The sequence below is a fragment of the Cetorhinus maximus genome, chromosome 21, assembly GCF_964194155.1.
Source record: "Cetorhinus maximus chromosome 21, sCetMax3.hap1.1, whole genome shotgun sequence".
Lineage (NCBI taxonomy): Eukaryota > Metazoa > Chordata > Chondrichthyes > Lamniformes > Cetorhinidae > Cetorhinus > Cetorhinus maximus.
The window spans coordinates 62,177,141-62,249,229 of NC_135899.1; positions in this window are offsets into that span (position 1 = coordinate 62,177,141).

A 72,089-nucleotide genomic window follows, 5' to 3' on the forward strand; every position below is an offset into this window, starting at 1 on the left:
CAAAGTCTACAAGGAATGAAACTGGACAGACCATCCAGCATTGATCTAGGCATCAAAAATGACAATGGCACACCCAGCCTGTAAACCCTCCTTAGGTAAGTTCTCCTTACTAACATCTGGGGGATTGAGCCAAAATTGGGAGAGCTGTCCCACGGACTAGTCAAGTAACAGCCTGACATAGTCATACTCACGGAATCATACCTTACAGACAATGTGCCAAACACCACCAAAACCACTCCTGGGTATGTCCTGTCCCACCGGCAGGACAAACCCACCAGAGGTGACAGCACTGTGGTATACAGTTGGGAGGAAGTATCTCTCAACATTAACTCTAGACCACCACAAAGTCTCATGGTGCCAGGTCACACATGGGCAAGAAACCTCCTGCTGGTTACCACCTACTGACCCGCTCAGCTGATGAATCAGTGCTCCCCCATGTTGAACACCACTTGAAAGAAGCACAGAGGGTAGCAAGTGCACAGAATGTACTATTGGCGGAAGACTTCAGTGTCCATCACAGAGTGTGGCTCGGCAACACCACTACTGATTGAGCTGACCGAGTCCTGTAGGGCATAGCTGCTAGACTGGGTCATACCCAGAGAGTAGTCAGGTGGTGAGGAACCAACAAGAGGGAAAAACCTACTTTACTTCATCCTCATCAACCTATCTGTCACAGATGCATCTGTCCATGATCGTGTTGGTAGGAATGACCACCGCATAGTTCCTGAGGGGACAAAATTCTGTCTTCACATTGAGGATACCCTCCATCATGTTGTGTGGCACTACCATCGTGCTAAATGGGATAGATTTCGAACAGATTTAGCAACTCAAAACTGGGCATCCTTGAGGCACTTGTGGACCATCAGCAGCAGCAGAATTGTATACAACCACACTCTGTAACCTCATGGCCTGGCATAACCCCAATCTACCATCAAGCCAGGGGATCAACCCAGGTTCAATGAAGGAGGGCATGCCAGGAGCAGCACCAGGCATACCTAAAAATGAGATGTTAACCTTGTAAAGCTACAACACAGGACTATTTGCATACCAAACACCGTAGGCAGCATGTGATTGACAGAACTAAGCAATCCCACAGCCAGCGGATCAGATCTAAGCTCTGCAGTACTGCCACATCCAATCATGAATGGTGGGAGAGACAAGGTTGAAGCTTTTTCAAACATCTTCAGCCAGAAGTGCCAAGAGGATGAGCCATCTCAGCCTCCTCCTGAGGTCCCCAGCATCACAGATGTTGTTCTTCAGCCAATTCAGTTCACCCCACATAATATCAATAAACGGCTAAAGACACTGAACACTGCAAAGGCTATGGACCCTGACAACATTCCAGCAATAGTACTGAAGATTTGTGCTCCAGAACCTGCTGCGCCCCTAGCCACGTTGTTCTAGCACATCTACAATACTTTCATCTATCCGGAAATGTGGAAAATTGCCCAGGTTTGTCCTGTCCACAAAAAGCAGGACAAATCCAACCCGGCCAATTACCGCTCCATCAGTCTACTCTCGATCATCAGCAAAGTGATGGAAAGTGTTCTGAACAGCGCTATCAAGCGGTGCTTACTCAGTAATAGCCTGCTCATTGACACTCAGCTTGGGTTCTGCCAGGGCTACTCAGCTCCTGACCTCAAACCAGGAGATTTGCTTCCCTAAAGGACTTAATGAACCAGATGTGTTTTTACAACAATTGGTTTTTTGATTATGGTTACCAAGACTAGCTTTTAATTCTTGCCTTGGTTCAAACATGGACAAAAGAGCTGAACTCAAGAGGTGAGGTTAGAGTGACTGCCCTTAACCTCAAGATTGAAAGGAGCCCTAGCAAAACTGGAGTCCTTGGGAATCAGGGGAAAACTCTCCAGTGGATGGAGTCATACCTACTAAAAAGGAAGATGGTGGTGGTTATTGAAGGTAAATCATGTCAGCCATAGGACATCACTGCAGGTGTTCCTCCAGGTAGTGCCCCAGACCCAACCACCTTCAGCTGCATCACTAATGACCTTCCCTCCATCATAAGGTCAGAAATGGGGATGTTTACTGATGATTGCACAATGTTCAGCACCATTTGTGACTCCTCAGATACTGAAGCAGTCTAGGTCCAAATGCAGTGAGACCTGGATAATATTCAGGCTAGGGCTGACAAGCTACGAATAACATTTGTGCCATATAAGTGCCATCTCCAACAAGAGAGAATCCAACCATCTCCCCTTGACATTCAATGGCATTACCATTGCTGAATCTCCCACAATCAACATCCTGGGAGTTTTGATTGACCAGAAATTGAACTGACCAGCCACATAAATACTGTGGCTACAAGTGCAGGTCAAAGGCTGGGAATTCTGCAGCGAATAACTCACTCTCTAACTCCCCAAAGCCTGTCCACCATTTACAAGGCACATGTCAGCAATGTGATGGAATCCTCTCCACTTGCCTAGATGAGTGCAGCTCCAACAACCCTCAAGCAGTTGGACACCATCCAGGACAAAACAGCTCGCTTAATTGGCACCCCATCCACCACAATAAACATGTACTCCCTCCACCACTGATGCACAGTGGCAGCAGTGTGTACCACTTACAAGGTGCACTGCAGCAACTCACCAAGACTCCTTCGACAGCACATTCCAAACACACAAGCTCCATCACCTGGAAGGACAAGGGCACCAGATGCATGGGAACACCACAACCTGCAAGCTCCCTTCCAAGCACACACCATCTTGACTTGGAACTATATCACTGTTCCTTCATTGTCGCTGGGTCAAAATCCTGGAACTCCATTTCTAACAGCACTGTGGGTGTTTCTACAACACATGGGGCAGGATCTTCCAGTCGGCAAGTGGGGGCGGGGCCCGCTCACCGACGTGTAAAATGACGCGGGATGACGTCGGGTGGAACATCTGATGTCATGCCGTGTCATTTCCATTGTCAGGTCGGCGGGGGCACAGCCGAGTCATCTGCATGCCCGCTGACCTGTCAACAGCCTATTGAGGCCATTGAAAAAGTAATTAAGGTCGTTAATGGACAGCCCATCCAACCTTAAGGTTGGCGAGCAGGCCGGGAGACCTGACAGGCTTCGGAAAAATCATGAAACCTCATCCATGGGTGGGATGAGGTTTCATGAGGGTATTTAAATCTTTAAGAAAGGTTTCAGTAAAACTTATGGACATGTCCCAACTCATGTGACAGTGTCACATGAGGGCACATGGCAGGGAAAATTTTTAAACATGTTTAATAAAAGTTATAAATCGGAGCTGATCTCCGTGAGGCAGCACTTAGCCAGCTGAGGGAATCTTCCCCCACCACCAGCCTGCCCAGGGAACGCACAGCGGACATTACGCTGGGCGGGCCTTAATTGGCCCGTCCACGTAAAATGGCGGCACGCCCCCAATTGGGGGCGCCGATCGGAGGTACGCTCGCCCGCGCCCGCTCATTCACTTCACCCCCCGAGGGGGGCATAATTTTTCCCCTGGACTGCAGCAGTTCAAGAAGGCGGCTCACCACCTTTCTCAAGGGCAATGAGGGATGGGCGGTAAATGCTGGCCTAGCCAGTGATGCCCACATCCTGTGAAAGAACAAAAAAAGACAGCACCTTGTAAAAGGATTTCCGCAAGCAAACCTAACGACCGCGGGTTGTATGCAGAGCAGTGAGAGGATGGTGTCAATCAGAGGCCATCACTGTCCATTTTTTACTTCCACACTCTATAACCTGTCTTAACCTTGCGCAGCTGAACATGATGTTAAATGGAATAAAGGATCTCTTACCAATGCTATTTAAAGAGATCGTGAACCACTTACAGCTTAGTTGCTAGACCTTTTTGTTCTGGCTGCGGGTGCAATTGTACATGCCTTTTCAAGCTTCCCTATACTTGGTTAATACTGCAGCAGTCTTAAAGGACTATCTGGCTGGTGCTAAAGCCGATTTTTTTTTCATTTAAAATCCTGTGTTGAAACATGCTACTTCCAGAAATGGGTAGCTTGGAGGTCTTCCTCTTGGAATTGAACATGACTAGGAGAACGAAGTGAGACCATGCACAGCAGCTCAATCTGCTGAAAGAGGGAGGAAGGAGAGGGGGAGCAATTCTTTAACCTCAACTTTAGCAAGAACAAATGCTCGAGATGTCTCTGCCGCAGCAAAGAGGTCGTGATTGAAATCTGCCAACTGCTACAGCCACAACTGCAACCTCAAAGCAGGGCACAGACTACATTGCCTGTGGCTGTCAAGGTTACTGTGGTTCTTAAGTTTTATGTGTTGGACTCCCTCTGGGCTGCTGCTGGACATATAAACAACATCTTGCAGTTTGGAGTGCACTGTTATATAAGGGAGTTCACTGTGAGGCTCCCTATACACAGAGCTTCATCTCATTCCCTCTTTCCAGGGATGAACAGCTGGAGTGAGCAGGAGAGTTTGCAAGAACTGTAGGCTTCCCCATGGTGCGTGATGCCATTGACTGAATGCACATTGCCTTGCATGTGCCTCATGTGAACTCACCCATTTCCATGAACCAAAAGGAATTCCATTCCTCCAGTGTGCTGCTAGTGTGTGGCCACAGCTAACACATCATGCAGGTGAATACCTGTTATCCTGACAGGCACAGGTCACAATTCCTTCTTTCAGCATCAGTCCTCTTCTACCTGTACATCACCAACGGTGGAAGGTCAAAGGCGAGTTATTGGGTGACAGGGGCTATCCACTCATGACATGGCTCACGACTCTGGTCTGGAATCAAGTCACACATGCACAGCAGGCCTGCAACGAGAGCTGTGCTGCCACTTGGAATTTTATACCGTTGGCATCCTTAAGCAACGTTTTTACGTTTGTCCTGAGTAGTGCAAGAGGAAAAGATTCAGCAACATGTCTCTCTTTTTCAGCAATATTCAAGTTTGAATTGTGTAAAAATCATTTTAAATTTGTCTGCCGCTGCTGGTCAACTTGTGCCATGGCAACATGTTAGTGATCTTGATACTGGGAAATGGACCAAGGTTGGGGCACAGCCAAGGCTGACAGAAAGTCCCACCCAAATGAACATGCACCACTAGAAAAATCCAGCTTCAAAATATTTACTTTCAAGAGTAGAACACAAGCATTAATCACTGACTGAAATGTAAATAAAGGAAAATTGTTTCTAAAATAGGTAATTAAAGAATGCCCTTTATCTGGGGAAAGGTTCACTGGATTACACCAAACTGCATATAAAATAGATTTAAAAATTTAAATCACAACATTAAAAATGCATAATTGTACACGTGACCAATACATTCATTCATGCATTTAATCATAGACTCAAGTGTGTGCTTGGTGGTGGATGAAAACTAAGGTTCCAGGTTTTAAAATCAGCTCAAAGAGGGAATTTTGTTGTAAGGCTGCTTTTTAATGAGAAAACTTTAACATCAGGCCTTCTCCTTGCAAGAAGAATGTTCACTTCTGAAATCTTTTCAAAGAGAAAGTCTGAGCATTGGAACCTTTTCAAAATCGCAGGGCTTTAAGGGCAGGGCTTTCCCTGTGGGCTTCTGTCAGGCGCGTGTGGGTCAGAAGCCCGCACTGTGTGGGAAACAGTCATTCAATGTGATTTTCCCCGGAGCAGCCAATTAATGGCCAGAATGCGGGCCCGCTGTCCAATTAATTGACCCTTGAAGTTGCAGGTCAATCAGAGGCCTTCTAGCTTGGAAGCAGCGGCAGGATTCCATGGCAGGTAAGTGAGGGAGAGGGCGCTTCAAAATGGCGGCACCCTCCCTCCAACTTCTTCAAAGTTTTGATAAAAAATGGTCTTTGCAGCCGGGCCACCGCTGCGTAGTGGGGGCACCCCTTTACACAGTGGTCTCTGGTTCCTGCTGCACCCAGGCAGGCAGGGAGGGCCTCTAAGCCACTTGGCGTGCCCCCACCCACCACTGGTCTGCCATTGGGTGAGCACCTCCAGGCAGCTAAACTGCCCTCCCAACCCCCGGGGAAACTGGAGAATTCCAGTCGGCTTTCTTCAATTGGTCCTAACAAGTTGAATTGTCTCCCTGTTGCATGTGGGCTTGCCCCGCTCCCACCCACCCCGCCAACATCCTACCTCCGGGAAAATGGCCGGGGGGGCGGGATGGAGCCGGGGAACCAACATGCCACTGTTGGCACTATTTTTATTGACTACCTGCCTCTGTTCATGACTCTGACAGGTGCTCAAAATCCAGCCCTGAATCTTGCGCATTGCTTTTTATATTCAAAATAGATTTATTTTAACTGTGAACACTGATAACATCATAGAGCAATGCTTCCAAAACCTTTTCTCGCTGCCTCCCCATTTTAATGCCTCAGGCTTCTTCTGACCCCAGAGTGAAAATTTGGGGGTTACGAAAGCTATTGAGTGTGGGAGGAGGGGTGGTGTGGAGGCTTCCGATGTTGAGTGCAGGCATGGGGATCTTCAGTTGTTGAGTGGGGTTGGCGGGGGACAAGTTTTTCATCGTGGCGGGGTACAGGAGTTGAATATTATGTGAGTTAATTAGAAGGCAGGGTTTCTACAAAAAAAGCGCGAACGTCTACCTTTTCACAGGCTTTATTTTTACAGCAACAATTGGGCCTCAGAGAGCAGTCCATTAGGCCGCGCCCAGCAATAGAAAAAAAACGCAAAGATTTAAAGGGGCCTCACAGCCATCAGAAATCAGTCTGGGCTCCATGGCAACCATTGCTGCCTCGGAGCTCACAACCCCAAAATCTCGTCTCATGACCACTTGGGGTTGCGACCCAACAGTTTGGGAAGCCCCCTCGTAGAGGGAGTTGCTGTGACGAATTACCGAGGCCTTCAAAGGGTAGGAACTGAATTAAGATGCGTGCCATAAGAATCACAGGTGAACAATTGTTTGTTGAGAACTGACCCCCTCCAACAGCAACAATTGAGCTTAATTCAGTTTCGCTCATATTGTTGGTTTTCCCTCTCTGTCAGTTCCCCTCCATTCTAACAGAAAATCTGCAGAGAAACCAAGGGAAAGAAAATATCAAAGGTGATCAATATTCTAGTATTAATTATAATCCCAGAACGTTTAAGAACAGTTATTGACAATGTTGAATATCTAAAAGGCAGAAGTGTTGATTGACTTAGAGGATACAATATTAATTGAGCATTTTTTATATGCATTCACCAGCGAGAAAGCTTGTTATCCAATTTCTGTACCGAGCAGCTTAAAAGACTTTAAAAACAACCTCTCTGAAATACTTTGTGAGCTACGGGGACTTAAAACTAACTAATCTACTGGGCTAGATACCTCAGGGGGTTAGGACCTGGAAGACAAATTGATCAAATTCCCAGATGGTGGAAAATTCGGACGAGCAGGGAAAGCAGAGGATAGGGTCGATTCAGAAAAACAGTTTTTTTCAAACATTTCAGTTTGGTTATGCCATCCAATAAACACACGGAAAATGAAAGTTAACAATGATGAATAAAAGCTCTTATCTCTAGGTTAAAAAAAAATGATGCATGTATGAGATAAATGGATTTGAATTAACACAAGTCGATTCGGAAAGGACCCTGAGAGAAATGGAAATTCCAGTGGGCAGATGAAGCCTAATAGTGACAAAACAAATAAACAAAATGGCGGGGAGAATTTTATGTCCCCCTGTCGGTGGGTTTGTAGGTGGGGGTGACTGTAAATTTTTTGGAGAGCCTTCCCAGCGGGTTCCTGTCTGCGCCAACCTCTCCGCAATTTGACGCTGGGTCAGGCGAGGCCTAGGCCGGCCAAATTGGTTGCGGGCCGGCGTGAAAGCACAGCAGGATCATCCGACAGTGCGGCGGACTGCGAATCCCGCTGGAGGCCGGCGTGAACCCGATTTGCACCCCGGTAATGGGATGCAAAGTAAGACCCGACCGGAGTCGTCCACCTATGCCCGATTTACTGCCAACGCCGGTGGGAAAACACACCGACCCACAACATGTCTGGACAAGTGTGACGCGCAGAAGTCGGGACTTAACTTTCAGACCTTGCTCAGAACCCGGACATTCGAGGAAAAGAACATGCTGCAGGCCTACAGCTACCGGACCCTGGAGGAACATGTGCAGCGCGTGCTGGGTGGATTCTCATGGACTTGGCTCTGCCGCAAAGCAGTTGTTGGAAGGTGGGAGGTCTACTTCGGAATATCACAGCGGAGAGGAAGGTGTAGGTTTGACTGGGAGAAGGTGGTATCGGTGGGGGATGGTGAGGTTGGGAGGACAAAGGTGTTGGGGGGGGGTGAGGTTGTGGGGGGATGAAGGTGTCAGGAGTGGGGTGAGGTTTGGGGGTGGGCAAAGGTATTGGGAGGGGTGATGTTGTGGGAGGGGGAGGAGTGTGTAACGGGGGAGAATGCAGCAAGTGGGGAGGTAGGTGTAAGGAAGGGCGTTCAGAGGGGGAAAGGAGTCCGGAGGGGGAAAGGTGCCTGAGGGGAGGAAGGTGTCAGGGGTTGGGGGAGGAGGGAGTTTGGAGTGGGGAAGGTGTCCGTGGGGAGGAGGGAGTAAGGGGGGGGGATGTCCAGGCGAACGTGCAAGGGAGGGGGTCTGTGGAGTCAATGACTGGCCCCTGGGGAGCGAACTGAGGGTGGGCGTGGTAGGAGGGAATGGTGAGTATCAGAGGGGGCAGAGTGAGCCGGAAGGGTGGAGGGTGAGGGTGCAATGGTAGCAGTAGAAGAGACAGCGAGGGTATTGGTGGGGACTTGGAGCCAGGCATGGAACCTGGGACTGGGAGGGAGGAGGTCAGTGAGGTTATTGTGGATGGGGGGTGGGATTCTCCGGAAGATAGGGAACGTGCACGTTCACCTGGATATCCTGGAATAAAAACAGTTGGGGTTGGTAGGTGACGGTGGGGAGGTGGAAGGTGATGCCAGTGGGCTCGATAGTGATGAGCAAAAGGACGTGGGTGACTGGGGGAGGGGAAAGGGGGGAGCTAACGATAAACTTGACAACTACCATTTCGCCAAATCGAAAGTGAAACGAGAGTCGTGGTGGGCGAGATCAGGTGCTGCATGGGAGTGTGATCAGTGGGTGGATGGAGATGCAGGTCAGCTCAGATGGACAACTGAAAGTGAACCCCAGCAGGAAGTGTTGAAAATGCTTGGGACAGTGAGATGAGTGTGATGGTTGAAACATGTGTGGGAGAATACTAGCACGAGGCTCCGAAAGGCCCTGCCACACATGCACTTCTCCGGGATCGCTCGTGGTTCAGCTGCGTGCAGCTGAACTGCTAATGGTGGGGGAATGCAGTGGGAGAACTCGCGAAGCTTGTCAATGAAGCTGAAAGACACCATAACTATTCAGTGAAAGAGAATATGTTTTCAGATTATAAAGTGACAAGCTGGATTTGGAGGGAGCATACAGCCTCTGGGATTCCTCAGTGGATGACCCAGGGGTGTCCAGCTGCCACTCTCCGTCCTTTCGGGTGCCCAAGGGTCCCGGCCTGACTCCTTGAGGGAAAGGAGCACCTGGAGGGGTGTTGAGGTTCCCCATTTCCCTCTCGCGTTGCCACTGCAGGAGGTCACCCATGGCTCGCGATGGAGTTCAGGTCTGTGCGCATCTCCACGGTGCTCCTGGACCAGGGTCTCCATGGCGTCCGCCATCCTCCCCATGGAGACCTCCATACACGTGGGCATCACTTCATTAGAGAGCAGACAGGCGCACTCCTCCGACTCATGTGCCATTCTGTTCAGGGTCTCCAGCAGCTCGGTGTACTATTCCCCCGCCTTCTGCTGACTCTCCACGATGAGTTGCAAACCGAATCCAGAGGCTCATGTCTGACTCAGACCTCACAGATGCCCCTTCCCCAGCAGTCCTCTGAGTGCCTGGGAGCTTGACTGAACCTGCCTCCTCCTGCTGAGAACAGTGACCACCAGATTGTGAACCCAAGCCTGTTCTAGATCTAGGTCCCACCGAGGTGTGTGTCTCTGCGCTGGTACAAGGTGTGAGCAAGCGCTGTGATGGGTCTTCCAGGACTGCTTATTTCCAGCTCTTCAGTGGAGGAGGTGTCCTCTTGGCTGGCAGTCAGGACATGGATGGAGCTGAGGGACTGGCTGGCTGAGGGCCTCGGTCACTTGGCAGAGCTCCCTTTAATCCAGAGTAGAGTTAATTAGTGCATGGCAGCAGAGCCAAAAGCAGGAGAGAGAGCACTCACAGTTGCATTGAGAGAGGGATGATGTGGTGCACGATCCTCACGTGGGTGTTTGCTGCCGACCTCACTGTCACTGCAGGCATGATCGACGTCCTCACCAGTCAGCACGATGGCACACTCCTTAAAGTGAGTGAGGGGCCTAATGTGGGCTGTTCTTCCCCCAGTCTGGGACCTCTTTCTGCTGTTGTGAGCCAGCTTCTCCTGCATGAGAACAGATGGAGAGAGCATGAGCAGGACACATGGCACTGTGTGGAATGTTTGTGTGGTGAGCGGAGCCAGGGACAGGGTGAGGATGTGAGCTCCAGAGGTCAGAGGATATGAGCCTGATTGAGATGTGCGGGTGTATGTGAAAGTTAGTGGTGTTGATCCTTGAGGTGTGAGATCCCTGTGGATGTGAGTTGAGAGTGGCGAGGTGGTTGAATTAGCCTGGTGGAATGGATGAGATCACTCATCCTCTTCCTGCACTGGATGGCTGACCTCCTCTGCGCTCCAGTGGCACTGACCATCACTGCCACCGCCTCCCAGGCCGGATTGGTGACTCTGGTGGGCCTCCTGTGGCCAGAGCGGGGGTAGAGGACATTGCGGCGGCCTTCCACTGTTTCCAGCAGGCACCCCAGAGAGGCATCACTAAATTTGGGGGGTTGACATCTTCTTTGCTTTCGGGGCCATCTGTCGCTTGGAGCAGTCCTGATCTGAAGACATAAAGTAGGCTGCGCTCTGGTGAACTTTAAATATGGTGCCCAGAGTGAGGAAACTCTGAAATCACGACGTGGTGGGATAATCCAAGCTCCCCCGCCAGTGATCCAGAGTGTGTCCTGTGAACACATTATTAGTGAGGCAGGACATGCCAGGAATGGGACGATACTACGCAAAAAGCCACCATTGTGCCTGGCGGGTAAAACTATTATTTCAGCACCCGCTATCGTACTTAGTCCAAATCTGGGACAATTCGCCCAAAGGCTCTGGGGCCTGCTTGAAACTCTTTCGGGTCACAACCAATTATACTAAATTAACAAAATCAGGGAGAAAGTAAAAGGCAGCCCCTTAAAGGGAAACTGCAAAAACAAAAGACCGAATTTAAAGGAAAGTAACCAACATTAAATTAAAATGTGATTAAAGGGGTCGATAAAGCACCCCAATCCCCGCAGTGCCCACTGAGCATGAAAGGCCTCGACGGTGCCGGTGGACACCACGTGCTCCCTCTCCAGGGACACCCGGTTGCAAACATAGCCGCAGAAGAGGAGCAGACAGTCGGGTCAGACGACCCATTCAATCGCCTGCTGCCTGGGACCTATTAATGACCAACTAGGCTAGGCCCAGGAGCAGGTCCACGAGGAGGTCCTCCTCCCTCCACGCCGGGTGCCCATAGATCAGGAGCATAGGACTGAAATGCAAGCAAAACAACAGTAAAAAGTTTTTCAAATAACTGAAAAGGGAGTGCAGCCTACAACACCCTATATAAGCATGGTCCACAGACTCCACAAGACTGCAAAAAGCGCAGACACCTTGGGAGTTGGTGAACCGACACATCCTACGGTTGTATGGAACTGCTGCATGCAACCCCCTCCACCCCAGGCCCCCGATGGTAAGGGGGAGGACTCCCGTGTAGAGAGCCCTCGACTGGGAACCTCCGCCGCCGGACAGCAACAAAGCACGCCAGGGCGTGCCCGGGCAGCGGGCAAGGGCAAGGAAATGAAGGGTGTGCAGCAGCAGCCCATACAGGAAACCCCTCTGCGCTGTGCTAAGAAGATGTAACTCTTCTTGGTTACAAAACAGATAAACTAAATTAACAAAATGCAAAAATGATGTAACTCTTTCAGAGTCAAACAAATAAACTAAATTAACAAAATGAGGGATAAAGTAAACACAGCCCCTAACTTAGGTTAGCTGTAAAACCAAAGACAAAGTTTAAAGAAAACTTATAAACATCAAATCAAAATGTGATTAAGAGGGTCGATAAAACTCCCCAGCCCGCCCCCCCCCCGGTGCCCGCCAGTTACGGAAGCCTCGAAGGTGCCGGCAGACGCCATGTGCTCCCTCTCCAGGGACACCCGGCTGCGAACGTAGCGGCGGAAGAGGGCCAAAAAGTCGGGTGGGACAACCCCTTTGATCGCCCGCTGCCTGGACCTGTTAATGACTAACTTGGCCAAGCCCAGGAGCAGGTTCATGAGGAGGTCCTCCTCCTTCCTGGCCCACTTCCGCACCGGATGCCCGTAGATCAGGAGCGTGGGACTGAAGTGCAAACAAAACAGTAATGAAAGGTTTTTTAATTAACTGAAAAGGGAGTGCAGCCTACAATACCCTATATACACGTGGTTCATAGACTCCACAAGACAACAAAAAGGGCAGGTATCTTGGGAGTCCGTGAACCGACACAACCTATGGTTGTATGGAACTGCTGCATGCAACACCGGGCACGGAAGGCCTCGAGGGTGCCGGCAGACACCGCGTGCTCCCTCTCCAGGGACGCCCAGCCGTGAACGTAGCCGCGGAAGAGGGCCAAACAATCGGGCGGGACGAAACGAGGATGATGTAGGAGCACAGCCTGGGCATGGGTGTTAATCACCTGCACATACTGTTCACTATTGTCAATAAACCCCCAAGAATGTCTCCCTCCCTATGGCTCCTTGTTCTGATGATCAATGTTGTTGTCACTCAGATGTGAAACTTTTCTGCACAGATAAAGGCAGGTGTCTCAGTCCAGGGCCTCTTCCCTGTGCTCTGTGCAACCTTCAGACCAAAGTGATGGTCCAGCCTCACACTCCCTGGACACATTACTGATGTCTGCACCTCGACAGTGCTCGTCATTGCTGCCAGAATGTAGTGGGCAGGCGTCACAGAGTTCCGTCATTCTCTCTGTGTGCTCTCAGCACCTTAAAGGTGGGTGCAGGCCCCCATGTCTTCAGCATCTGTGACCAGTGACGTTGTGCTCCTGAAGTGGTCAGGTGCTGAAGGCGGCGCCTCTATGATATGAGCCTGATCACAGCCCAGGCGAGCTGCCCTCGGCCAGACAGGAGTCAGACATTCTCAGAGGTTATGTGAAGATCTATGGAGTGTCCTCACTGCATGCCGTCATCATCCTCCTGCAATCGAGTGACAATTAGGGCCTCCACTGTGTCTCCATGACAGGAGCATTATCACAGAGGATATGTGCGCTGCCATCAGCCAGACTGGAGTCAAACATTCATAGGTGCATTGAGGATCCATGGTGTGTCCTCACTGCATGTCATCATTATCCTCCACAAATCTAGCTGCTATGAGGGCCACTGAAGCGCGCCCGCCACATCTGGCCAGTGCAAGGGCCTCACCCCCATCATCCTCGCCTTCGAGGATCTCCTCACCCTCATTCTTGTCAGCGTTCCCCTCATCAGAGGAGACCTTCATCTCCTCCTCAGCCAGCTCCTCTCCCCGTTGCAGCACCAGGTTGTAAAGGGTGCAGCAGACGATGACGATGCGTGCCACCCTCTGTGGACTGTATTGCAGGGCTCCACCAGACCACTCCAGGCACCGGAACCTCATTTTCAGCATCCCAATGGTTTGCTCCACTAAGGTACGAGTTGCAGCATGAGCCTCATTATACCTTCACTCTGCTGCAGTCTGAGACTGTCACATGGGTGTCATCAGCCACGTCCTCTGTGGATAGCCCTTGTCCCCAAGGAGCCATCCCTACAGCTTCTGTGGACCCTGGAAGACTTCAGGGATCTGACACCGACTGAGAGTGTAGGAGTCATGGACAGTCCCTGGAAACCATGCGCAGACCTGCAGGATGCATTTGTGGTGGTCGCATAACAGCTGAACATTCAGCGAATGGAATCCCTTGTGGCTGACATAGTTGACCAATCATTGGGCAGAGATCTGAGCGCCACGTGAGTGCAGTCAATGGTACCCTGCACCCTCAGGAAACGTGAGATCTGGGCACATCCAATCACTTGCATCCTGGCTGCCCTGGTTCCGGGCGAAATGCACAAAGTTGTGTGTCCTCGTGAAGGTGGCATCCGTGACCTCATGGATGCATTTGTGGGTAGAGACTTGTGATATCCCACAGAGGTCACCTGTGGAGCCCTGAAAGGAGCCACTAGCATAGAAATTGAGTGCCACAGTCACTTTCACAGCCTCTGGCAGTTGATGCCCTCCATGTCCCCGTGGCACCAAATCCTGCAGTAGCTGACAGATGTGACCGGCCAGTTCCCTGGACATGCATAGTCCTGGGTGATACTGGTTCTTGGTCATCTGTAGGAATGAAAGGCGGTGTCTATAGACCCTGGGTCTAGCTAGGCACCGACCAACAATGGCTTCCTGTGGCTCTTCAGTGGCGTGTGCGGGAGACCCAGACACCCCTTCTTCCTGAGGGAGCTACTCCTCCCTCTTCCCAGGCAGGTGCCTCAGTCGCCCTCTCCTCTGTCATCCTTGCTCCCTGTACATCACGAGGCATACAGTTAGTTCACCAGGCTCCATGATCTTGATGTACTCCTCCCGCAGGATGAACGAGAGATGCGTGGGTTTGGTGGGTAAGAACCTCTCTTGGTTAAGTCTGAAGACCCCTTAACGTTTCCCAGAGAGTGCTGACCACCTCTTGGATGGCCAGAGTTTAGTGCGCTGCGTGGCTGCCCGAAACCCCACCCACCTCCACCCCACTCCACCTGACCGATTGGCAGCAGTTTTGCCCATTGGACTGCATGCTGTGCTCTCAGCTCAGGCACAGGCATTCTCCTAACCCACACTGCAAGGCTGCACTGTTAGCTTGAACCATGGGGGAGACTGGTCCAAATCGGGATGATGACATCGCAAGGGGCTGTGAGCACCTCCACCAGTGACTGCTCCAGGCCAGCTTTAGCAAGGAGATTGTACAACTTGCCCAGTTGTCCAACTATGCTGCAGTCCACTAAAATGCTCATTACTTTGCAGTCTGTGCTCGAGGGGTGTAAAGGGGCGGCACTTTGATGCCTCTTCGTTGCTTCAGTGGACAGAGAAGCTGGAGTCCCGACTCCAATCATATCAATGTGGCTGCGGCTGAGCAGTCTCAGCTGCAGGGGAATGGTCACTGTTTCCCTAATGCGTGGCCATTTTCCTCGCCCAACCCACCCCCCCAACCTCGCACGTGCTTGTGCGCTACCTTCAACTGGAGGGCAGCCCTTCCCCCCACCCCTCGCCCAAAGCACCTTAACCTTGAAGTCCAACAGACGACCCGGGCACACGCTCCGCAATATTACTATGTACTCACCTCCGAGTTCCCCTCAAAGTAGCCTGCCAAGTGCACGCCTTTTATACGCTGTTGTGAAACACGTCGGTGTGATGGCGGATGATCCAGCGGGCAGCAGGGGGGACGATTCGGGTGGGCTGGGCTTTTCATGATATGCAGATGTATTACAATGAGCTTCCCGGCGTCCGATGACGATACGCGGCCCACCATCGGTGGGTGGAGCGGATGATCGCAATCTGGTTTCACGCCACCGAACACCCCCGATGCCAGTGGGCATAGGTAATTCTGCCCACTGTGTTCAATTGGTTGTAATATGGCAGCAAATGCAAACAGCTGTGAACCAGCGTACAAGTGTGCACCAGGCTCAATGGAAACCCAACCTCTTTATAATGAGGCCCATCTCATATGGAGCATTGTTCCTGTTTCCATCTGCACTGCACTCACTTGGAATGGGCACTCAAGTGGAAGCTCCAATAGTGTGGATCTTAGGGAGAGTTATGAGCTTCTCTTGATCTAAAGTCTCCCCTTGCCCACCATTGGCAGCTGAGCCTCCATCTGTCTCAGTTCCACACTCTGGAATTAGGGACGTATTGTGTCACATAGCATCCCTGCCTCTGAACCTGAAGCTCCGGGTTCAAGTGTTGCTCCTGGCCTTGTTGACCACGGAGCTTTCATAACATGGTTCAACAGATTGATAATCAGCCTGCTTACCCTTTCAACACTTCCTCACTATTCCCCAAAGGGGGGAAAAAGAGTGAATGAAGATCAAAACAAACTGTGGAATTGCCTCCCACAATCACTGCACTTCCCGCTCTTCCTTTACGATGCTCCTAACAAACCAGCTCTTTGATCGGGAATTTGGTCATCCTTCTTGTTATATCTTTCACTGATTCCATGTTTATTTTCCCTTAACTCCTCTGAGCAGTATCTTGGGATGTTTCTCTATTATAAAGGCACTAGATAAATGCAACTTGTTTACGTGCAATGACATTGCGCAGAATTATTCCAACAATAAAGCTAGTTCTCCTTTTTGATGTTGATGCATCAGCTCATCAATAGCATCTACAGTAATTAGGAACAATGATCACTTCAGGTTTGCTTTTTACTTTTGTAAGTTTTGCTTTTAGAAAAACATCTATAATTACCATTGAAAACTATATCTTGTTTTGTGTTTGTGAAAGATCTATGCATTCTTGCTTATAACAGTAAATAGTGAAGCAGGATTCAAATCTAATGTATTGCATTTATATAGTAATCTGATAGACATAAATTAGTTCCTATTCTGTCTTCCATTACACCATACATCAGTAGCCAAATTACTGACCATTCACTGGTATAATCAGTAGGTGACTATACATCTCCATTTTCAGGGGACAGTTCTGGATGAGGTACTGTGTCCTTGGAAGACTCCCCAGTTTATGAAACTTGTCCCTGAATGTATACCGAAACAATTAATGGCCCGCACGGGTTCAAATCAGAAACCGCATGACCCTGAGTTTCCTGCAGTAGTCAATAAAAATGGGCAGGGCTGTCCAGCAGGATGGAATCCAATTGGTGGGCAGGATGTCAATCCCCCTATATTTAATCAGTAGACGGGATGGATTCACTGAGGGGCTTTAAGTTATGCAGAGATCATACTCAGTGGCCGTGTGCACATGCTCCGAAAACCCCCACCACCCCAACATTCCAACTTCCTCCTCACCAAATCCCTGGATCACACATTATTTTCCTGTGAAATTTGATGGAAGGGAAAATGCCCCCGGAGCCGAAATGTCTGAGTAATGGGAGTCATGGGTAACCAGATTAATGAGCAACGGCTGGAGCCAAGCTGTACAGACATCCTAGGAGTTGGATCAGAGCAAGATCCATCACCACGGATAGCGTGTGTCCATCGAAATGGGTGTCCCCCACTTCAGTTTAGAAAAGACAGTCACTCTAGTGCACAGTCTCCTTCTCCCTTACCAAGACCTCAAAGTTTCAATACACATAAACAATAAGGCCATTAAGCACAAGGAGTGTGATACCAGAACTTACACTGGGATTGCGCATAATGCTGAATTCTGCTGGCGACCTCACTGAGTTTCAGAGGTTAAGGGGGAGGGGCCTCAAGAACGTGTATTTGAGAATGTAGTGGTGCACCTGCTGGAGGTACCAAAAACAATGGTGCAATCTGCTGTCCCAAGTGGTTTCTGGATCTCTCCTGACATGTTGTAGATCATGGCCCCAATAGTTTGCTGTGTCAGGGAGCCAATTTAAAAATATTCTCAAAAATGTCATCCCTTTTCAACCTTGACCTTTGGGTGTTTAGGTCAGGATCTCAGCCTGAAACTCTCGATTAGGCCCACATCCACTCATCAGGCGGCTCATACCCCTCAATTTGTTCAGCATAGCCACCTCCAATCTTTCTCCAAGTCCCTGTAAGTTAAAGGAGCTGGAAGTTCCCAGCAGAGGGAATCCATTTCCTTCATCTGGCCTCCACATAAGTACCCTGTTTGGAGTGAGTCAAGTCGCCATCCATAACGTATGGTTTCAGGAAGTTCCATTGCAAGTCCAGGACCCATTGGAATTCGTGACCATTCCATCAACCTGAGTTACAGTGGAACTGCCATGCAGCTTAGGGCTTCTATATTCTTGTTCAATTTACTCCAAATCCCAATGCTCCATTTTCAATTGTGTTAAAAGAATTTGGTAAAACATGCTATTGTGGTTTGTCAGAGGTGTAATGTTATTTTATAATCCTGACAAAAGCGTAAGTCCTATTGGTTTCATGACATCATAACTTAATATACTCCAGCAAACGCGAATACCAATCTATATTTCAAATATTATGATTACAGATCTGGGATATTAAGAGGAAATAATCTCATTGAGAGATGCCCTTTTTGATTGCTGTAAGATGGACGCACTCGGTGAAATATTAAACCTGTGACATAATCACTGCATTACTTACATTTAATCTGAGGTGTTTTACAAGGAAAGGACATATTTTCTAGGGCAATAAACAGTGCGACCAAACCTTGGCTGTTCAATAAACTTCATTTGAACCTCCAGAATCATGTCACTGCCTTGAAATCAGTTCCTGATGTGTTATTAGTAATAATTTATGCAGTTTTAATTGCCTGTAAAGGTTTAATCACATTTCAGTTTGATTTTAAGTTGACAGTGTCTGTCAACGCGCCTCATGTTCTTGATGTAAGATAATACGCAATGAAGGATAAACAACATTGACGTTAGTATTGCTGGTTTGTGCTGGAGTGATCATCAGGAAACATTCTGCCCTGCATATATTACAGTGTTTTAATTAAGTTGATTAAGTGATTAGTGGCACAACTATTAAAATATAGTCATCCTCATCTAAATAATATCTGACATGCTTACTAATCCTACTTAAATGCATAAGAATTCTCAAAGAAACTAATTATTCATCTAACAACATTCAACCAAATTAAAGAATAGGGAAAGAATGCAATTAAGATTTTTTTCATTCTGAATATGTAGTGTGAGCAGTTTTCCATTAAACACTATTAAGCGCTAAACTATCAAAGGGCCAGGGCAATTACAGGATCAGAATTTCCCCATTGCCAGGACAGGTTAGGTAATGAATAGATGTATCTGTAAGACAAGATACCCCATCTTTCCAAGTTGGGATGGAAGCCGTCAAAATAATATCAGTTTTAATGAGTTTGGAGATTATAATTTTGTCTCACTGAAGTCGTAGGCAACAAGATTGGCATGACAGTACTTTCCTCTTTCTTCCTGTCATCAAAATCTTTTTGCTTAATGAGAAAGTGAAATAATTAAACCAAAACAGTGAGGACAATGTTCACTTCATGTTTTATTAATTATTTACAATTAGACCTAAAGTTCTGTTTTCCAATGCAATATTTTCAAATAACCTCTGAAATAATAGAAAATTGTTATGACTTGCAGGCAACTGCAAGGTGTAAAATTATTTCTCCCTCTTCTACTTTAATTTTAATTCAACTTCTCTCTTTAGCCTCGGAGAGGGTGGGCAGATGACCTGATTCCACTTGTCTGTTCGGGGCCCTTGCTTTGACTGCTGAAAGATATGTTTTGAAAATCATAGAAGGCACAGACTCAAACTTGTTTGCCATTTCCTTTCTGGGGAGTGTCTGACGCATACTCTGCAAACCTCTTTATTGACCTTGGATGAGATTAAGATTCTGCATGTGGAAAACGATAGGGCAGAACCCTTCCACCCCCTGGATTAGTGATCAAGTAAATGCTGGAGTGTGGCCTAGCAATATAATTCTTGGAAATTCCACACAGGATGGAGTTTCACTAGCCTCAGATGGATATTCTGGGATAAAGTAAAGGAAAACTGGTTGGCTGGCAGGGCAGTGGAGCTTTCATCTCCTTGAAGTATTTTTCTTGGTGGATTCAATGTTAATTGATGGCACTTGGTATAATATCCAAGCGAAATTTTCTCATTAAGGAGGACAGAATGTGTGCACAATACTGAATTTGATAGATAGAATCATAAAATCATAGAATGGTTACATTGCAGAAGGAGGCCATTCTGTCCATCATGTCCATGTTTGCCCATTCCAAGAGCAGTTCACCTAGTGCCACACCCTGCCATTTCCCCTTAGCCCTGCACATTTTTTTTCTTTTCACATAATGACCTAATTGCCTGTAGAAAGCATCGATTTACTCTACCTCCACCACTCTCTAAGGAAAAGCATTCTAGATCCCTAACCACTGGTGTGTAAAAATGTTTTTCCTCATGTCACCATACTTCTTTTGCCAATTACCTGAAATCTGTGCCTTCTGGTTCTCGATCCTTCCACCAATAGGAACAGTTTGTCCCTATCTCCTCTGTCCAAACCCCTCATGATTTTGAACACCTCTATTAAATCTCCTCTCAGCCGTCTCTTCTCCAGGGGGAACAGTCCCAGTTTATCCAATCCCTGGAATCATTTTTGTGAATCTTTTCTGTACACTCTCTAATGCATTCACACTCCTCTTAAAATGTGGTGCCCAGTCCAGTATGGAATACTCCAGTTGAGGCTGAAGCAGTGTTTTAAACAGATTTAACATTACTTCCTTGCTTTTGTCCCTATGTCCCTATTTATAAAGCCCAGAATGCTCTATGCTTCAGTAAGTGCTCCCTCAACCTGTCAGTGGAGATAAACATTTGAAAGGCAAAAAAATTAAATTCCCCAACTCTTGAATGGATAAAGGAAATAATATGCTACTGATACACACAGGTCATCTGGAGATCAGCTTCAGTCTCCATGTTATGCACAGTACTGTACTGAGGCATACAATCTAGTAAGGTCCTAGCTTCAATCTTTGATTTATGCATAGTAACTGTGCTGAAGCATACAGAACAGCTTCAAATCCCGATTTCTCTTTTATCCATTCATGGGATGTGGAGCATTTATTGCCCATCCCTAATTCACAGAGTCACAGAATCACAGTGCAGAAGAGGCCCTTCAGCCCATCGAGTCTGCACCAACATGTGAGAAATACCTGACCTACCTACCTAAACCCATTTACCAGCACTTGGCCCATAGCCTTGAATGTTATGACGTGCCAAGTGCTCATTCAGGTACTTTTTAAAGGATGTGAGACAAACCGCCTCCACTACCCTCCCAGGCAGCGCATTCCAGACCATCACCACCCTCTGGGTAAAAAAGTTTTTCCTCACCTTGAACTTATGTCCCCTTGTGACTGACCCTTCAACTAAGGGGAACAGCTGCTCCCTATCCACTCTGTCCATGCCCCTCATAATCTTGTACACCTCGATCAGGTTGCCCCTCAGTCTTCTCTGCTCCAACGAAAACAACCCAAGTCTATCCAACCTCTCTTCATAATTTAAATGTTTCATCCCAGGCAACGTCCTGGTGAATCTCCTCTGCACTCCCTCCAGTGCAATCACATCTTTCCTATGATGTGGCGACCAGAACTGCACACAGTACTCCAGCTGTGGCCTCACCAAGGTTCTATATAACTCCAACATGACCTCCCTACTTTTGTAATCTATGCCTCGATTGATAAAGGCAAGTGTCCCATATGCCTTTTTCACCGCCCCACTAACTTGCCCCTCTGCCTTCAGAGATCTATGGACACACACGCCAAGGTCCCTTTGTTCCTCAGAACTTCCCAGTGCTATGCCGTTCATTGAATACTTCCTTGTCAAATTACTCCTTCCAAAGTGTATCACCTCACACTTGTCAGGGTTAAATTCCATCTGCCACTTATCTGCCCATTTGACCATCCCGTCTACATCTTCCTGTAGCCCAAGACACTCAACCTCACTGTTAACCACCCGGCCAACCTTTGTGTCATCCGCAAACTTACTAATCCTACCCCCCACATAGTCATCTATGTCGTTTATTTGCCCTTGAGAAGGTGGTGGTGGGCTGCCTTCTTGAACCACTGCAGTCCATGTGGTGTAGGTACACCCACAGTGCTGTTTAGGGAGGGAGTTCCAGGATTTTGACCCAGCGAAAGTGAAGGAACGGCAATATATTTCCAAGTCAGGATGGTGAGTGGCTTGGAGGAGCACTTCCAGGTGATGGTGTTCCCATGTGTCTGTTGCCCTTGTCCTTTTAGAAGATAGTGGTCCTGGGTTTGGAAGGTGCTGTCTAAGGAGCCTCGGTGAATTCCTGCAGTGCATCTTGTAGATGATACACACTGCTGCAACTATGCGTCAGTGGTGGAGGGAGTGAATGTTTGTGGATGGGCTGCCAATCAAGCAGACTGCTTTACCCTGGGTGGTGTCAAGCTTCTTGAGTGTTGTTGGAGCTGCACTCATCCAGGCAATTGGGGAGTATCCATCACACTCCTGACTTGTGCCTTGTAGATGATGGACAGGATTTGAGGAATCAGGAAGTGAGCTACTCGCCACAGGATTCCTAGCTTCTGACCTGCTCTTGTAGCCACAGTATTAATATGGCTAGTCCAATTCAGTTTCTGATCAATGGTAACCCCCACAATGTTGATAGTGGGGCATTCAGTGATGGTATTGCCATTGAATGTCAAGGGAAGATGGTTAGATTCTCCCTTGTTGGAGATGGTCATTGCCTGGCACTTGTGCGGTGTGAGTGGTACTTGCCACTTGTCAGGCCAAGCCTGGATATTGTCCAGGTCTTGCTGCATTTGGACATGGACTGCTTCAGTATCTGAGGAGTCACAAGGGAAACTGAAATTATTCTGCTTAGAGCTGAGAAGGTTAAGGGAAGACCTAAAGGCGCTGTTCAAACTTGTGAAGGGTTTTGTGAAGCGAAAAAGATGGTGGAAGCAGATTCAACTTTGAAAAGGGAATTGGATATATACATGAAAAGGAAATATTTGCAGCGCTGTGGCGAAACAGCAGGGAAATGGGACTCCTGTAGTTGGATAGCTCAACCAAAGAGCAATCACAGACACAATGGGCTATATGATTTTACGATTCAGTACTAGAGAATTTAATAATTCTTCTTCCAAGTACGTTAAAAGTTTTGCCAGTAAAAAGAAAGTTGGAAATATAATTCAGTTCCTTTTGTAACCTTAACCCTGGTACAATTCTAGTAAATTTCTTCTCCATCTTTCTTAAACTGTGGTACCCAGAATTGGACTCAATACTCCAGCTGACGCCTGTATTTTTGTATTAAGATTAGGCTACAGTGATCAGTTCCTTAATAAATTTCTGAGCAAAAATCCCTTCAAAACACTTCAAAATGCACCAATTAGTGTCCTTGCACACAAAAGATTCAGCTTAGTTTTTGGAGCCTCCCTGAAGGTCTGTAAACAAGGGCAGTTAGTGGAAACATCCAATGACAAACAGTTCACCTGGGCGTGTGGTCAGCTTTGTAGGTGTGGCCAATTTCTAGTGTGACATTTTGAAAACTAGTGCTATTGATCAAGGAAACGCGAGTTGCGCTGCGTGCAATTTGCACTTAAATTTCTGCGATCTTTGGTGCCAGTTATGCCAATATCGAAGAAGAAATGAGCAGAAACTCCAGGCTTGTGACCCTATTTATAAATTCCAAGACCCTGTATGTTTTTTGAACAGCCTTTTCGACTTGCCCTGCAACCTTCAAAGATTTGTGTATGCACTACTGCAATAACAGCAATGAATCTGCCACTGGTAACTGTCCTGCGTACCTCACATCAGCTGATGCAAGGATTGTGCCAATGCTCAGAGAGGCTCCATATTATATTCAGCAAGAATGGTGGAATTTATAAACATCACTGATTGACATCATACCAGTAAAGGTCATCACTAACATCTCAGTAAGCTAATTATTTAATTGAAGAAAGCCCTTGTTTGTCAGACTTAGAGAGGGAGGGTTGCAATCAAAACAGCATATAACAATTAGTGGGTTAGCATGATTGTTGCTTTATTCTTTCCATCCAGAATCAGTCATTCATTTAATCCATGCTCCCTGTGCTTTCAGTCAGTGTGATGAACTGATAGAGAATTTGCAGTAAGTAACAACAGAGTAGCTGTTTCTCCTTTTAACACTAAAGGATTCATTATCCTTATTTTGTAGAAAATGAAAATCAAGATGATAATAGAACACCATTTTGCTTTTCTTTCACGCCGTTTGGAACATCAGCATCATCAGATGAAAATCACCCAATCATGAGACACCTGTAATAATGTTTATTTGACATTTGTATAGTAAGTCACCTGCCAATTAAAAAGTGAAAATTATAATTAATTCCTACTTCACACTGTGGTTGCTTATTTCTGCTGATTACCCCTCCTGAGTTCCTCATGGATACATAACTTGCAGGGAGACTGCTGTCACCTAAGCTGGGATATGCTAAACAATTATTTGCCTCCTCACACACAATATTGGAAAGGGTTATGGATGATGTACAGGAGTTCCAACAGCTGGATTGTGAGAAATTTCTATTTGGTTCAGTCTTTGATACTCAAAGATTAAATACAGCTTTGTTCAAAATATATATGTTTATTACAGTTATATAAGAAACTACAGTGCAAGTATATAAGGTGAAATGCAAAGATTATACTTCAAACATTTGATATATCATTTTGTAATGTTACGGACAGGGGAGAGATGCAAACTGAACTCCTTTATTTTTCTTGCCGTCTGTCCGTAAGCAGAGGTGTTTTAATTTTTGAGATAGGCTGTGGCGTGTTTCCTCAAACCTTGTGTTTATGATGTCAATTTTAAAGTGACTCGCAGCAAACTCCCATTAGGGTTAAATCAGGAGTATTGTTTATTCATTCATTCAAACTTGGGGGATGGTCACTTCATACACATATAGAAGCACCCTAAAGGAAGATAGAAAAGAGGAGTTTTTACAACTATGAATAACTTAAGAGAAAGGGAACCACAGATATAGATATCAGTTCACGTGTTTGCCAAAGTCCAGAAAGCCAGAGTCCAGTGAGGCTTCCTTCACGTAGGAATTACAGTTCAGGCGGGTTTAGTTAGCTGAAATCTGGAGTTGCAGAATTCCTTTTAAGTTGATGGTGACGCAGCAAGGTGAGGTTGGCATACAGAGGCTGGGATTTTCCGCTGTGGCAGGACCCACAGTGGGGGATGTGGCAAGCCAGCCAAAGATCTATTGACTTTTGGTGGGACGGAAGATCCCGGCGGCAGGCGGGGCTGGAAAATCCCAGCCAGAGACTTGGTCTGTTCAGATGGCAGGAGCCTTTCAGGAACCAGGCTTCTAGGAGGCTGTTGGTCCAGCTGGAGCCCTGCTTTGATGTTTGCAGGCTGGAGGTTAAACAGCTAACTGAGTTGTGAGGCTAGAACTGTAATATTAATATTTTCAAAGGCCAGAAGCTTACATCATGTGATGTTGCCCATTAGTGATTCAGTGGGAGGCTGACAAGCTGTTTCTGTGCTTCTGGTCAAAATCCATTGTTTACCTTAGGAGGTAGATGGTGACTATTAACACCTCTGTGGGTACAACAAGTTTTGATGGCTCTCTCTTTGTTATAGTCCAGGCTGGGAGACAAGTTGTCTGCTGGTCCTTGGATTTGGTGATTGTACTGTACCCTCACAATGAGAAGTGTGAGATTTCACAAGAATGAGGGTTGATCCTTTGTCCTGTAACTGCCCTGGAAGGTCCCAGAAATTGTAATCGACTTGTAAATCATGTGATCTATAGCTGCCATCTTTTGGTTCAGAAAATTCAATTTTTTTAAATAGGAAAAAAGTAACATTTGATTTAAATAGTTTATGATCTTCTTCATGTCTTATGGACATGACAGATGCAACATGATAACATCTATAAGGTTTTGACATGATTGATTTTGAATGGCCTTGAGCCCTTGAGGTCCAAACTCACTTCAAGAATTTTCTAATATTCGAAACTTTAAATCTGCTTTATATATATTAATCACTCTTTGCATTATGGGAACTTGAGCCTGCTTTTGTGCCCTAAGCAGAAAATTTCCTTCTCCTGAGCCCAGCTTCTATACTGTACACCCTACAGTGAGGTTAGAAACAGATAATCATGCTTCCCATACCACTATCCCATAATGATGGGCTGCCAATATGGAGACATGGAGGAGGATTTTGAGCTGTTAGGCCCAGTTGAAAAGGTGGGTCCTTTGGCATGTCAGGAATCCTTTGGGATCTGCAGCTCTTCAACTAAGCCTGCTCCCTGCACCCTGGACACTGTGTGCCAAGAGGATCATGAACCTCCAGAGGGTAGAAAAGGTGAGTGGCATGACACTTTCAGCTGCCAAGCTCCACACTCTGCTTGTTCCAGCGGTCTCATAGATAGCAATCCTCACCTTACAGGTCAACTGATTCGTCTCTCTCCAGCCATCTCCTCACATCCCCAACTGGACAGTCAACACTCACTCTCATCCTATTACCCTCTCAAATCCATGCATTGTAGTCACCATCCACAAATGTAGTCTTTCTCTTCTCTCCATGACCTGCCATGAAAACATGAGTCTCCTGAGGCACTGGTGCTCAGACATGTTGAGAGAGCTGACCCTCTGCCTGTGGACCCTATGTTGGGGACCTCATTTCCTTCAAGCTGGATCTCAGTATCTATCCCTTCTGCCCTGTGGATTGGCATGTATCTGAGGAGAAGGCAGCTGCTGATGCTGGTGTTGGTGTTGCTGCTCCTCTTGCTCTTCATGTGAGGTGCAAGGTGAAAGTACATAAGCTGCTCCCCTGCTGTGGTGAGGGCAGACAGAAAGAGAGTGCAGCTCAAGGTGAGTGAAGTGCAAGATAGCTGAGCGGACTTCAAAGAAGTTGGCGATCATCTGTGAAGCAGTAAAAGCACATTCTCACAAGAAGTGCTGTGAGGACCGGCCTCTCACCTGGCCATGGCTGCAGCTCTTCAGTTTCACTGCTCAAAACCTTCCCAGCCTGTCAGTTTCAATGAGGAAGCACTCCCCACAGTGCAATCACCTCAGTGACCCTGGCGACCTCCACTCAGTTTGGGAAGTGGGTCTGCTGGCTTTTAAAGCCAGGGTGGTTAGTTAAATCAGCAGTTAATTACCTATTCTCACATGACAATTACTTACCTAACAGCTCTGAGGGGGCTCCTCACTTGCCTGCCATCTTGTCCATATGAAACACAGAAGAGGGCAGGATGATATTGGAATCCTGACCCAATGTCACTTTTAGGGGATCTAACACCCCGCGTACACCCAAACCCACCCCCCATTGGCAGTTAAAATGCTGCCCAGGGTGTCTCATGATGTGGGTTTATCAAGGAAAATACAAAACTGCTGAAAACAACAACTTTGATTCTGAAATAAAATAATTTTAAAATAAAATTCAACTTTGAATAAAAAAATTCGAAGGGACTGCGATCATGGTGTAAGTCCATTACTGTGGCGGTGATTAATCGAACTAAAATTCAAGGTTTTGGTCTGATTTGCTGATCCCCGTTTACTGTTTAGTCATTAGCTTGATCGTGATGGTTGGTCTTTGTTCATGACATACAGAACTGGATCTGCCCCAGCATCATATCTGAAGAGTTTATATACAGCTGGGACAGGCATTGAGCTGCACAGCAGGAGCCACTAGTGTTCATAAAGTTCCTGCTATCATGGTGCCCTGCACAAGTGATGGTATGCAGCCCCTCTCCAAGTAATGAAAGCACAATGATGCAGGCAAACATTATCCCTAGCATTAATGCCATTATATCAAGGCTAGTCATTGACAACAGCAGGAGACCTTCAGAAGTCCTTGTAACTGGCCAGTTGGCTAAGGAGCCACTGGCCACTTTACCTCCTTCAAATGTAGGAAGTACATAGCAGGGAGACATGTACAATAAACAAGGAGAAATGCAAAGGCAAATACACCAGCAAATCACATTGAATCCATGCGCCCTTCAGCTCTTGCATCCAAATCTACTGTGAAAAGAACTGTTGCAAAGTTGGCCATAAGAATATGCTGAATTCAGTTTCCAGTAATTGGATCTCATGCTGGAACGTCACGGCACAGTGATGTGCTCCTCTTAAGTGACAGGAGATGCTTTACTTTTTATTCAGTTTTTACAGTTGGCTACCTATGATTCCTTCAATGCTAAGTCAAATCAAGTCAAAAGCACACACACAACAGATGCCTGCTACTCTCCCATGTTTGTAGTCATTACACAAGATCAGAATCAAAAGAAATGAAGTACAAGGTAGAAAAACGAGTCTAGTCCATTTCAGCCTATCCAGACGAGTGTTTAGAGACAGATTTTATTTATAGCTTAAAAGAGAAACTGCTTTCTTGTAACCTTATGCACATGAACCATCTGGTGCATTACGTCCTTGAGATTCACATAGACGATGGCATTTCAATACCTTTAATTATGTTGGTGTTCATTAGTACAGCAATAATAACATCCTGGATAATATGCTCCCTTGCGCACAATATCAGAAGGGGATAGGATGATGTGTAAAAGTCCCAACAGCTGGATTTCCAGTGCAATCTCCACATGCCTTGAGTTACACAGCAGCAAGCACTGGTGCTCGAGAAGATGCACCTCTTTATGAAACTATTACACATTTATTATATTAAATTTCAAGTGTATTCCTCACAACCATATCATGGTCTGTCCTGTCCAAATGTCAGTCAGGCACTGGTCAAGAGCAGGTCAGCATTTGGTCAGGTTGCGTGAGTTCCTTGGGTGTTGCTCCGGCAGCTGTATCAGGGATAGCATTTTGTGTTTCTTGAGTAAGTATTTACTTCAGAATCATTGAAACAGCAAATTCATAGGCCACGACAGGATTCCTTTCTAAAACACCCCACCATGCCAAAACCATATCATCAAGTTCATCCAAATGCTAGCAAACATAAGCATATCATATTCAGAAATGCACCCAAATCAAACTGGAGTGATTACTAAAACCACAACAACACCGAAGCGACAAGCTTAGCAAATCTCTTTTTGGTTCACTTTAAACTAGTGTTATTTTTGAATTAATGAGTACCAGTTTTGTTCTAGCGGACCTTTTATGACATTGCTCATAGTTACTTGAAGGATATGTCTAGCTTGAAGACTAAAGAAACTAAGTTTGACAATTAAATGAAAAGTGCATGCTATATGCATGGCTTTTAATGTACTTAACAATTAAAACATATGAAATGTTTTTGATTTAGCTTATTTTTTGTTCAGTTTTTAATTTATTCAATTCTATTTGTTTGTCTGCTATCCCAGGAGGGTGGGTGAGATAGGGGGTAGTAGGCTAGCAGTAATGTTACCGAACTAGTAATCCAGAGGCCTGGAACTAATACCCCAAATATATGAGTTCAAATGGCAGTTGGGGGAATTTAAATTAAATTGATTCATAAATCTGGAATAAAATGCTAGTCTCATTAATAATGATCATAAAACTACCAGTTTGTTATATAAATTGATCTGGTTCACTTATGTCTCTTAAGGGAGGAAATCTGCTATTCTTACCTGCTCTGGCCTACATATGGCTCTAGAAATACAGCAATGTGTTTGACTCTTAACTGCTCTCTGAAATGGCCTAAGAAGCCACTCAGTTGTAGGTGGTCCACCACCACCTTCTCAAGGGTAGTTAGAGATAGGCAATAAATGCTGGCCTTGTCGGTGACGCTCACAACCCAGGGAGGAATGAAGAAGATCATCTCTACAGGAATCACTTTGTTTTTAACAAGCTGGCAGAAAATGCACAAGAGCATCTCAGAGTAACCCTCCCTTCCACTTTTCCTTTCTTTCCATTAAATATATGTCTCGCCTCCAAATGCCACCTCCTTAATGTATCCAAGATTTGAAATTAGGAGCTGGTAACATTGGAAATGATAGATGCAGGCAGCACTCCGATAACATCAATGCATACCACCATCATGTCTCTCTACTCTAATATGTTTCACATAAATAATCCAATACCTTTCTGGAATAATAACAATAAATCTTAAATACTCAAGAAGGAAAAATATAGCAGTAATTTACCTTGCAGATTGGATCTCAAATAGATACTGCAATCTGGACTGACATTCCCTCCTAGAATGAGAGTATGGAAATCATGTCACTGAGCTTTCTGTCCAAGGATTCATATCCATTGGGAGCTGCTTTGAAACTGTAACTATTCATTACATATGTGAGTTGTGACCCTTAACAGCCTTCAGGGAGAGAGAGAGAGAGAGGACATTATTATTCCCCTGTCTGTGTTATTCATTCTCAAAAGAAAAGCAGAATAGCAATTCTTATGCGTTTTTATGGATCTCCTGTTTTCTCCGTTCTTAAGGTATATATTTCCAACTATTCAATAGTTCAACCAGGGAGTGGCATAGGGAATGGGTGCCGTTTACCCAACACTGAAGGTTAAAGCATATTTTCTGTCAGCTACAAGATTCCATCAGTATTGTCGCCAAGTGAAAAGTTTTTAAATAATATTCTACTTCCATCTTTTGTAAAATTTAGTTGTTACATTGAAGTTTAAATTGTTCTATGTCGATTGTAAACCAAAGAAGCTTGCCAGATATAGATATAGAAATATTGTGCAGTATTGATCTGTGTGTCTGGCCCATAGTTGTGTTTGTGTTCAGATAATTCTGTAGCTTCATGATTCAATAGTCCAATCATCTCAATTTAATACAAAGCAGCTCCTTTAAAAGCTGCATTGAATGTTAGCTCGTGATTGTCTTTAATGTAATTCAGTAATTTCATCACAGTTCTACAGACAAATAAAAAAGTAATGTCATCCGGGTGTACCTTATAATATTTTTACAGGAGTTTCTATATGGACACACGTCCTGTGAAACTACTGAACATTTACTGTACAATTATATTTGCCATCACCAACATCAATTGCGTGTATTTTATAGTGACTTTCATTCAGCGTAACATTGCAAGTCTGATATTTATAAGGAGGCGAGGAGGTTGGGGGAGGAGGCCAGGGAGAGAGAGAAGAGGCTGTGACTGGTAGGGAGGAAGCAGACGGTTTATTTGAGGGGCTGGGAGAAGCGCTCCTGATCCTTCTGGCACACATGAAGGGATAAAAAGGCATCCGCCCACTGGAGTTGACATTTCCTGTCTCTCTTTCACTGCTGAGTTTCCTGACCTCTGAGAAACCCATGCGCCAGCAGTGAAATTTAAATTTTGTTGTAGCAGCTTTATTTAAATACTTGGAAGCCCAGATCACCACTGCCATAGAAAAGGCAGAAGATTGTCACCGTTCATCTGCAGGGAGTTAATATCAAGGCCATTGAGTTGTTATTTCCTTCACTGTAGAGGATATAAATAACTTCCCAGAAGCAAGTGCGTATCAAGAGGTGAAAGGGAGGGTGGAACATAAGCAATTACTATCACCAGGGAAAGGGTACTGAGAAAATTATTAGAACTAAAGGCTGACAAGTCCCTGCATCCTGATGGACTTAATCCCAGGGTCTTAAAAGAAGTGGCTGCTGAGATAATGGATGCATTGGGTTTAATTTTCCAAAATGTCCTAAATTCTGAAAGTGTCCCATCGGATTAGAAAATAGTGGGCAGGATATTCCCCCCGTCAGGGGTGAAGTTGAAAGGTGTGCTTCTGATCGGTGCCCCCAATCGGGGGCGTGGCGACATTTTATGTGGCAATTTTATGAGCCAATTAAGGCCCGGGCAGTGCGACGTCTGAGGCTAAGTGCTGCCTCAGGGAGATCGGCTCTAAATGTAAAAAAGCTAAAAATAGAAAAATAAAATTTCCCTGATATATGTCCCCTCATGTGACATTGTCACATGAGTTGGGACATGTCCATAATTTTTACAAAAACTTTATTAAATTTTTAAAAAACCTACATGAAACCTCATCCCACCTGTGGAGAGGTTTCATGCTTTTTCGAATTCCCGCCGGGGCTCCTGGCCTGCCCGCCAACCCTAAGGTTGGACAGGCAGGTCCATTAATTAGTTTAATGACTCTGTCAATGGCCTCAATTGGCCATTGACAGGTCAGCGGGCGCGCAGCTGATTTTGCTGCACCCCCGCCTACCGGAAAATTTAAATGGGGCGCAGTGACGTCAGGAGTTCCACCCAATGTTAGCGCACATCATTTTACGCATCGGCGAGCGGGCCCCGCCCCCCACTCGCCGACAGGAAGATTCTGCCCAGTGGATGCAGCTCCTTTACTCAAGATAGGAGGGAAACAGAAAGCAGGAGACTATAGGCTGGTTATCTTTTTCTTATTCATTCACGGGATGTGGGTGTCGCTGGCTAGGCCAGGATTTATTGCCCATCCCTAATTGCCCTTGAGAAGGTGGTGGTGAGCTGCCTTCTTGAACTGCTGCAGTCCATGTGTTATAGGGACACGCAGTGCTATTAGGAATGGAGTTCCAGGATTTTGACCCAGCAACAGTGGAGGAACAGCGATATATTTCCAAGTCAAGATGGTGTGTGACTTGGAGGGGAACTTGCAAGTGGTGGTGTTCCCATGCACCTGCTGCCGAAGGAGCCTTGGTGAGTTGCTGCAGTGCATCTTGCAGATAGTACACACTGCTGCCACTGTGCATCTGTGGTGGAGGGAGTGAATAATAAAGGTGGTGGATGGAGTGCTAATCAAATGGGCCGCTTTAACATCTATTATCGGGAAAATGTTGGAACCTATTATTAAGGAGGTTACAGCAGGGCACTTAGAAAATCATACTGCAAACAGGCAGAGTCAATATGGTTTTGTGGAAGGGAAATCATGTTTGACTAATTTATTATTGAGGAAGTAACGAGCAGCGTGGATAAAGGGGAACCAGTGGTTTTGATGTGCTTAGATTTTCTGAAGGCATTTGACAAGGTGCCACATCAAAGGTTACTACACAAAAAAGAGCACATGGTGCATGCGGTAACGTATTAGCATGGATAGAGGATTGGTTAGCTAACAGGAAACAGAGAGAGGATATAAATGGATCATTTTTAGGTTAGCAAGATGTAATGAGTGGAGTGCCACAGGGATCAGTGCCGGGGCCTCAACTATTTACAGCCTGTATTAATGACTTGGATGACAGGGTAGAATGTATAGTTGCTAAATTTGCTGATGACACAATGAGAGGTAGGAAAGTAAATTGTGAAGAGGACATAAGGATCTGGATTTTCATCCTCGAGGTGGATAGAAGGAGTTGGAAAAGTTCCCAGCTTGGCTCGCCTGCCTCAGGAGAAAGTGCCAGCAGATGTGAGATCTTCATTGCTTGGGGTCATGTATGGGTTGGAGTTGGGCCAGCTGACCCATGAAGATGTGCAGAGGCAGCCACAGGGGCTGATAGTTGGGGAGGGTGGCTGTTTAAGAGGCTTTGCCCCAGCGGAAAAAAAAGCAAAGACCCTCCAGCCCTCACCCCTCATACCCCTTTCACCTTCCAAACACTCCCCATACCCCATCCATGCCCTTAACGCTCCTTTTCCCCACATGTCCCTATGCTGAGCTCTGCCCTACCACCTCTTGCAAAGTGTTGATATAATTCAGTAGGTCATATCAAGGTATTTGTATTCTTAAGTAGTTCAACACTACATATTTATTGATTACTAGAAACTATTTACATAGGTACAGTAAAGGCCCAAATTAAGAGCTGTCTATATGTTGCCAGTTCTGCACTCAGCCCTAGTTAACCTTTTGTGTGCCAGGCCGTTATACACTTCCCCCAAGCCTTTGCCCAACATATTTACAAGTTATCCAAGATTACCCAATATATTTACATCACTGCTACCGCCCCATCTTAACCCCCCACCTTCCTCAAGTCCCTGAGTTTATAGGCTCAGGTGGTCTGGAGGCCTTATAACCCTTCCATATCTTGTTCTCACCACTGTTGGAGTGTTAGGCTGTGTCGCTGCAAGTAAACTTAGTTGAATCAGAGATTGTTCTGGCATCTGAGTGTCCTTTCATCCTTTTTTCCGTTCTTTGGCATTAAATTGCTCTTTGTCGATCCCCCAATTGTAGTGATAGATGGCAGTTTATCCTGCTCTTTACGGGGCAACCGAGCTCTGGGCTTGACACTACTGTTTTTCTTCTTCCTTTGTGCGGCTATCCATGATGCATGCTGGGATGGAAGATGGCTCTTCCTGTTGTAAGTATGTGACTTGGTTGTAGGCTCACCTTTGTGTTTGGATGTGTGGTGTGCTGTCATCAATGGATGGCTGCTACTCAGTTCCAGCATCATTTGTGCCACTGTCATGCTGGCTGGGGGTTGCAACCTGCTCTGTGCCCTTGGGGTTTATCTCTCCAACTAGTGTCAGAGCCAGAGGCTGAGGCTCTTCTTGTTGCTGATTATTCTCTTGACTGTCATCTACTCGAGGTGTCATGGTAACCACCTGAGTGGTTTCCTGGTCTGACCAATGAGGAGCTTCTGGCACCTGTAACGAAAGTGGACAAACCTGCTCTGCGAAGAGAAAAGACAATTCAGAGCTGAAGCCCCAGTCAAGAGAATCTTTCTTGTTGGAGCTCTCAGGAATTTGCAGTTCTGTGTAATTTATGACAGTGGTTGTTTTGACATCTTCTGCCATTTTGAGAAGATTCAGGGCTACACAGGTATCTATGCTCAAGGGAGAAAGAGACTGGTTATGGATGACGTACATCAGATCAAAGATCTGTTTTCCACCATACCTCAATGGCTCCAGAATCATGTCTATGACCGGAAGTCGGATACCTCTGGGCCCATAGAGTGGTGTGTCTGTTGTTCGTAGCCAGAGGTCTCTAAGCCATGGTTCTTAGTCCAATAGAGCTGTAGCACTGGCTCCTGTGTCCAATTTAAAGTTTGTGAAATGGCCATTGACCGAGATGTCCGCATTCCAGAACGAAAATCCAGGATCTTACCCAAGAAGCATGGTTGTGTGTCCGCTTGGTGTGCTGTCTCGACCTCGTGAATCCTCTTGGGATCTTTCATGCTTTTTGATATTTTGGCTTTGCACAGCTTCCTGAAGTGACCTGTTCAGTTACATCCCAATGTGATTGGGCTGATCACATCTGTGGGGCGTTTGCTCCTCAGTGTTGGCATGATCACTCTACTGGGCGATTAGGGCATTGCTTCCCTTGGCCTGGAGTGTCCCTGTTTCTGTGCTGTTTCACTAACTGGACAGTGAGGTTTACTTTGTTCCACAATTTGCTTTTTCCTCTTAATATGGATCTGTGTTGCAAATGGATTCCAGATTGTCTGACAATCCGAGTGGCTTTCTCAAGAGTTAGACCTTCCTTCTCTTAAAGCATGTCTGAGAGCGCATTGTTCACCACTGCTACAACTATTCAATCCCTGATTAGCTCAGATTTCAGGTTACCGTAATCATAGCCTTCAGCCATTCTGTACAGCTCAGTAATGAAGGAGTCGACAGGTTCTCCTGGCTACTGGACATGGTTATTAAATTTAGCTCTTTCAGGGATTTGGTTACATCTGAGGTTAAAATAAATATCAAATGATTTTAAAACTTTATCAAATTTTTGCAGATGATTTGCTGATTCCTTGTCTAGTTATTACATCGTCAACCATCAGGCTACTAAATAAAGCAGCATGTCAACTTGTTCAGCTTCTGTCTTTTTATCCAGACCTGAAGCAATCATTTATCTAAGGAATCTTTCTCCAAAGTCCTCAATGTTATGATTGATCTGAGGCTTGGATAAGTCCAAATTGATCTGGAAGAATGGATTTCTAATCCATGGTTAAAATTTTTACTTTGCCTGTTCGACTTTAAGAGGTTTCTGCAAATCCAAGATGGTGCTGCTGTACACTACTGCCCAAAGAGTTTTCCCGTGCTTGCCACTTTTGGCAGGCTCCCACTATAATGAAATTCACGACCTCAGCATTTAAATTTTTTCATCAATGGCTGCCTAGATCGACTGGTTAGAGTCTTCCCCACTTTAGCGCAATGTTCTCGGGTCATGGGGCAACATTTTCTGCCCATCGGGGGTGATGTGCGGGAGCAGGCATGGGCAGGTGGGTTCCCGATTGGCGCCCCCATTCAGGGGCATGCCGCCATTTTACATGGGTGGGCCAATTAAGGCCCGCCCAGCGTGACGTCCACCAGGAAGCGCTATGCACTCCCTGTGCGGGTGGTGGCGGGGGCAGAGGTGGGGGAGGTGCGTGGATTCCCTGAGCCGGGAGTGCACTTTTTCACGCATGCGCACGAAAGAGTGCACAGATCTCCCTGAGGAAAAGTGCTGCCTCAGGGAGATCAGCTCAGCTTTGAAACTCCAAACAAACATGAGAAAAAATTTCGCTGCCGTGTCCCCTCATGTGACAGTGTCACATGAGTTGCAACATGTCCATAACTTTTATTTTGAAATATTCCGAGATTTTTAAGTCACTCATGAAACCCCATCCCGCCTGTGTCATTTTACGCATCAGCGAGTGGGCCCTGCCCCGCTCGCCAAACAGAAGATCCTGCCCATGGATTGTTCGATCCCAATTTTGCTGGGTTTTTTTTAAGCTGCCTACTCAGCTGCAGTTATTTTTTTCCCTTTGTTTAGAGCGAGCTTGGCCACCACATGTTCAGACGCCAACTCAGGAATCAGGTTTCTCGGACTGCGATTTCAAGAAATTTCTGACCACTGCAGTTTTTAACTTTCTTCAGGAGTTGCATTGTCCAGGAATTTTAAATTTTTAGCTCATCCTGTTAGGTCTGCTGACTCTTCACACTCTAGGTATTGAAGCTGGGCTTCCGCAGAATTCAGTGGAGTCTCCTGCTGCAGTGAGGAATTTAATTTCTGCCTTCAACTTCTAAGCCTTTATTTGGAGCTTTTCTCTGGCAATTTCCTTCTGCACCTTCACTTCTTGAGCTGTTCTTCAGGTCAGAATGCTTCTTTGATTTTTCCTGCAGTTTTCCAAGATTTTAATGTTCTTCTTCAGTCTCTGCGAGGTTTTGATTTGTTCCATTCGCTTCCACCATGTTGTAAGGTGTTGTGCGTAGTTCAGTAGGTCTTATTAAGGTATTTGTGGTCTTAGATAGTAAGTTTTTATTAACTAATAAAAACTATATACATAGGCACAGTAAGGTCCAAGCTAGGAGCTGTCTCCATGCTTGGTTCTACACACAGCTCGGTCCAACACAACACAGACCCCTAGGTGTGGATCATGTGCTCTCTTACATCACTGTGTGGGCAGTACTGTACACAGTCCCACAGTAACCCTTTATGTGCCAGCTCCTTATACTACACCACCCATCCCTATGTTCCCTCATGTCCCCTATGCCAATCTCTGCCCTTCGACCTGCCACCTATGTTTGGCCATGCTCCCTATGCCAAGTTCTGGCATTTCTATGCCAATTGACCCACAGTACACTTTATAGAACCAATGAACACCAAAGTGGACAGTGAGACGTGTCAAAATATAGCTCTTCAAAGCTGTTTTTTGACACATCCCACTATTCACTATGAGTCAACCTGGTTCATTGAAAATCCAGGCCAAGGAGTCTGTAAAAGAATATAGATAGGTTAAGTGAATGGGCAAAAATTTGGCAGATGGAGTTAATGTGGAATATGTGAACTTGTCCACTTTGGCAGGAAGGATAGAAAAGCAGCATATTATTTAAATGGAAAGAGGTTGCAGCACTCTGATGTATAGAGCAATCTGGGTGTCCTGGTACATGAATCAAAAAAAAGTTATTACGCAGGTACAGCAAGTGATTGGGAAGGCAAATATAATGTTGTTTATTGCAAGGCGAATGAATATAAAAGTAGGGACGTTTTGCTACAGTTGTATAGGGTATTGGTGAGACCACATCTACAGCACTGTGTACAATTTTGTTCTCCTTATCTATTTACTTGCATTAGAAGCAATTCAGAGAAGGTTCGCTTGACTGATTCCTGGAATGAGGAGGTTATCCTGTGAGGAAAGGTTGGACAGGTTGGGCCTGTATCCATTGGAGTTTAGAATATTGGGAGGTGATATTACTGAAACAAATAAGATACTGAGGGGACTTGACAGGGTGGATGCTAAAAGGATGTTTCTCCTTCTGGGAGAAACTAGAGCTAGGGAACACAGTTGAAAAATAAGGGCTCTCCCACTTAAGACAGAGTTGAGGAGATTTTTTTTCTCTCAGAGGGTTGTGAGTCTGTGGAATTCTTCCCCAGAGAGCGGTGGAAGCAGGGTCAGTGAATATTTTTAAGGCTGAATTAGATGGATTCTAGATTGACAAAGGGCTCTGAGGGTATAGGGGTAGTAAGGAAACTGGAGTTGAGGCCATAGTCAGGTAAGCCACGAACTTATTGAATGGTGGAGCAGGCTCGAGGGGCCGAGTGGCCTACACTTGCTCCTAATTCATATGTTTGTATAGATGTGCTTGCACTGGGAACAATGGAGGGCGTTTTTAATATTCATCCATATTGGGAAAGTGTAATGTATTAGCATCAAAGATCTTGCAAGGAATGTACTTGCTGCACAATTTCTCAAAGAGGAGAATCGTGCAGAATTACTGGTCCCGAACTGCATGAGCTACACTTCATACACTGAACTCTTCAAATACCATCTATTGCCATCTTTGGCTGGACTTTGACTATATCTTAACCCATGACAATACTCAGTTCATTGTTCAAATAAATGCATACCATATATTTCTCCTCATATGTTATGTATTAAAGTTGGCATCTTTAATTGCCACTGTGCTTATGCTTTGTTTCAGGCCTGTGATACCTAACCTATTAATCCTTCTAAGTGGTTCACTCAGGGATTGAGTGTGTGTGTTGGCTCCTTGCAGAGATTCACTGACAGCCTGTTGAGATTCTAATAGCTCTGCACCTCCTTGCGCTACAGCTGAATTTGCTATGCCTGGGACTGTCATGGCTGACTAGTATCTGTCTGTTTTAAGTAATCTCTTGCCATGCTGGTGCTTGTCGTGCAGAGGGTTGTAGCCACTTGTTCCAAAATTGTATGTCTCCTTGCCCTGGCTTTTTGAAGCAGGCTGATGAAACTAGTTTTCCTCATTCTCGAATTCCAAACTCGACAGCAGTTTAGCTCAATGAATATTTTTTTTCAGTATGATTTCAAGGCTTCTTAATTGCAGTTCATGGCTGACTTAAGACAATTCCTTTACATTGGCCAACTCCCATGTGGCAAATGCAGTTTATATTTTAGCACATTGACTGAAAGCAGCAAAATTGTGTGTAAACCAGCAGGCTCTGTTACTTGCAAAAATGTCTGGTAATTAACAACTAATTCCTGCCAACAGCAATTTCTAAGCTAATGGCCTGTAAATGATGGAATTATGCTATCATTGGATTGCTTAATATGCTCTGATCAGATTCCTCCTTCCATTATTATTTTAATGGGGTGTTAACCAGTTCATTTTGAATAGGCTGAAGTCAACATTTAAATTGCAAAAGTGAGGAAATTGTTACAAATGTTTCAAGTGATCGTACTATAACCTTGTTCATAGTAATTTTACGTTTTCTTTCTTTGTATAAATGGTCCTTGCTTATGTCATCATCGGTGGAAAGTGGTTGGGATAAGTTGCTCTATCCAGTATGGGCCAGGAAGTTACGGCCCCTCCTGCCTGGTGGGATATTACGGTGCCACAGAACTGAATGGAGATTTAAATGGCTCGACGCATCTGCCGGGGGGGAGACACACCGCGGCAGGGCCATAAAATCCTGGCCATGGTGACGTTGGTGAATTGCATCAATAGAGATCACCACACTCCGATGCTTCCACAAAGTTAGCTCATGTGACTTACTTTTTTCAGGTAGTTGGGTACCATTGTTCGCTCCTCTGACACAATTCACCAGCTGGCCGAAATAACATTTAGGCCAGAATTTTCCCTTCGGCGAGTTGGGGGCGGGGCCCGCTCACCGACGCGAAAATGACGCGGGATGACGTTGGAGGGAACCCCCAACGTCATCTCGGTTTATTTAAATCTTTAGGAAGGCGGGCAGACAGTGAAATCAGCTGCGGGCCAATTGAGGCCATTGACAGGATAGTTAAGATAATCCCACTGGCGGGATGAGGTTTCATGTCCATTTTTAAAAATTTTAATAAAGTTTGTGTGCTTCTTATTAACATGTCCCATCTTGTGTGATATTGTCACATGAGGGGGACATGTTAATAATTTTTATATTTTTCTATTTTTATATTTTTTAGAATGTCAGTAATCTCCCTGAGACAGCACTTAGTCTCAGGGAGCAGTGCGCTCTTTCGTGCACTTTGACAGTTGGGGAATCCCTCCCCCCACCACACAGGAAGCACACAGCGCTTCCCATTGGGCAGGCTGTTGGGCGGGCCTTAATTGGCCCGCCCACTTAAAATGGCGGCGGGGCCCACTTCGGCGACGGTGTTCAGCTACCCACCCGCCGCCGAGCCGGTGGGGCCCACCCGCCAACCGAGGGCAAAATTCTGCCCTTAATATTTCAGTGAAGTACACTAAGATGAACTGTTTAAATTGTTCCCTTCCCAAGTCAGAGCAGTTGCTTGATGTTGCCTTAATGATTTATTATGTCATTAAAAAGGTAGTTACACTATTCAGTTCCAACCCTAACTTTCTGCAGTGAGTTTAATTAATGTGCAAGTTCAGCAAGTTATTAAAAATAATGGGGAGGCTAAGGGTGAGATGCCATTTGTGTAAAGTAAATGCCTGAGTGCAATAAATCAATCAGTAGGCTTTGGAGAGTTATTACTCTTGCCGTATCTCATAATCCCCAAAACCTGCTGGCCTATTTGCATATTAATAATGCTGCTATTTTTCCAGCATGAGATCCTTTATTTGGAGGAAATCAGAATGCCGTTTTTGCTGGCAAACCCTCAATATTACAATTCAACTGACTGCCAACTCATGCCAGTTGTGTTTAAGGAGGAAGCATTTTGAATGTGAGCAGACTGGCCCTTCTCTCTCCACAAGACGTGTCACAGTGACAAATAAGCTCAATGTCATGTCTCTGACATCAGGAGCCAAGGAGAAAGGTGAGACCAGAAGGATTAGGCACACTATTTAAAAGAAGCAAAATGTAATAAAACAAAACAAAACCGTAACGAAAGCATCATTCTCATTTCAACTAAATAATACATTTTATAAGGCAGAACATACTTTTAAAGGATTTATTCATTATGTAATCACCTTGCAGTGAGCACTGTCCATGGGCCAAGATTTCTCCTTGTCCTTGGGGGAACAAGCAGGTTATGTTAAAAAAAAAACATTTTGGGAGAGTTAACATTAAAAAATATCTGGTACCTGCCCGTCAATTCCAGAGAGAGTAAACAATCTGTTCAATCTGGTCTTATTCACCAGCTAATTGACCTTTTTCTTTCAGCTTTACAGTCTCGGCCAAGTTATCAATGTAGTCACATACATTTAAGTTGAAGCAATATGACTTTTTTTTTAAAGTTACCACATAAACTATCCTAAATGTCTTCAATTTCTGCCTGCAGCAAGGTCATTGTAACCTTCATCTCAAAGCAAGAGATGAAGATTGAAATTGATGGACAAAATTTCAGTAGGCTCCCAGGAGAAGGAGGAGGCAGAAGGGAAGCAAGGAGGTAATGAGGAGTCTATATTCAGCCTGCTCTCTTAATGCTGCACTGATTAGTGTTGATTAATATTGCTGGAGATTTATACTAGACTGAAGTCGGGAAAGGAAGGATGAGAAAATGTTTAGGAGAAGTTGCAAACAACAGGACAGATTGGATGGGCGCAGCCCTTTCTCATTCCTACACATCTTTACAACACAAATCTGACATTGGTGCTAATCTTGTGTATAGTGCAAGCCTGGAGTCAGGGCCCCATCTAACTTCACAGTGAATCTAATAAGACTGTCCATTCTAGCAAGCTACTTGAATTCATGTTGCATTTACACTGATTCTTTTTTAATATTTATTAATTTATGGGACGTGGGTTTTGCTGGCTAGGCTAGCATTTAATGTCCATCCCTAATTGCCCTTGAGAAGGTGGCAGTGAGCCGCCGTCTTGAACCTCTGCAAACCATTTGGTGTAGGTACACCCACAATGCTGTTTGGGAGGGAGTTCCAGGATTTTTACCCAGCGACAGTGAAGGAATGGCAATATATAGTTTCTTGTCAGGATGGTGTGTGACTTGGAGGGGAACATGCAGGTGATGGTGTTCCTATGTATCTGCTGCCTTTATCCTTCTAGATGGTAGAGCTTATGGGTTTGAAAGGTGCTATCAAAGGAACCTTGGTGAGCTGCTGCAGTGCATCTTGTAGATGGTACACATTGTTGCCACTGTGCTTCGGTGGTGGAGGGAGTGAATGTTGAAGGTAGTGGATGGGGTGCCAATCAAGCAGGCTGCTTTGTCCTGGATGGTGTCAAGCTTCTTGAGTGTTGTTGGTGTTGTTGGAGCTGCACTCATCCAGGCAAGTGGAGAATATTTCAGCACACTCCTGACTTGTGCCTTATAGATGGTGTCCATAGTGTCGATGCACGATAAAAGTTCCATCTGATTCTAAAATAATAGTTAAGACAGAGGGGGGAAGAAATTTGTTGTGGCACTATGGAGACTTGGAGACCTACATGCTCGGCTTATGTGGGTTTCTTCATTGATATCACTAAAAAATCTTTTGGGTGCTGCGGAGATAAATTCCCACAGTGCTGCCTGCCACTGAGAAATTGATGTATCCCTGCATGTATCCCTATATGAACAAATTTCTCCCCAGACATTTTAGGAGCTTAATTAATGTGCTTTGCGTGTGTGGACTTCACAGCTGAACTATAATGGAGGTCTCAGGAATAGATACTCGTTTTTATTTTGGCATGATTGTGTACTTTATATATGAAACAAGAGACCGTGTTTTTTTTTTAACTTGCTATTTTTTATTTGAGCCCTCAGTAGCTCAGTTGTTTGAGGAGTGGACTGGGAACCAGAAGGCTTGCAGTTCGATTGAGCAACATTAACCCTGCCTTTCATCCTTCAGAAGTGACGAGGATATAGCTTGTCTTTATAGTGCAATGCAAATGATAAGTCAGGAGAGATGGAAAGTTGACTGCCAATTGACTATTGCCTGTTTAAAAAAAATCTAGCATTTAGGATAAGGGGGTAGGGTAGGAGGCTGCAGGGATTGTGTGCTCAGTGCTGATCCTGTCTACTGTCTTTGGACACCTTTGGCTCTTGGTAATAAAAATAGAGACGAGCATTGCCTTATGCTACCATCTTGTGGTGACAAATTTCTTTTATTTAAGGTTTTATTTTAAAAGTTCGTGATGTAATTTGATAGCTCAACCTTCCTATTTCACTATGGTTGCTGCAGTTTAAGAAAGGATGTTTAGCATTCATAATATTAGCCAATGTGACAGGGGCAGATTATCTCCTGCAGAGCCACTCTACTTGTACAGCACCTGACTCCTGGCCAATTTAGCTGCAGGTTCAAGTATGGAGGTCCTTGCCAAATCTACCTCCCACATTTGGGACGACCTTTATTTCTTGGCCAGGCTGATGGATGGAGAACTTCACAATTGAGATGATTCCAAAGCAGCAAAGGCCAGATGGAAATTGAATTGACTGCCTTCATGCCCTCAGGGCATCCTGAAGCACTTCATACAAATTAATTACTTTTGATGTGTAATCATCTTTGTTACATAGGCAAACATGACGAACTAATTAGAACAAATCTTAAATGAGATAAATGATCAGTGAGTCCACGTTGATGTTGTGGATCAGCACACCAGGTGTACTTGCTGTTCTTCTTTGAATAGTGCTGTTAAGTCTTTTGAGTCCAACTGAACGGGCTCCAGTGTAACACCTCATCTGAAAGATGACACTTCCAATAGCATGCACTCCTTCAGTCCTGTACTAAAACCTTCCAGTGGAGCTTGAACCCAGAACCTTCTGATTCAGACATAAGTGTTACCACTAAGCCAAATTTGTGAGGTAGACCAGCTTCCCTCCTCACTTTATAAACGTGTGGGGACCATCAAGTATAATATTACACCTGGATAGTTAAGAGGTTTACAAATTGAACAGGATGGGCCTGAATTGTTTCGTATTTTATAAAACTCATAGGTCTCACTGGAAGTTGGGGCAAGGGTTGAAATTTAGGACTTAGAGAGAATACACTGGTTTTATGTCACCTTTAAGTTCCATCCTAAATTCCTCAGGAAATGAGGGAAGGTAGAAGCAGGCATGCAATAATGGATTAATACCAGGATGATATATAATGGCCTGGATTTTCTTCTGATTTTTACCTGGATACCATTTCAAAGCTTATGCTAAGAACTGCACCAAGATTCCCTCCCCTCTTTAGATCCACTGATGGCCTGATTCATGTAATGTGGTCAAGAGGGTTTTACTAATCCCTCCTACTCATTTCTTCCAACTTCTACCCCAAATAATTATTGCAGCTCCATTAATGGCAGTAAAAGCTTCAGGAATGTATCCCTAAAGTGATGCCACAGGGAATAGACCATTTTCCGTGGTGTAACTTTGCCTGCATATTGATCTCTTTATTGCCTTGGAGAATCAGTCAAGAGATTTGTTACGAATTCTATTTGTCTCTGTCCAAAATGATGTTTTGAATTGGGAACCTGAGGTTCTCAAATGGAATTCCTCTATTATTATTCGACTAAGAGAAAAATGATGACATGGAAAAGGCTAGGGGGAAGGCTCTTAGATTATTGTTGTGAGACCATGCATTATATTAAAATATGATTTTTTAATTTACTGGCTGGAAACACCTAACTGATTTTTTAAAAAGACTGAAGTCACATTCCAGTGACTTGGGGTCGCAATCAAAGATGGCTCCAAATTTACTACACTGTCTCTTCTGAATTCCAAAACTATTGAAATGGAGACAAACTGACTCCAAAGCCGCACCAGAAACAACTGCCTTGAAACATATGAATTGGGGCCATCTCCTACCCCATTAGTAAAGCGTTCAGGCAATCACCTGGGTACTCAATTGGTAACAAACCATTAGATATAATAACTTGAACAACGGGAGACTGGTTGAAGGAAAAATTTCCAGCCATGATCAAATCAAGGTAACTGGAATACACTAGCCCTTACCATATCTGAGTCGCTGGGAATTTGGAGAGAGGAGGTCATGTCTCTCTCTCCCTCTCTCTCTCTCTCTATCCACCTAACTTGCAAGTCCGCTGAGTTTGACTAGCCAAGTGCCACAGATAAAGATTTTGAAAGAACTCAATCCAACGTTGTGTTTCCAGGGGAACAGATAACTTGTTTGGCTACATCTTTAAACTGCCTCTACACTAAAAGCAGCAAGACCATCGTGTGAAAGCAGCAGGACCACTGTGTTCAGCCTGAAGCCAGAAAAGTTACTAATCTTCAAGAGCCTTATACCCCCTTTAATTTTACTGGACTCTAAATTAATTAATCTATTTTCTCCACTCTGTAATCCATTTGTATGTATGTGAACTTTGAGTGTGTGTGTGTGTGAGAAAGTTGGTGCTTTTTTCTTATTATTTTACTTAGACTGGGTTGATTACAATAAAAACTACCCTCTTTCCTTTTTAAAAACTCAATAAAACCTGTCTGATTGTGTCTTTCATGGTCACAGCATGTAAACAATTAAACGCTTTTGGAATTGGCAAGTATATCTGTTTTAACAAAGACCTATTGCGGTCAAATGAGAAGAACAAAAGAAGGGGAGCTATTTGACCAATCCTAACCTGATCATAACAGTATGTATCAGAGAAGGTGCTTCTTCCCTGTGTATTTATGCACACTCGCCATTGCCTACTGACCAGGAAGGTCTTGCTTTCACTTTTCTGACCATCAGCGACTTCAGAGGCTGTACTTTGCTTTGAAAGCTATTAGTGCAAATATAACAACTGCTGGTGACCTGGTGCCCACCTCCACCAGGAGAACAACATACCTTTAACACTCAATGTCCTCCTGTCTTAAATTTCATTGGAACTGGACCTTTTCAGGCAACATCAGGTGATCATTGCCACGCTAGTCAGGCAACTGCTCACTAATGCATCAATAAGGTCACTGATGTTCAATCTAGGAGGCTGCAAAATTCACATCCTTCTCTTTAGAACCATACAAACAAAGTAGAAGGGTTATACAGTTTGACAGATTAGCATGGTCCCCACAGGTAGCCCTATCAAGAGGAAATTGTCTTCAATAGGGCCCAGCCACATAGGCTGAACTGCATTGCGAATAAGTTCAGTTTCAAAATCAACCCCAAATTATAGTCAAATGGTTTTTAGAAATAGGTATTTTTTATTTTCACCTTTGCAATGTATTGAACAAAAAAGAACAGAGATTGGCCGAATAACAATGGAAAATATTAAATTCTATGAGCTATGTTGCTGTTATGGAAACACGGGGTAGTTTATTTAACCCTACATAAAACATACATAACATTGATTTCTATAACATGTTATTTCTTATTTAGATTCTATTTAAAAAACAATAAATTTATTAAAAACAAGATTCTCACTCACCACTTGGTGATGTGTCAACCACTCAAGCTGATCAATCAGAATTTCTGGAACATTCCAGGCCTTTATGAGTTTTTTTCACTTTCCACTAGTGAGCTATTACAGATTAAAGTAGAAATGCAGAAACCTGGAGGGGCTCAGGCTGTACTCAGTTAATATAATAAACAATCAAAACTAAAAGATGTATTTGCATTAGGTGCACTAAAAGGAAGGGAAGAACAGCAAGATTGGAGAAGAGCAGTGAAAAAGATCTTCAACATCTTTTGGATGGTAAACAATTCAGTGCAGCAGAAAATCTGTCACCAGAGATGACAAAGCATTCAGGGCAGAGAGTGTGGTGAAATATCTCATTCTTATTCTGATATGAGACAAAGAAATAGAGCAGGACCAGTTTGAGACTGATACTGAAGAAGATGGGAATCCTTCTTTTACTAGTCTTGATGAAGCACAGGAGGAAGAACACGAGGAGGAAACTGTTGATCATGAACCTCTTCATGCTTCTGTTAAGAAAATTCTTTGAAGTGGAGGACCTTGAAAGCAAGATGACATAGACAGACATTCCAGCCAAAAAAGAGATATCAACGGAAAATTGCTTCTCCGTTCATGTGCTCCTACACGCTTCCTAATGGAGATAAAGCTGAGTGTGACTGGACAGCACGGTGTGTTGTTTATTGCATTCCAAGACAACTTTTCTCACAGGCTAAAGCAGCTTTCTTTCAACCTTTGCCAAGCCGATTGCATGGACTGCAGATCACAGTTGAAATATATATTTGCAAATCCCTGACGACGAGGAAAGTAAGCACATAAGGAATGCTGTATGAAATGAACAGATGCAAGAAGAAGACTGAAAGGTGATGAAAGAATCTGCTCATTAATTGACCGAATTTTTACAAAAAGAAGGAAAAGCAAGAAGTCCTTAAACGTTTTTGAGGCATTACTTTGTTTCTTGGAGAATGGGAATAAGCAGGGTGATCAATTCAACTTAGTTGAATTTCTTAGGTTTTATTTAGCCCAGTATGATCAGATTTTGGGTAACCATGCTGACTGTGAAAGCACAGGCACAAAATGAAATTCCTCAAGTACATGACTTATCACCTGAGAGCTAAACTCAATTTAGTGAAGAATGCATTGAGCTCATCCTGTACACAACCAAGTTAATGAGGCAAAGTACTTTCCAATAGTTTGCAATGTAACACCAGACACAGGGAATGGATAGTACTAACGATCAGTTATGTTTGTACATTAAGATTGTGATTCAGGAGTGCTTATTGTGCTTCAAAGACTTTACCAAGAAGTTTAGCGAGCAAATAGCTGAGATGATTAAAAACACCACAATACCATAGCTGAATACGGAATTAGATTCCAAACTCTATTGTGGACAAGCTTAGAAGAATTTGGAGCCAATTTACTTCCAGACACAGGTAATGTTTCTTCAGCACCATCCACAGGCACTTTTTGCTCCATGTGCAGCTCATACCCCTAACCTACTTTAGTATTAATGTGGCAGAGTTGGCAATTGACAGTTCTTAGGTGTCTTCAGTTATTGTACCATATTTTCAGGACACGTTCACAGTTGTGGGAGATTTTGAGGAAAAATCCTCCACCTACACTCAGTTTAATGTCTGACACATGACAGACAGTGTGGAACGATTGTATACATCCTTTTGCCAAGAATGTGACTTGCACATTCAAAAGTGCTTGCTCAATTACATGCCCCAATTTAAATGTTTTCCTCACATTAATCTGGCTAAAAATTCAAATGCCCATCAATAAATAGAATGAAGTCCTTCAACACTGAGATATGCTACATATGGGCCAGGATTTTTCAGTCAGTATGCGGGGTCTGGCCCCACGCGCGGCGCATAATATGACGCGTGATGACATTGGGTGTGTGTCCCAATGTCATCGCGCTGCCTCGCGATGTTTTGTTTAGCGGGCGTGCGCCGGAATCTACTGCGCGCCCGCCGATAATTGAAAGGCCTATTAAAGCCATTAACTAGGTAATTAATTTCAAGTTAACGCCGCCCGTCCAACCTTATGGTTGGCGGGCAGGCTAAAAGGCCAAGCGGTCTTTACATTTTTTAGGAAACCTCATCCACAAGCGGGATGAGGTTTCCTAAAGCTTTTACGAATGAAATAAAAAAAAATTCTGACAAATAAAAACATGTCCCACCTCATGTGACACAGTTTTATTAATGTTTTTCGAAAGTGCTTCAATCTCTGAGGCAGCTCCGTGCCTCAGGGAGATTGAAGCACTCTTTCATGCGCATGTGTGAAAGAGCGCTGGACCTGACTCGCCCTCCTCCACCTGCCCCCACAGATAGCGCTCAGCACTACCGCTCGTTTATTATGCTGGGCGGGCCTTAATTAGCCCGCCCGTGTAAAACGGCAGTGCGGAGCAAGTCGTAGTCAGCTCCGTGACCGCCAAGCCTGCCTGACGTGGGAAAAATTCAGGCCAAGATGTCGATAGAGACACCACTGACAACCTTAATCACTGAACACCTGAAATCTGCGTCCTCGATGCATTATAACAGTTACTGCACTTCATTGGCTCTGAAGCAGTTTGGGATATACTGAACACATTGGCCTGAATTTTACCTTTGGCATGCAGGCGTGCGCCTGACACACACGTACGTAATATGACGCGCGATGATGTCGGGCGTGCATCCCGACATCATCGCGCACTCACGCGATACTTCGTCTGATGGGCACGCGCCGGAGTTGGCTGCGCGCCCGCCGGTAATTGAAAGGCGTGTTAAGTCCATTAACGAGCTCATTAAATTGAAATTTACGCTGCCCATCCAATCTAATGGTTGGCAAGCAGGCAAAAAGGCCAAGCGGCCTTTGCATTTTTTAGGAAACCACGTCACGAGCGGGATGAGGTTTCCTAAAGCTAATACAAATTAAATAAAAACATTATTTTGAAATTAAAAACATGTTCCATCTCATGTGACACGAGGGGATATGTTTCATTACGTTTTTAATGTCTTTATTTATTTTTTTAAAAAGCGCTACAATCTCCCTGAGGCACAGAGCTGCCTCAGGGAGATTGAAGTGCTCCTGGACGTGCATGCACGAACTGCACGCTAGGCCTGGCTCTCCCTCCTCCCCCTGCTTGCACAGGTAGTGCTCAACGCTACCACTCGTGATCCACGCAGGGCGGGCCTTAATTGGCCATCCGTATTAAATCGTGGTGCAGAGCCGATCGCGGGTGATGGTTGTCTCCCTGACTGCCCCCGCCCGCTCCCACCGAGCCCGCCCAACGAGGGAAACTTCAGGCCATTCTTTATCTTTAATTTCTTGTCTCTCTCTTTTTCTCTCCCCTTGTCTTTCCTACAAGGTGTTCTCTCTTGCTCTCTCTCTCTCTCTATCTATCTTTCTCTGTCTCTCACGGTTCATTTTTGACCCATGATTTGAAATTATTGCTTGATAGTATTGCTTTAAGACAGTCAGCTTTAATTTCAGAACTTCCGCCCTCGCGCTGGCTCCTTCTAGCCACCTCACACCACCGCCACCTCACTTCCTTGCCACCACAATCCCGCCTCACCCCACCAAGCACACAAATCTTCCAGGACACCTGATGTAACTGGGTAGCTTCTGGTGGAACATGCACATTGAACTTTGTCCCATAAAGCAATATTTAACTTTGTCAGATCCTGTTCAAGAATCATCGTCCCATAAATTACTCCTCTTCCTGCAACAAAGAACCACAGCCAATTCCAAGTGAATTGTTGCTGCACTCACCATGAAATGGGATTCCCCTCAGCACTCTGTTGACATTGCAATAAATTGCTCATTCTATACTTGTGCTTTCTGGTGTCATTTGAAGGCCACTATTGGGGTGACTGCCTCATAATTCACTGCCGGTCACTATAATTATAGTCAACTGCATTACATATTCTTGCATATTGCATTCGTCTCTTGGTGATAAAAATGCTTAATTGCCACATTAAAGAAAGCCTGAAGTTAACTAGAAGAATGTACAGTGTTTGTCGCAATAGGTATTGCAATACAAGCCTAACATCTGAATGACACATGCAAGTAAACACATCAGACGTATACCTAAATAGGAAATAAGAACCAAATGACACTGTGTAGCTAAGTAGGTAACTTTACACTTAGCAAGCACTGGTAGTGAAAAAAGCCACAAAATTTAGCACCATGATCAGCTCAGTTTTTATTGCTGAAATATGTGGTGTGGGTATATTTACTACCTGACCTGCAATAGTTTCACTTTTCTGTAATAGTATCTGCAATATAAACCATCTTCTGTGCTGAAATGTCAAATTACCAACTTGACCCCAATGTGCAATGTGAAGAATTAACTTCAATAGAAGATACCTGCTCCGTGTTAAACAAGGTGAAAATTATGGTTTGAAAAATTTCTTTGTATTTATGATTCCAATCTTCTCCTTCCCCATGGAGACCCCTTGTTTGAGACTTTCCTTCTCTGCCAGAAGTCATTGAGTAGCTACCAACTGCAGGAATTTTACCGAGCACGTACATGGGATTGCTGGTGTCTGCATTTTTTTTCTCATTCTGACTGTTGCTTTGGACCAATCCATATACATAGCAATACCCAGGAGGTAGGGAAGTCTCTCTGTGTCGAGACCTCCTGGGTTGTAAAACTAGTATATTGTCACTGGGCTAATAATCCAGAGATCCAGGGGAATGCTCTGGGGACCGGTGTTCGAATCCCACCACGGCAAATGGTGGGATTTGAATTCAATAAAAATCTGGAATTAAAAGTCTAATGATGACCATGAAACCATTGTTGAATGTTGTAAAAACTCATCTGGTTCACTAATGTCCTTTAGGGAAGGAAATCTGCTGTCCTTACCTGGTCTGGCCTACATGTGACTCCTGACCCACAGCAATGTGGTTGGCTCTTAAATGCCCTCTGAACAAGGACAATTAGGGATGGGCAATAAATGCTGGTCTAGCCAGCAACACCCACATTCCCTGAATGGATATTAAAAAAAAGTAATATATTGAATGATTTAAGTATTCTTGTATGTCTTGTACATTTTATATATATGTGTAGGTATTATGCAAATAAAGCATTAAAGTAAGTCAAAAAAAAGCAAGAGAAAAAAGACCACAAATCAGCTATGGCAACCCGCTGAATTAAGTGGAGCTAGGTAAGAAAACTAATAAGGATTCCCTTAGTAACCCTTGCTGTCAATTTAACCTCGCAAAATCATAGAATCACAGAATTGTTACAGTGTAGAAGGAGGCCATTTGGTCCATCGTGTCTGCACTGGCTCTCCGAATGAGCAATTCACTTAGTGCCATTCTCCTGTCTTCACCCCATAACCCTGCACATACTTCCTTTTAATAAAACAGCCTAATTTTCTTTTGATTGAAACAAAAACAGAAAATGCTGGAAAAACTCAGCAGGTCTGGCAGCATCTGTGGAGAGAGTAACAGAAGGTGGAATCATCCCAGATTTGCATTAAGTGCAGTAGCAGGCGGGTAAAACGGCTACGATGGTGGGTTTTCACACCGTATCATCACAAACCTGCCGCATTAATTACGCATTCCCAGGATACATGCTGTTTCGATGGTGGGCAGGCTCTTATTCACCTGCCACGCCATCACCTCACCGCTTCATCACACCAGGCACCACATTTAAAGTACAGCCAGGCTCAGTGCTTCCAGCCCAGGATTGAAGCAAAGAAGACATGGTCCTGAATGGCAAGGAGTTTGCAGCCCTCGAGCGCTCTTTGGACGTCGTGGAGACCTGCTGCAATGTCCTCTGCCCCCACTCTGGCCACAGGAGGGGCAGCTTCATTACCAATCCGGCTTGGCAGGTGATGGCAGTGGTGATCAGTGCCAATGTTGCACAGAAGAGGTTGGTCACCCATTGCAGATAGAGGATGAATTATTTCACCTGTGCAGCCAGGGTATGGCAGCCATCTCAGCACTCTAAACTCATACACTCAAGCCCATCACACATTCACTGGCATCTCACTCACTGCCAGCTCAAGGGAGATCACCACCCATTCTCACACACATACCCTCACATGTCCATCTGGCCTCATCTCCTCTGGAGACTGACTCCTCAGCCCTCACCACCTCGAGGCCACTTGCACAGATCAATATATGGCCCCACAAACACCCTGGGATACCCTCCTTCCCCAATACAGCGCTCATCTTGCAGCCTCTTCCCTTGGTTGAGGCCACTTCCCCCCCTTTACCAAGCAAGACCTTGCCCTGCAGCCATTGAAAAGACACCCAGATATGGGTGACCTGGTAGTTGGGACCTACCCGTGAACTCCCCTAAGCTTGAAATCCCGAACGAAGTGCAGCCCGCCAAGTGCTCACCTTACATATACTTTACTGAAAACACATCGGTGTGTTTTCCCCTGAGCAGGGGTGTTGAGGGGGTGGAGTGCGGGTGGGATGAGTCCGGCTGGCCTTTTGATGACATGCTGGTGTATTACAATGTCTGATGGCAGGGAATGTGGCCCAACATCGGCAGGCAGAGTGGACGATCGCAAACTGGTTTCACGATGCCATAAAACCGATTTTTGGCCTTCTCGCGATATTGTCCGCTCACGCCACCGAACACACCCGATGCCGGCTGACACGGGAAATCCCGGCCAGAGTTAACATTTCAAGTCAGAGCTGAAGAGGAGTCGTATGGACTCAAAATGTTAACTCTGTTTCTCTCTCCATAGATGCTGCCAGACCTGCAGAGTGTTCCTCACATTTCCTGTTTTTATTTCAGATTTCCAGCATCTGCAATATTTTGCTTTTATTTCCTTTTGATTGAGCCTGCCTTCACCACACTGTCAGGCAGCGCGTTCCGGACCTTTACCAATCTGGTTTGTTTTTCTTTAAAATGAGCACCACTAAAAATTTAAACTATTTCCTGTGGATAATGCACTGGAATAGCTCACAATTGACCAATATAACATGAGCAATGCTGAAAGACAACAGGGAACACTGAAAGTGAGCTTTCTGAGCAGTAGTGACTTCTCTAGGACCTGATTCTGCTTGAAAACTCCCCAAAAGCATAATGGTGTGTACTCATTGCCCTAGTTCTCACCTAATAGCTGACCTGGTGCTCACTATGACACCAGCGGTAATTAGTTATTAATTTTTAAATGAACTATTATTATTCATGTCATTCCACCTAATGCTACTTTGATTTTTGATGTAGAGCTCTTGAGACTCGAGTGAAATCATTATTCGGCTTGTCTGCTGCTTTTGGCACACAAACATGAGCAAGCTTGAAGATTGTGCATTGAATATGCAGGACTTGGCTATAATCACACTACATTTACCTTCCCCATCCACAACCTGCTGTATGTTAACAACAAATCTGCTTCTCTCATGTGATGCTGATATTCATAATATGAGATTGTTACCATGGTGACATTAAGTTAATTTCAAGGAGGGCAGACTTTTCTCCACAACAGGAACAGAGTTAAAGCTCCCTGTCAGATTCAATTATTTCTGTTTCTATGGGTGCTGTTTAATGAAAAGCTTGCTTCATGTTAAAGATTGGTGTAATAAGCTGCTCCAATGTTTACAGACTCTGGTTTTCCATTAAAATAATAGAGGAGATAATTTGAACAGCTTGTGGCATCACATTATACTGTTTACCTAGATGATTAACAAAATGTCATTTTATGCTCTCAAAATAATTCCGCTCTGGCACCTACAGGAGTATGTCATTTGGCAGTGTGCATTGTAAAAAGCTTTACCAAATCATGGGCCTGAACTCACATCTTTCTCTAGTTGCTCTCCTATCCCCCTTATGCCCTCTTTGAGTTTGTCTTGTCCATGAGCCCCACCTCCTGCTTTCTGACGCTATTCCCACTAAATTGCTAACTATATAACATGACCCCCATGTTTGCTGATATTGTTAACATTTATTCCTCTTCAGGTACTGTCTCCCAACTCTTCCAACCTGTTGTCATCACCTAAACTCCTCCTGTCCAAAGTAATTCAATGTGCTGTTGCCTCCTAAATCTATGCCTGAATCCCTCCAATCAAGCTTTTGCCCTGCCACAAAAGTGGCTCTAATCCAAATCACAAATCACATCCAATGTGACTATTACAATGGTAAATTATTCCTCCTGTGCCCTTGACACAGTTGGCCACATCATTCCTCCAATGCCTGTCCACTATCAGCCAGCTGGTTGGGACTGCACTCACCTAGTTCCGTTTTTATCTATCCAGTCATGGAATCACCTACAATGGCTTCTTTTGCTACTGCCACAACAGTACCTCACCTGAACAAGGAGGGATCCTTGGTCCCTCCTACTTATCATCTACATGCTGCTCCTCGGTAACATCATCCAAAAACAAAATATTTAGTTCCTTATGTACACTGATGGTGCCCAGTTGTACCTCACCACCACCTCTCTCGACTACTTCACTGTCCTTAAGTTGTCTGACTGCTCTTGTACTGGATGAGCAGAAATTTCCTCCAACTATTTATTGGGAAGGCGGAAGCCATTATCTTCCAATACATGCCAAAATCTCCATTCATTATCCAATTCACCATGGCAACTTTCTGAAGCAGACTGTTCGCAACCCTGATGTCATAGTCCAACCGCATAGCCACACCTTCACTATGGCCGCCTGCGCAACATCACTCGATTCTGCCCCTGCTTCAGTTCATCTGCTGCTGAAACCATCATCCATGCCTTTGTTACCTCCAGACTTGATTATTCCAACTCAATCTTGGCTAACGTCCCATTTTCCACCCTCCAAAAATGTAGGCATCCAAAACCCTGCTGTCCTTCTTCTAACTTGCCTCTGTTCATTGGCTCCCGATTAAGTTGGACATCTATTTTAAATTCTAATCTTTGTTTTCAAATTCCTTCATAGCCTTGCCCCTCCATTTCTCTGTAACCTCCTATAAACGTCCAAGATATCTGTGCTCTTCCAATTCTGGTCTCTTGCGTATCCCTGGTTTTAATCATTTGTCTGCCTTCATCTGCCTGGGCCCAAACCTCTGGAATTGCCTCAGTAAACCTCCCTATCACTCTCTACCTTGCTCTCCTCCTGTAAGATGCTCTGCAAAACATGACCTCTTGACCAAGATTTTGGTCATCTGCCATAATATTTCCTTATGTGTCTTGATGTCAGTATTTTTGATAACACTCCTATCTAGGGCCTTCAGCTATTTTACTATATTAAAGGGCTATATAAATGCAAGTTGTTATTGGAATAGATAATGACACCACTGATAATACAATAATCTGTCAATCATTCAAAGCAGGAGTTCATAGCACCTATTGTTTAAAGAGCGAGTGCTGGCTCAGCCACTGCTCCTGGCTCTCAGAATGGCAAATTCAACAAGATAGCGCTCGTAGGGCAGGATGGTAGTTCGGTGAATTGAGACTATGGTGTTATGATCCGATCTCCCTTGCTTCCATCTCATTGAATCTGCCCTGAACTGTAAATGCAAATTTACATGCAATTACTCATCCTGTATACTGGATGGTTGCATAACTTGCGCCAATAGGGATAAATTTATGAGGCTCCACTGCCGCTGGGCAGCCTTTCTAGTCCATTGCTCAGATCAGAAAATTACAGCTATAATATAACCATATGTCCAACCTATGCTTGCATCTGACGAGGCTCCAAGCTGGCTGCAAAGCTTTACAAAATAACCATAAATGCTGACACTAGTTGCAATTGCTTTTGTTAATTAAGTCACCATTCAACAATGGTGATGCCAACTTTATAGGATTCAGGAGTACTTATGCATAATTTTACACTCAGAATGTTAAGTGGGGTATAACCTTCACATTGTTTATTATGCCCTACATAGCCTACCCTTGTACATTATTTTGCATGTGAAGAAAGCAAGACTTTAATTTATACAGCACCTTTGACCTCAGGACACCCAAAGTGGTATACAGCCAATGAACTGCTTTTGATGTGTACTCAGTGTTGTAATATCAGAAACATGGCAGCCATGTTGCACACAGCAAGGTTCCACAAACAGCAATGAGATAATCGCAAGGTAATCAGTTTTAGTGATGCTAGTTGAGGGACTAGTGAGATAACTTCAGTTCCTTCACTGTCGCTGGGTCAAAATCCTGGAACTCCCTCCCTAACTGCACTGTGGGTGTACCTACACCACATGGACTGCAGCGGTTCAAGAAGGCAGCTCACCCCCACCTCCTCAAGGGCAATTAGGGATGGGCAATAAATGCCGGCCCAGCCAGTAACGCCCTCATCCTATGAATGAATATTTTAAAAATTGCAATGTTGCAAACATTTCCAATTTAAACCGAGTTTTTAGGGCAAAATGAGCCTGCCAGTACAGAAACTGAACTTGCCTAAAATCTCACCTGTCCTTTGAAGACATTCCAGAAAACCAGTTGAAACTCTGGTGATTTACTAACAAAGTGCACTGGCTCATGCTGTGACAGAGTGTGATAAGATGCAGATCCAAAGAGCCAACCTTCTATCATTGTTTTCATGTATGACCTAGAAAGCAAGATTTGGAAGAAACATGGGGCTGGTTTTTATGGACCCCTCCCGGCGTGTTTTCAACAAGGGGGGACGCAAAATATGTCAGGTGGGTAGCCCATCGCCTTCTCGCCCATCCCTGACACGATCCCCATAATACAGGGAGGTAGGTATGGTGCCCACTAGCCTGTCTGTTTGTAGGCCTATTGAGGTTCCAATTAATGGCCATTTAAGGGCCTTGATTCACCTCCACTGCCATAATATGCTGGGCAGTAGAAGGTGAGCAAATGGCAAGGCTGTTTTTCACCCAAGTTGGTGCAAAGACACTGAGGAAGGGGGAGGGAGGTACATCCTTTGTGTGGTGCCCTGTGCACATCGGGGGCACCTCCCCCCAAAAGATTGTAATCCTCCCACTTTGTGCATCTTCAACTGGCCTCTAAAACCTAACACCCACACCCCCCCTCCCAGGGTGCCTGTTCCCTCCCCACTCAAATAGCCCGGGATTTACCTGTGTCCGATGTCCATGACACTTCTTCATGGACCTGCCTACAGTCCCAGCAGTGCATGGCCATGCTTATTAACATCTTGCAGCAGTGAAGGCCTCAGGCTTAAGCACCTAGTAATATTATTAGGCATCTGTAATTGCATTATTAGCCCCAGCAAGCCCTTCACAAAGTTCAGCAACTTTATTTTGCAAAGTGATATTCAATTGGACATTCCATTGATTGTATTTGACAGGAATTTAATAGTTTTTTATTCCTTTAATAATTGATGGAACATTTTATTACATGAAGGAGGAAAATAGTTTCATTGAACAAGCTTGTTGAATATTATGGTAACATAAAGCATGAAAATTGGGATGGATGTCACAATTTATTCATGTAATCCAATGACAATTACAGATTAGATACAGATGATTTACTTCAAGTCACTGATATATACATATACAGTGAGTTTGATTTCAATTTTATTTAGCTTTTGGTCAGCTGGCAGTCTGACGCATGTGAAAACACGTAGTTACGAATCTCTAAACCAATAGCGAGGCATCCAAGTAAACTTCCTGTTTGACATGAAGGTGATCATAGTTTTGGGGTTTTAATGCAGAAACTCTCTTGGGTTGTGTCATTTGTCTCTCCCTTAAGCAATCTCACATCCCCAATGATCCAATGTACCTTTTTGTCCCCAGTATCTAATTGAAATGATAGCATGACCCTGGGATTATAGCAGAGATACTGGCTACTGGAATATATATTGTCTGGCCCTATCACTTCTCTCTTTATGTCCAGCAGATGAGATAGCTACTCTGACTGAAGTGAGACATGGGCCTCAAACCATTGCAAGAACACAAGAAATAGGGGCAAGGGCAGACTGCACAGCCCATCGAGCCTGTTCTGCCATTCAATAAAATCGTGGCTGATCTTGGGTTTGAACTCCCTTTGCCCACCTGCTCCCCATATCCTTTAATCCCCTGAGAGACCAAAAATCTGTCTATCCCAGCTTTAAATGTATTCAATGATGGAGCATCCACAACTCTCTGGGGTGGAGAATTCCAAAGATTCACAACCCTTTGAGTGAAGTAATTTCTCTTCATACCAGTCCTAAATGATTGGCCCCTTATCCTGATACTGTGCCCCCCGCCCCCGCCTTTTAGACTCCCCATCAGCAGAAACAATCTCTCAGCGTCTTAAGCTCCTTCAGAATTTTTTGGGTTTCGATGAGATCGCCTCTCATTCTTCTAAACTCCAGAGAATAAAAGCCCAGTTAACTTTGCCGCTCATCATAGGACGACCCGCTTATCCCAGGAACCAATCTGGTGAACCTTTTCTGTACCACCTCTGATACAAGCATGTCCTTTCTTAAACGTGAAGACCAAACCTGCACACAGTACTCCAGATGTGGTCTCACCAAAATCCTGTACAATTGTAGCAATAAATAGTTTTATTCATATAAGAAACATCGACGATCAGTACAATTTCACACAGATATAGGGCGGAATTTTCCGTGCCTGCTGGTGTTGAGGGTGCTCGGTGGCATGAACAGACAATATAGCGAGAAGACTAAAAATCGGTTTCACAATGTTGTGAAGCCAGTTTGTGATCGTCCACTCAGCCTGTCAATGGCTAGCCACATTTCCTGCTGTTGGACATCGGCAACCTTATTGTAATACATCTGCGTATCATTATAAGGCCAGCCCACCGTATTCATCCACCGCCCCCCAGCTCGCTGGATCATCTACCCATGTCGGCGGGAAACCACGGCAATGCAGAACATGTCTTGACAGGTGTGATGTGCAGAAGTTGAGACTTATTGGCCTTGCTCATATCGCGGACATCCGAGGAGCAGAAGATGCTGGAACCCGACAGCAACGGGGCCCTGGAGGAACCTTCATGGAATGCTGGGTGGATTCCCATGGACATGGCTCCACTGCGAAGCTCGCTGAAGTTGGATAGTCACGGTTGAGGCCCTGCTCACAACGGATGATGGACCAGCTGTGTTTGGGAAAGGAAGATGTACCAGGTGGGGTGGGAGAGGAAGGTCTAGGATCCACTGGGAGAAGAAGAGGTGTCGGGGATGATGTTGGGAGGGAGGAATTAAGGTGTCAGGGGGGTGAGGCTGGGGGGACAGACTATGGGGGAGAAGGGTGCAACAGAGAAAAGATGGCAACTGGGGAGGTAGGTGTAAGGGGGGTGGAAGTTGTAATTTAAGGAGTTTGCGGAGAGGAAGGAGTGCGGAAAAGGGAAGGAGTCCTGGGGGAGAAGGAGCCCAAGGGGAGAAGGAGCGCAGAAAGGGGAGGGAGTCCAAGTGGAGGAAGGAGTCTGGGGGAAGAAGTGCGGAGAGGGGAGGGAGTAAGGGTGGAGGAAGAAATAAGGGTGTCTGAAGGAGTCAGGAAGGGGGAAGGGCTAAGGTGGGCGAGTCTGGGGGGAGTGGGGGGAGAGTCCAGGATTGTGGGGGAAGGATTAAGCGGGGGGAGTCCATTGCGGGGGTGGGGGGGGTGTAGGACTAAGGGTAGGGGTGGGGGGTGAGGGGTGCGGGGGTGGGGGGGGGTGGGGGGGCGGGGGGGGGAGTCCGGGGCACTGGGGGGTGAGGACTAATTGGTGGAAGTTGGGGGTTGGGGGGGAGTTCCTGGTGGAATGTGAGGAGCGAGTTCTTGGGGGACGGTAAGGAGTTCCAAGAGGGAAGGCATTCCAGGGGGAGAAAGAGTCCGGAGGGGATGATATCCAGGTGAATGTACAAGGGAGGGCTCTGATGAGTCTATGACTGCCCCCTGGGGAACGAACTGAGGGTAGGCGTGGAACAAGGGAATGGTGAGAATGACCAAGGGCAGAGTGAGGCCGTTGGGTGGGAGGGTGTGGGATCAATGGTAGCGGTAGAAGGGACAGCGAGGATGGTTACTAGGGTCTCGGAGGCAGACACGGACCCTGGGTGTGGGAAGGAGGTGGTCGAGGAGGTTAATATGGATGGGGTGGGTTTTTTGGGAAGGAAGGGAACGTGCACGTTCACCTAGACATCCCCAAAGGAAGAGGGTTGTGGCTGGTAGGTCACGGAGGGGAGGTGGATGGTGATGCCAGGGGGTTCGACAGTGATGGAGCAGTGAAGGAAAAACTGTAGCGCCACAATGCTGGCTAAATTGAAAGTGAAATGAGAGTCATGGTGGGTGAGATCAGGTGCTGCATGGGAGTGTGATCATTGGGTGGGCGGAGATGCAGGTCAGCTCAGGTGGTCAACTGAAAGTGAACCCCAGCAGACAGCATTGAAAATGCTCAGGACACTGAGATAAGTGTGATATGTGAAGGATCCGCGTGCGTTGGAGTGTGCTTGCACGAGGCTCCGAAAGGCCCTGCCACACACACACACACACACAAACTTGTCCCTCCAGAATCCCTCGTGGGCCGGCTGCATGCAGCTGAACTGCCTGTGGGGGCCGATGCAGTGGGAGGACTCGTGAAGCCTGTCAATGAAGCTGAAAGCCACCATTACACATTATTCAGTGAAAGTGAATATATTTACAGATTGTAAAGTGACAAAATGTGTTCAGCCGTGCAACCAACTGTGGTCGGAATTTCTTAACTTTTGAATGCTTTAGACTTCTGGTTGCTGCCCTGACATCTGCAGCAGGGGTGGAGACAGCCTGAGCAATGGTTGGCCCTGTTGCCTCTGATGCCTTCAGTGTGGGTTCTCTGGAGAGCCGAGGCCTTGGGGGCCCCAGCTTGCTTTGGCTGACCTCCTGTGGGCCAGCTGCTCCCTCTGCGGTGACAGAGGAAGAGGTTGAGGGGGTCACAGGCATAGGGGACTCAGATGGAGTGGACAGTACTGAAATTCCTGAGTGGATGACCCAAGGGTGTCCAGTTGCTCCCTTGTATATAGAATAACAAAGATGCAACTTGTTTCCCTCTAAATGTGGAAAATTAATCACATATTTAGTTAGTATGAACTCATACTATCCTGACTTTGTTTGCCATGCTAGCAAGAAAAGCCTTATAGCTCCTGATTGGATGTTGCATCCAAGGTCTGATTGCTCTTGTCTTTTTTCTAAAACATGCTAATATCAATCTTTGGGATGAGGCACCTGCCCACCAGGCTGTTGATCACAGAAGGCTCAAGTCAATCAATGACTCTCTGTTTGAGGGACTCAGAAATAGCTATCAATCAAAATTCAGTTTGCGCCCACTCTTTATAGGAGACATGTGAACATTCTCGACCTGCACAGGTCCTGAAACAAAGGCAGCAGAAAAACAGCTTTCATGTTTCAATTAAACTAACATTGCTAAGTCATCAATCTTCAAAAAGAACAATCACTACTAATGATGATAGGTGTTTCTCACTGAATGATATCAATCCTGTTAATTGACACATGAGCTTTTCATTGTTTTCAATTTTATCAGTTTACAAATGTGAAGCACATTCAGTGCCAATATATCTGGAACTAAACTGATGTATCTGCCTTTCGAAATCCTTGGTTGATACCAATTTAAACCTTTACATGCTGGTTTTTAGCAGTACAGAAATACCAGTAAAATAAATTCAGCACAAGGAGAAAGCCATTTTGTCACAAAGTTAAAAGTTCCAGCGTGCAGGAACAATTCCACCTCCTTGAGTGGCAACTAGTAGATTGTTCCATCATGAAGTTGCAACATTTTGACTTCAACTGTGCACAGGGCCATTTCCCAGGTTTCTTGCCAGTCGATATAACTCTTGCACAAAATGCCACGTTCCGTCTGCTTACTGAATTAAAATGAAGGCACTGTAGTCAACAGTTTAATTTCCAACTTACTGGTAGGAAAAACTGCCCAGCAATCAGCCTGGTCAAAATGGTCTGAAAGACAAAAGACAAATAGCAATCCTTTATGTGAAGAAGGAATTTCTTGAAGGGACACATTCACCTTTTTTCACAATGGCAATGTTTACTTTAAATGTAGGAGTTAATTTTCAAACTGCTTCTACCACTTTGCCCAGATACACAAACTGGTTGTTACATAAGATCATGGAACAGCAGAAACTACACTTCTAAAGTAAATTGATGCCTGGCAGTAACCGTCTTCTGATATATTGCTGAAAAAGAGACATGCTGTCTCTTTTCATCTTCCGCTCATCGGGACAGATCGCAAGATTACCAACAGTAAAGGGAACAACAATTTATACTACATGAGATGGGAGTGCTGATTGGTTGGCAAGTGCACTTCGATTGGTAGAAGTGTTGCCATGGAGAATGCAGCAGGGAACAGTTGACTGCCAAGATTTTGTTCAGATTCAAACCAGACAGGTCGACTCTATGGTTAAGGCATTGCCATGGGGAATGAATCACAGACTGGCTATTCCCCCCCAAGCTTTCGTTTAGTTGAAAAAGGTGCAACTTGTGGACCTGCTCCTTCTGTCTGCAAAGGCCAAGGCGCTGTTTGTGAATATATGTGGCTTCTAGCATGTATAAGTGAGCTACGCTGCGAGCCCAACTGATGATCATTTCAGTGTGATTCTTAGCACAATTAGGATTGTTTAGCTGGCGTTGTCCAATCACGGAATCACATCTAATGTTGGACATTATGTTTTGAGATTTGCAAGCACGGGCTGGTTGGGTACGATCAGTGCCTTGCCTGTTGCAAATAGCTGAAGGTACATCTTCTGATGCTTCCCAGGTGCTTGAGTTGCGATATTTGTTCCAGCTGTTGGCCATTTACTCACCTGTACTTGCCCAGCATTATTTCTACCAATCTTCGTAACTATTTGGTGAAACTGAACCTGGTGCAATCGGGCACGTCAGGCAGTTAACAAGCCACCCAAAGCTGGCAGGGTCCTTTTTTAAATATGCAGAATAGGGCCCAATTATGTCATCAGGCCGTAACTGTGCCATTAATTGGTGCCCTGAGCAAATGAAGAGTATTCAGGCTCAGAATTGATCGAAACAGGGAAAGTCTAGGTTTCCCCTGCTCCAGACTCCCCACTTCCCAAAATTAGCTGGTACTCCTTGTTGCTGGAGGCTTTTGTTGTTGGCCAGAAGTCCTATACTGAGGTCAGGAGGGTTTGACGCCTTTTCTGGCCCACAATGCAGCTCCTGGCAGGGAATCACTGCACAGGCCATCTATCCAAACAATAGATCAAGTATCAGTGATGTAATCAAAAAAAATTTTCACTTATGGGATGTGGGTATCGCTGTCAAGGGCAGCATTTGTTGCCCATCCTAACTGACCTTGAGAAGGTGATGGTGAGCCCACCTTCTTGAACTGCTGTAGTCCATGTGTGTACATACACCCACAGTGCTGTTAGGGAGGGGGTTCCAGGATTTTGACCTAACAACAGTGCAAGAACAGCAACACTGTTCCAAGTCAGGATGGTATGTGGCTTGGAAAGGAATTTGCAGGTGGAGGTATTCCTATGCATCTACTGCCCTTGTTCTTCCAGGTTGTGAAGATCATTTGGAAAGTGCTATCAAAGGGGCCTTGAAAAGCTGATCCAACACATCATGTGGATTTTACACACTGCTGCCACTATGCACCAGTAGTGGAGGGACTGAATGTTTAAAGTGGTGGATGCAGTGAGGAACCATCAGGCTGCTTAGTCCTAGATAGTGTTGAGCTTCATGAGTATTTTTGGAGTTGGACTCATCCAGACAAGTGGGTGTTTCATACTGGTGACTTGTGCCTTCTAGATGGTGGACAGGCTTTGCGGAGTTAGTAAGTGAGTTACTTGTAGCAGAGTTCCCAGCCTCTGGCCTGCTCTTATAGCTACAATATCTACATGGTAGGTCCAGTTGAGTTTCTGGTAATGCCCAATACATTGATGATGGTATATTTGAAGAGGACTTCGCTGCTTTGGGCTGCGTGTCTGCTGCCTACAATTTAAAATTGCAGTCTGTCTGATCAGGCAGAAAAGGAATCCGCCTGCTGTATTTAAACTGCTTCCGAGATGGTGTCGGTATAGGCAGGGAGTTAAAATCAGGGCTATTGCCCCCAGGACGGGAGTGGTGAAAAGCAAAATGAAGAAACATCTGCTCTCCAGTCTTCCTCACAGGTTTTGGTTGCAGGAAGTCATTTAACACTTGGTTGCAGGCGGTAATTGCACAGCAATACCAGGGTACCTTTATCTGAAACATTAATTACTGTATTCACTGCACTGGTATTATTGTGAAGCTATGAATTAGAGCCTGTCAGCCACTAATGCCGGTTTATAACTAAACAGAGTAAATAACGCTAATATTAAACAAAATTGGAAAGTCCATTAAAATACAAAAGCATTCGCTTCAACCAATACTGTCACCAGTATCTTCCATCTTGCTTCAATTTAACTCTTTCTTTTCTAGAACAGTTTCTTCTACAAAGCTTACCAAAGACTAGAAGAATATAAGGTGGTTAAGAATGGGAAAATTCCATTTAGCCAGTGAGGGGAGTAAATGTGTGACTGAGATGCAGTTTTGGTCAGCAAGGAAAGACCACTGACAAAACAAACGCTTGCTTTTGTACAATGCTCATTATGTGTAGGAAAATGTCTCTGGCTGTTTAGCAATAAGAAAAGGGAATGCTAATCAGGGGTGGAAAGGAAAAATGGAAAGATATGAGAAGGAATAATAAAAGCCTGGTATTGCAAGAAATGGTTTTGAACGGCTTAATACTCATCTGGAGCCTGGGATCCAGTGACAATACCAGGCCTCGGGATGTGGGGGTGGAGCTGTTGTACCATCAGCAGCCACCATCTTCCTGGTGGCGCTATTGTTCATTGGAGCTATCAGCCTCTGATTGGCTTGCAGCTCTAAAAGGCAGGACAAGGATCTTTGATCCTGGGAAAGGCCCGCCGTGGTCCAGTTAAGCCTCTTGAGTGGCACTTAATATGGCGGGCATTCCCTAAATGAAGCGTCGCAGTGCTATCACTGGCTCTCCAGCCGGTGGGTGAGACCCATGATATCAAACAAAATTTGATGCTGAGCGACATAAGGAGATATTCGTGCAAATGCCCAAGGGCTCAATCAAAGAGGTAGGTTCTAAGGAGTGTTTTAAAAGATGAGGGAAGCAGAGGAAATTCCAGAGCCTTGGTGACTGAAGGCATGGCCGCCAGTAGTGAAGCGATTAAAACCAGAGATGCTCAAAAAGCCTGAATTGGAGGAGCAACTGTCTCAGAGGATTGTAGGACTGTAGAGAGAGAGAGAGGGAGGAGCCCTTGGAGGGATTTGAAAATAAGAAAAGGAATTTAAAATTGAGGTTGCTTAACCGGAAGCCAGTGTAGGTCAGTCAGCACCAGTAGGTGAATAGAAACTGGTGCGAGTTAAGACATGAGCAGCTGACGTTTGGATGACCTTAAGTTTACAGAAGGTACAATGTGGCAGGCAGGCCAGGAGTGTGTTTCAATAGTCAAGTCTAAGGATAACAATGGCATGGTTGAAGGTTTCAGCAGCAGATGAGCTGGGCAGATACAGATCCGGGTGATGCTGTGAAGTGGAAATAGGAGGTCTTAGTGATGCCGCACATATGTGGCTGGAAGCTCATCTCAGGATCGAGCATGACACCAATGAGACAAACAGACTGGTTCATTCTTGGACAGTTGCCGGTGAATGTGATGGACTCAGTACAAAAACAGAATTACCTGGAAAAACTCAGCAGGTCTGGCAGCGGAGAAGAAAAGAGTTGACGTTTCGAGTCCTCATGACCCTTCCACAGAACTGAGTAATATTAGGAGAGGGGTGAAATATAAGCTGGTTTAAGGTGGGGGGGTGGGGGGAGAGAAGTTGGGGGGGGGTGGTTGTAGGGACAAGGAAGCAGTGATAGGAGCAGATAATCAAAATATGTCACAGACAAAGGAACAAAGAGGTGTTGAAGGTGGTGATATTATCTAAACGAATGTGCTAATTAAGAATGGATGGCAGGACACTCAAGGTACAGCTCTAGTGGGGGTGGGGTGGAAAGACTAACAGGGCATTAAAGGTATAGATTTAAAAATAATGGAAATAGGTGGGAAAAGAAAAATCTATATAAATTATTGGAAAAAACAAAAGGGAGGGGGAAGAAACGGAAAGGGAGTGGGGATGGAGGAGGGAGTTCAAGATCTAAAGTTGTTGAATTCAATATTCAGTCCGGAATGCTGTAAAGTGCCTAGTCGGAAGATGAGGTGCTGTTCCTCCAGTTTGCGTTGGACTTCACTGGAACAGTGCAGCAAGCCAAGGACAGACGTGGGCAAGAGAGCAGGGTGGAGTGTTAAAATCGCAAGCGACAGGGAGGTTTGGGTCTTTCTTGCAGACAGACCGTAGGTGTTCTGCAAAGCGGTCGCCCAGTTTACGTTTGGTCTCTCCAATGTAGAGGAGACCGCGTTGGGAGCAACGAATGCAGTAGACTAAGTTAGGGGAAATGCAAGTGAAATGCTGCTTCACTTGAAAGGAGTGTTTGGGCCTTTGGACGGTGAGGAGAGAGGAAGTGAAGGGGCAGGTGTTGCATCTTTTGCGTGGGCATGGGGAGGTGCCATAGGTGGGGGTTGAGGAGAAGGGGGTGATGGAGGAGTGGACCAGGGTGTCCCGGAGGGAACAATCCCTATGGAATGCCGCCGGGGGGGTGAAGGGAAGATGTGTTTGGTGATGGCATCATGCTGGAGTTGGCGGAAATGGCGGAGGATGATCCTTTGAATGCGGAGGCTGGTGGGGTGATAAGTGAGGACAAGGGGGACCCTATCATGTTTCTGGGAGGGAGGAGAAGGCGTGAGGGTGGATGCGTGGGAGATGGCCCGGACACGGTTGAGGGCCCTGTCAACAACCGTGGGTGGAAAACCTCGGTTAAGGAAGAAGGAGGACATGTCAGAGGAACTGTTTTTGAAGGTAGCATCATCAGAACAGATGCGACGGAGGCGAAGGAACCGAGAGAATGGGATGGAGTCCTTACAGGAAGCGGGGTGTGAGGAGCTGTAGTCGAGGTAGCTGTGGGAGTCGGTAGGCTTGTAATGGATATTGGTGGACAGTCTATCACCAGAAATTGAGACAGAGAGGTTAAGGAAGGGAAGGGAAGTGTCAGAGATGGACCATGTGAAAATGATGGAGGGGTGGAGATTGGAAGCAAAATTAATAAATTTTTCCAGGTCCTGACGAGAGCATGAAGCAGCACCGAAGTAATCATCGATGTACCGGAGAAAGAGTTGTGGGAGGGGGCCGGAGTAGGACGGGAACAAGGAGTGTTCCACATACCCCATAAAGAGACAGGAATAGCTGGGGCCCATGCGGGTACCCATAGCCACACCTTTTATTTGGAGGAAGTGAGAGGAATTAAAGGAGAAATTGTTCAGTGTGAGAACAAGTTCAGCCAGACGGAGGAGAATAGTGGTGGATAGGGATTGTTCAGGCCTCTGTTCAAGGAAGAAGCTAAGGGCCCTCAGACCATCCTGGTGGGTGATGGAGGTGTAGTGGGATTGGACGTCCATGGTGAAGAGGAAGCGGTTGGGGCCAGGGAACTGGAAATTGTTGATGTGACGTAAGGTGTCAGAGGAATCACGGATGTAGGTGGGAAGGGACTGGACAAAGGGAGAGAGAAGGGAGTCAAGATAACGAGAAATGAGTTCCGTGGGGCAGGAACAGGCTGACACGATCGGTCTGCCGGGACAGTTCTGTTTGTGGATTTTGGGTAGGAGGTAGAAGTGGGCCGTCCGAGGTTGGGCGACTATCAGGTTGGAAGCTGTGGGAGGAAGATCTCCAGAGGAGATGAGGTCAGTGACAGTCCTGGAAACAATGGCTTGATGTTCAGTGGTGGGGTCATGGTCCAGGGAGAGGTTGGAGGAAGTGTCTGCGAGTTGACGCTAAGCCTCCGCGAGGTAGAGGTCAGTGCGCCAGACAATAACAGCACCACCCTTGTCAGCGGGTTTGATGACAATGTTGGGATTGGACCTGAGAGAACGGAGTGCAGTAAGTTCAGAGAGAGACAGATTAGAATGGGTGAGAGGAGCAGAGAAATTGAGACGACTAATGTCACGCCGACAGTTCTCAATGAAAAGATCAAGAGAAGGTAAGAATCCAGAGGGAGGGGTCCAGGTGGAGGGAGAATATTGGAGGCGGGTAAAAGGATCCGTTGAACGGGGAGAGGACTCCTGCCCAAAGAAGTGAGCACGGAGACGAAGACGGCGGAAGAAGAGTTCAGCATTGTGCCGAGCCCGAAATTCATTGAGATGAGGGCGTAAGGATATGAAACTAAGTCCTTTGCTGAGCACTGAACGTTCAGCGTCGGAGAGGGGAAGGTCAGGGGGTATAGTGAATACCCGGACGGGGCTGGGATTGGAAGATGGGGTGGGGATGGAGCGACAGGCAGGGGTGGAGGGTCCCAGATGGGTGTTGGTGTCGATGAGTTGTTGGAGCTTGCGTTCCTTAGCACTTGAGAGAAAGAGAAAAAGTTTCTTGTTGAGGCGTCGGATGAGATGAAGAATAAAATGAAACTGGGGGCACGCGCAGCTTTGAAAAAGGGTGCGGCGGTGCTGCTGGAGGGAGAGGGAGAGTGTGCTCATATGGCGGCGCATGGCACTGAGTGTGGATCTCAGAATGCGACGGGAACAGCAGTCCGAGAAACGTTTTCTGTCCCGGAGATACCTGTAATCCTGGGTGGGTTTGAAACAAGAGGGATGGAATTTCAGTTGAAATCCACGTGGGGTAAGTCGGAGATGGAGACAGTCACTGAGAAAGGAAATATGGCTGTGAAAGAGGGTTTTAGTAAACACCTTGTCAAATACCAGGAGAGAAATGGAAAGCAATAAAGGTGAACAAGGCAGAAGAGAGATACGGAAATCCTGTCGGAGAGCAGAGCAGTACTTCTTCAAGGTAGGCATTTCTTGAAGAGGAGTGGCAGTCAATTAAACACAGAGATAAAAACAAAAAACTGCGGATGCTGGAAATCCAAAACAAAAACAGAATTACCTGGAAAAACTCAGCAGGTCTGGCAGCATCGGCGGAGAAGAAAAGAGTTGATGTTTCGAGTCCTCATGACCCTTCAACAGAACTGAGTAAAGTTAGGAGAGGGGTGAAATATAAGTTGGTTTAAGGTAGGGGAGTGGGGGGAGAGAAGTTGGTGGGGTGGTGGTTGTAGGGACAAGCAAGCAGTGATAGGAGCAGATAATCAAAAGATGTCACGGACAAAGGAACAAAGAGGTGTTGAAAGTGGTGATATTATCTAAACGAATGTGCTAATTAAGAATGGATGGCAGGACACTCAAGGTACAGCTCTAGTGGCGGTGGGGTGGAAAGACTAACAGGGCATTAAAGGTATAGATTTAAAAATAATGGAAATAGGTGGGAAAAGAAAAATCTATACAAATTATTGGAAAAAACAAAAGGGAGGGGGAAGAAACGGAAAGGGGGTGGACTCAGTACCTAGTAAACAAATTTGTGCTGGGGACTAAAGACAGTGGCATACTTAGTTGGAGGAAATTTCCAATACTATGTTGACAAACAGTCTGACAATTTAGAGATGTTATAGGAGTCAAGAGAGAGTGTGATGAGATAGAGCTGGGTGCTGTCTGCGAACATGTGAACACTTGCAATGTGATATTTGATGATGGAGCTGAGGGGTAGCATGTAGATGAGTGACTGAGGATAGATTTTTGGGGACACCAGAAGTAACAGTGCAGGGGTGAGAACAGAAGCCATTACAGATACTTCATGAGCCATGACTAGTGTTATAATATGAAGCTTATAAGATCGCTATGTTTTGAGACTGTCTTTAATTTAGAACAAAATTAAGTGGTCATGTGACCTGATCCGATGTCTGTCTAACAACAGGTGGCCTGGATGATGTTGTTGTTAAAGGTTAAAGGGAGGCTCGGGTTGTTTGCTGGAAAGAAGGTGTAATGTGTTCACACTTGAGACAATGGCAGTAGCATCTATGTTTACAGTGGTTAGACTGCTAATCTTCAAAGCCCAAGGAAGGTGTTAAGAATGTTGGGTTGGAAACAGTTATGTTTTAAACTGTTCATTTGCTTCTGATATAAAAGGGAGTTGGGACCTCAAGGACAGCTAATTAGCGTTTCTACCTGGATACAACGTCCATGTGATTCACGTTTTCATGAGACGGGCTTTAAGAGGGAAAGGGTTTCTATGATATTCCTGAAACTCAGATGCAGTTGGTATGCCAGGATCTGGGAGACAGGGAATAGCTAGAAGCTGAAAGTCTCTATGGTTCCCCACACAGGAATGCGGGTGGGAGCTCATGCTCACATTGAAAAGAACAAATGTGTGAGGATTTGACAGGAGGCTGGAAGATTCACCTAATTTGCGCTAGAGGGAGAATCTCAGGAAAAAAAGCCCACTGTGAAAAACAGTTCTGACATTAAAAGTTACCAGACTGGAATGGAAAAGAATGGAGGTAAAGCCCCGGGAACTAAGAATCACATTGGGCTGGGTCCAGGAAATCGAATGACTAAGGGATAGTGTAAACTATTTCTGTGAAGTGGGTTTTCTGGTTCTGTTAAAAGTAGAAGGTGATAGTTCTATTCTGTAACTTAGAGTATAAGTTTAGTCAATATTGCTTTTAGCCTGTTTCTTACAGTAAAAGTCTTAAAATATAAAACCCTGCCATGTCATCCATCCAGCTATCAATTGGAAGTTCAAATTTATTTTTAAAAATTTATCAGTCTCTATGGAGATTGTAACCCTGGATAGATAAGAACACACCCAGGTGAGAGCAGGCCAACCCGGCTGGATTACAATGGAGAGGCTTGAAGGAGAATGAAAAAGAAAAAGAAGATGGTGTGGTCAACCAAGTCAAAAACTGCAGATAGGTCAAGAAGGATGAGGAGGGATAGTTTACCTTTGTCACAATCACATAGGATGTCATTTGCAACTTTGATAACATTGTGTCTTCCACTGAGAATGAATACAAAATCTCCCTTTGGTTCATCTTTATACAAAAACTAAAAAAGATATTTTTGCTCTATTGTCCCCAGTGTCTCTTATGCTAGTTTTTGCTTGAGAGTGTTAATCGCCAACCATCACCTCATATATATGGTCAATCCACGTCTGTGAATCTTGGTCATTGTATTGGCAATTTAGCAATTTAACTGTCAGGGCGACAACAACCAGGTCCAATACTCTTCTTTCTCAATGTCCACACATGCACACTTTCTTGGTAGCATATTGGTTATGTTACTGGACGAACAAATCTGAGGCCTGGACCAATAATTTGAAGACATGAGTTCAAATCACACCATGTTAGTTGGGGAATTTAAATTCAGTTAATTAAATAAATCTGGCATGAGAAGTTAGTATCAGTAATATTGACCATAAAATTATTGGATTGTCATAAAAACCCATTTGGCTTACCAATGTCCTTTAGGGAAGGAAATCTTCTGTCTTTCCCCTCCCTGGCATCACTGTGACTTCAGACTTAAGTGGCTCTTAACTGCCCTCTGAATTGGCTTAACAAGCCACTCAGTTATCGCAAAACTGCTATGACAGATTGCGGGGGTTCAAGAAGGCTGCTCATCCCTACCTTTTCGAGGGTAATTAGGGATGGCCAATAGATGCTGACCTTGTCAGTGATGCCCATCATCCAATGAATAAATGGAAAAAAAAATACAGGGCAGTCATTACATAGCCATCAGGTGCCAGAAGTTGGATTAGTTTTCTATCCTCAGCCCTGGAATTTCACTGAAGGTGTCAGCCTAAGTTCTGTCCTCAAGCCTAAAGTGGGGCTTGATTCCACAAACATCTGATTGAGAAGCAGCTCAGGGAGTTGAGTCAAACTGACATGCTGGAGATTATTAGCAACAACGCAGGTACAGTTTACAGCATTCGCACTCAGTCTAAAATTTACAGCTCAGACACGGAACTAAAGGTTTATATTTGCTCCACAACCAACATTGAAACATTTGTCTTTCCGGCTGCAGCACAAAGATATGCTAAACACCTCTAAGGAGAGCTAAAAGGCATATCATGAGCCTACTGGGAATGTCAAATTGCCAGCAGCCTCCAACAAAATTAGATCACGTGCTTTTTTTCAAACCTTTTATTGGTTTGTTTATCATTTAAGAAGATTTATTAGGCAGCGTAGATATCAACTGCAAGCGCAAAAGGTGACAAATCTATGAAAGTGCTGAAGCATCAGGTACAGCAATGTGTTGGCTTTAATCCAGAGTTGGAACAGAGTGAGCAAGACATGAGAGAGATACCAATAGAATCATGTTGAGAAAA